A 72,089-nucleotide genomic window follows, 5' to 3' on the forward strand; every position below is an offset into this window, starting at 1 on the left:
TTTTAAGTGTCCTAATTTATTTGAATCTAATGGATGTACTGTTTTTAAAGGATATTTGAGTTGAAAAATGGAACTGTTTGATTGTGGGTGTGGTTATAGGTATGATTTATGGAGTATTGGTGTAGTTATACTGGAACTTGTATTGGAAACACCTCATGTTTTCCAAATTGTTGCTCGTACAAGGGATTTACTTGACAAGCACCTGGAGGGGTGGAGTAGTTCAGCTTTGAATACTGCTTACATGTAAGTTCTCTAATTAGTATACTGGATGCAAGCTTGTTTTCTTCAAATTCAATTATCAGATGGCAAGTGTGGGGAGAAGAGTTCTGAATAGTGTGGAAGAGTTTTAGATAGTGCATATTGTTACCAAAGCAGATAAACTTGTTGTGAGATACAAATGTGCTATTGTGATGAAGATAATGCTTAATTTTTTGAGTATTTAGATCCATTGATGGCCTGTTTGTAAACGTGTGGTAAGCATATATTTATTATAGGAACCCTTCTTGAGGAGCAGTTTCCTGCTAATATTATGGTTTTTATGTTTTTGATCGAGCGTATGTACCTCTTTCTGTGGAGGACTCTCTGTCATTTACCATGCTTTTCCTTCATCTTTATAAAATATCTTTACTATAATAGTAAGTGTCAGGATTGGAGATAGGACCCACTGAAGGTGTAAGTGCCATTACATAAGACTAAGCCTTTTTGTGAGGTTTCTTACAGATCTTGGCAGAGAATTTGGGTTAGGTTTCTCTTTGATTGATTATGCTAATATGCTTTATATATATGGAGGTAGGCCTTGGTGGGGGACTGATCAGATCCAACTAAATGGTCTTGACTACCTGTTTAATCTTAGCGCATGTGCTTCTTGCTGCAGCCCATGCTCTTCTATTTGCCTATATGCTCTACTTGCGCTCACCTGCTCTCAAGCCTGCAGCTCTTGCCCTTGCTCAACCTCGGGAGGTTGGCACCCTGTGTTCTGACTGACTATGCGATTGTGAAGGGCTAATCATGCCATTCTGTAGGGTTTTTAAATCATCCTCCTTGTGGTTGCGTCCATTCCCGGTTTGAATGCCAAAGATGTTTTAATTTTTGTTGAGTTTCCTTGGCGTTGGGGATATTGCTGCTCTCTGTTCTAGCTGGTTATGCAATTTGATAGGGCTCATTATGCCATTCCAAAGCGATTTTTAGTCATTCCCTTTGTGGTTGGGAGAAAAAGTTTGCTTTGATCTTGGCCAAAAGTGGTTGAATGCATTTATCATGTCATTTTTGTGTATTCATGAAATCCCTCAGGTTTATTCAGTGGCATTGAACAACAGGTTCTGAACCGAAATTAAAAATTTCTCCATCTCTCTCTCTCTCTCTCTCTCTCTCTCTAGGGCTTACACTCAGGATTTCTTGGATCTTGCGGCCCGAGGTTCAAGCATCAATCCTGCACTGACAACAATAGGACATTAGGGAAATCAACTTCTTGGGTTGTGTCATGGCCGCTATATCATAGATCGTTGACTGCTTGCTGGATGTGCTACAATTTCTAAGGTAGTAGAGCGGAATCTTTGAAGGATGAGATGCGCTCTTACCCATTTGAGTTGTCCATTACCTTGTTATGAGATGACAGAAGGTCGAAGCTAGATGGAAAGCTAGCAGGACTAGGAGTGGATTGAGAGGTGCTGCTATAGGCTGAACTATTGGGGGTCCTGCTCTCCATCATGTCAACCATCTAATCTTCAGTTGCAGTGTCTACCGCAGTTTATGTAATGGGTAGATTTTGTATCATCTTTGTCTTTTGGGTCGCCAGAACCGAAGTGTTGTTGTTGCCTGCAGCGTAGTTCTCCTCATCCTTGCTGCTCATTGGACCATTCTTGAGAATTATGCGTACTGGTTGTGACTTTGTAAGCGCTTGATTCAGTGGAGAGCCCTGCTCAATAAAAGCTTGAATCCAATTTTGTTTTTGCAAGTGCCATGTGCTAAATGGTTTGATGATTTTCTTGGCTAGTGAATGCATGTTTGGTAGGGGATCCCTAGCGCTCAAAAACAACAAAGTCGCTCATTATGAGTGTCTTTGTTAGTGTTGATTATCACTATGGAGAATACAAACGTTGAGGGAGGAGAACATACCGATGTGATGATCCATAGCATAACCAGAGCTACTCAAGTGGTGGATTTCAATGGTAAAATTAAGTTGCATTGCTCATTTATTTCAAGGAATGTGGAATATATCTAAAAGCTTTTAAGCACAAAATTTACTTTCCTTGTTCATCCATGTATGCAAGGAAAGTTTATATTTCATTGATTAGCTTCATTTCTACTATTTTGGAAAGTACTGGGACTAAGAGAAACCATTTAGGAATAGAAATTGTTGCATATAGCATTACATATTTTTTCCCAACTTAAATAATTGTTTGCTTCAAGATCTTGGGATAGAGACAAAATAAGAGTTTATTTAGCCAATTTAAAGACAATCAACATGATGACTCTTAAGGTAGATTGTTTCAATGTGAGGTTACTCACTTCTTTCCTTGCTCCTCGTCAAAAGAAATCATTTGGTGGAAGACTTATGCAATCCTCCTCCTTCGACCAGCTCCCATCACTCATGATGTGTGCCTATATCTCCTTGTGGTCCCCCCCCCCGGCAGACCAACATCACTAAGCAGAACACTTTTCTAAAACATCCCTTGCATTTTGAATTCATGGTCTGTTCTCTTAACACTAGAATGGTAACAGGACACTTTTATGTCCTTGGACACTTTTGTGTCCTGTTAAGTGACCATTTTGCTTGAATTATTTGAAGAGTATGAGAATGGATTTCTAGGTGCTTTATATCCACAAAGTTGCCTTATGAGCTAAAAAAAACTTAGCATTTTTTTTGGAGTATTGATCTCACCATTCACCTTACTCTTGCACAACATTTTTAAACCTAAACTGTGTGAAAAAACGGGTCGTGTTTTTGGCCTTTTTTTTCAATTTTTGGCAACTATACCACTCTAAACTTCATGTTTGTGAGGTTTAGATGGCTAGAGGTTAGGCCTTCATAGTTCTCAACATGTTTTGATGCTTGTAGGAAGAGCTAAGTGTTAAAATTGAAAGTTATGGCCAATTTACAAGAATTGCATAATCCAATTATTTGGCCAAAATTAGCACTTTTATGATTTTTTGGGGGGCTTTCTTGATATCCAAATTCAATTTTGATTTTGTAAGTGTAATATATAACATAAAGCTAATCTTCCTTGAGTTTTGGGGGACCTAATATGCTATATAGCATAGTATATGATGATGGTTCAGTTTTTTGATTACTGAAGAATACGATACATTTTAGAGTAGCAAGTATAACTTTCTCAATATTGCTAGTTTCTTAGGCCAATTGTGTGTATTTTGTAGGTAGTAACCATATCTAATCATAGACTACAAACTTGGCTAGATATTGAGTAGTTTCTATGGGTTTCTAGAGGTCATAATGCTAAACCCAGTTTTTTCATGTTTGCTGTATTTATTAGCACTTTATCATTGCCCCCAAGGTTCCAATTGTAAGAGATCCATTATCCTTTTGACATGCTCCATGGCTCCTTTTGAATCCAAAGGTCCAAAGGGAACTAAGAAAACATGTATATAGTATCTGTATTGAGCGTGACTATAGAAACTTTGATGATAGGTCCGCAGAATGACAAAAATGCAACTTTTTTGTACCTACTTTTTTTGCCCAAAACAAAATTAGTGAGGTAAAAGCAATCATATGTTTTGGTCACCAACCCATTGAAGTAAACGGGGCATTTTATCTCATGTCTTACAAAAATCCCCACTCTTATTTATATGCAATCAACCGTAAGAAATTGCTGTTTTGGGCAAAATGCATTGGTCCATCAACTTTGGAGGCTTGTAGTGAACAAGGGATGAGAAAAATTACAAGTTTCTCATTTTTTCCATATGTAGTAGTTATTGAACTATAAGCTCATGAATGGATTTTTCAAAATGAGTGGATCTAATATGGTTTTGGAATTTTTTCCCAAAACCTTGAAAGGACACTTTTATGTCCTATTAGGTTACCATTCTAGTGTTAACATCTACTGAAAATGAAAACACACTACAATCTACACTTCTCTGTTCATTTGGACTTCAACAAGTATTTTTGTAAAAGCACGTGCTTCTAAAATTGTTATGTTACTAGCATACATAAAATAGCGGGTCATTACATTCCGTACGAAACCCGTATGAGGAGGGATGGCTCATTGCAAGAACGTTCGTATCTTGTCCGTATGTAGGGGGTATGTTATCATGTAAGATACCGTACATAGGGGGGTTTCTCTAATTTTTATGCACGCAGGTGACATCCCCCATTACTAATAGTGAATCCCCCGGGTTGCCGTATTGCCAAACGGATTGCCATTGTGTTGTTTTTAGGGACACGAGGCAATATTAGTGCTTAAAAATTTCTCACAAACATATAGAAAACACAATGGCTAGCCGTTGGCAATCCAGCAAGCCATAGAGCTTGCCCGCAATGCATATAGCTCTATGGCTTTCCGTTTTGCCAAACGGATCTCCATTGTTGTTTTTAGGGCAACGAGATAATTTTAAAGCTTGTAAATTGCTCGCGGACATATATACAACACAATGGATAGCCTTTTGGCAATAGGGCAAACCATAGAGATTTCACACAATGCATATGCATTGTGGGAAAACTCTATGGCTTGTCATATTGCCAAACAACTTGCCATTGTGTTGTTTTTAGGGCTGCTTAGCTATTTTAGGGCCTGAAAACCGCTTGCAGACATAAAAAAAACACAATGGCAAGTTGTTGGCAATACGGAAAGCCATAGAGCTTGCCCTCAATGCATATGCCTTGTGGGTAAGCTTTATGGCTTGCCGTATTGCCAAATGGATTGCCATTGTGTTGTTTTTAGGGACACGAGACAAACATATAGACAACACCATGGCAAGTCGTTTGGCAATACGGCAAGCCATAACGCTTGCCCACATTGCATATGCATTGTAATCAAGATCGATGGATTTCCGTATTGCCAAAAGTCTTGCCATTGTGTTGTTTTTAGGACCACTTAGCTATTTTAGGATTTGAAAACCTCTTGAAGACATATAGAAAACACAATGCGGAGCCGTTTGGCAATATGTCAAGCCATAGAGCTTTCCCACAATGCATATGCATTGTGGGCAAGCTCTATGGCTTGCCGTATTGCCAAATGTCTTGCCATCGTGTTATTTTTAGGGACGCTTAGCTATTTTAGGACTTGAAAACCGCTCGCGGATATATAAACAACACAATGGCGAGCCGTTGGCAATATGGAAAGCCATAGAGATTTCCCACAATGCATATGCGTTGTGGGCAAGCTTTATGACTTGCCGTATTGCCGAACGGATTGCCATTGTGTTGTTTTTAATATGCGTTGTGGGTTAGCTCTATGGCTTGCCGTATTGTCGAACATAGCTTAACCTAATCTAACCTAATGTAGCTTAACCTAAACTAACATAACCTAACCTAACGTAGCTTAACCTAACCTAAAGTATAAGATAACCTATTCTAACCCGACCTAACCTAACTTAATGTAGCTTAACCTAACCTAACCTAATATAACTTAACCTAACGTAGCTTAACTTAAGCTAACCTAACCTAACCTAATGTATAACCTAACCTAACAATGTAGCTTAACTTAACGTAACATAAAGTATAAGATAACCTAACCTAACCTAATTTAACTTACTTATAACCTAAACTTAACTTAAAACATAAACCCCATCAATTGCATAATTTCAAAAATGACATAATTCTTTAAACAAAATTTCTTCAAAACAAGATTTTTTCATAAACCAAAACAAAAAAATTTCATGATTTAAAATGAAATTCACATCACAAACCTTAATTTATTTTGAAGCATTCAAAGTTTAACGCATGAATTTTGTTATTAATATACAAAGTAGTTTAAATAAATTAAATATGCATCCAAAGGTTCGAGCACTCACATTTGTCCTATTTGAGCAATGAAAGTTGCTGTAAAAGTTTTACAACTTGCAAAAATGCACACACAAGCACAAAGTTAAACCCTAAATCTACAAGTAAACATGAAAACAATCTCACCTTAGTGTTATGTGGTAACCCACAAGCAAGATTAGCACTTCTGACGTCTTGTTTCGCACTAGATCTATGAGAGATGGAGAAGAAGAGAGCTTGAGAAAACGTGCAAGAACAAGAGAAATATACAAAGAAAGCCCGCGGTTTTGTTTTTTGCAGGTGCCGTCGGTATAGAAGTTAGTTTAGGCATCGGAAAAGCTATCGGCTTAAGCGTCGGAAAGTGCATGCCGCTGACATCGGAACAAGTGCTGAAACATGAGTCAAAAATTTGAAAATCAAAATTTTAAAAAGTTTATCTCTTTCCATACACATATACCGATGCCCGCAGTGACACTAGTAATGTGGCATCAGAGTTTAAGTGACCTCTTGTACTGTAATTTAGGTTATAGGTTATACGATAGGTTAGCTAGATTATAGGTCAGGTTTAGGCAACAAGTTAGGTTATAGGTTAGGTTAGGTTAGGTTAGAGGTTGTATGTAAAAAGTTAGGTTAGGTTATATGTTAAGTTAACTTATGTTTATATTATAGATGGACGTTGTGTTCGGACAGTTAGAACTTGTGTACTTTTATGTTAATCTAAACACTTATCGGCGGTGAAACGTCCAAACATGACCATCTACTAGGGTCTAAACCATAACCCTTTAACCCTATTAGCAAACATAAATGGCCAAGTACTACAATACTAATTGAATTTGGAGCGACTAGATCAAAAGTTGCCAAACCTAAGCGGATTTACATAGCTTGCCCTAACGCTCTCAATATAGTAATGTATTAGAGGCAAAAAGAAAAGTCACTAATCTAAAGCCGATAACCCTTATCAAACTAAATGGCTTAATGATACCCTAATATGCTTTAGAGCGCTTTACATAGTGTGCCCTAATGCACCGTCCAAACATGGTGTGCCATCTATTAGCGGGCAAACCAGAATCCGTAGAACCCTAAGCGGATAGCCCTAAGCATATTGAAATGGAAAGACGTTACACTAATCCAATTTGGAGCGGAAAAACCTAGGCAACTTTAGATAGCGCACCCTAACACTCCAAAATAGACCATCTATTAGCAATGACGAAGGAAATTTGGAATGGCGGCCTCTACACCAAAACAAACTCCATTGCGCCACAAGGGAAATGAGATGAGGGCACCACCTAGTCTTGGAAGCGTGGACTAGGACCGCTACACAAAGAGAGAGAGAGAGAGAGAGAGAGAGAGAGAGAGAGAGAGAGAGAGAGAGAGAGATCACTATGAATGAAGCATTAACCTTAGTGTGTGTACAAGGAATGGATGACTTCAAACACTCCCAACACAAATAGCATATAGATTACCAAACAATCACTCAAGGATTAGCCAAGATCACATCAAGCACTCTCACACACATATAAAAGATTTCTCTTAATTAACATAAGTAAGAGGAGGAGAGGTTACTAGCATGAAACAATTTTCACTCTAGGATGTGCAAGAATAGAGTGAATGAATGAGCTTATGGGCTCATGGTGAGTGATACAAAGGCTCAATGGGGCTGAGGGAGGCTTGAAATTACAAAGGGGAAGGCCTCTTTATATAGGAAAGAGAGTGATTAGGAGTGAGGTTAAGATCCAAGTGCAATTTGTACAAATGAAGCTTGATTAGGGACATTCAACCAATGAAGAAGCTCCTTCCAAGTGATTTGTTGACCAATTAGCTCCATCATCACTTGTGTTGTCTTCACTCCTTCCTCCATAGCTTGAGTCCAAGAGATTCCTTATTTTAAAATGTAAAGAATCTACATAAAATCAATACATATCTAGTAATAATAGAAAGGGGTTGAATGAGAACTTATGCATTACAACAAGATTAAGCATGACTTGAGAGGTGATTAGAAGAGGAATTTTGATGGGTTTTTGAGCTTGAGAGAGAGGAGGAAGGAGAGGAGGGTGAGAAGACTAATGGCTGATTTTTAGAGAAGGTCTCAATGTGGAAAAGGAAGGGTGTGTGTGTGTGTGTAAAGGTAGAGGGGGTGGTCTCCACCATAGTTGAAAAAACTGGCGTCCGCCATTTTGGCCATTTCTCCTAGACCGTAGATGCAAAAATTATAAAAAAAATATGGCCAGAATCTCCAGCTCATCAGCTACAACTTTGATGAAGACAACTTTTCTTGGATCGGAGTGGAAGTATTTTTTAAAAATTCAGCAAAATCATGTGTCTGGTTCCTTCCTTTACCAAGTCTTCCACTTGGGTCCCATTTGTTTGAATCATCACATGGCTCCAAAGCCATGATGATATGAGCCACTCATGACCCTTGAATCATGGGTGCATGGATCCACAACCACATCATATCTTTTCTTTTCGCATTTACATATTTTCCCTTCCCTTTACCACTAGGTTCTCCCTCTACCTTTCACCTCAGGTGAACTAGTCAAGAAAAAATTCCTATCAAATCATTTTTTTTAATTTTTCCAAGAGGTTGTTCTCACTCTTTCTTTTATTGTAAACCTCTAGAAGCAAGGAAAACCAACAAAATATAATAAACAGAAATTTGTGATAGGCTCGGATCATAGCCCCCCCAAACCTGGCTAGGGGTATTTATGCCTCTAGCCTACTTTCTTTGATCTTGAGCTGACCTTATCCTGATGTGATAAGGCTTTAGACGCCATCCATTTGTCCTGGTCTTGTGCACTTTACCATCAATGTCTTGAAGTCTGTAAGAGCCATTTTTGAACTTTTTGGTGACCAAGAATGGGCCTTCCCATCGGAAAAGAAACTTTCCATCCTTACGAGTGTCGAAGCGATTGTCATATCGAAGCACCAGAGATCCCTTTTTGATGTCTTTGGATGCTAGCTTTTTGTTGAACTTTTCTCTGTGCTTCTCTGCTTCTTGAGAATAGTGGTTGATGGCTTCTTCACGATCCAATTGCAGCCTCTCTAGATCCATGATCCTTTGATGTACTTTCTCCTTTTGAGAGCCTACCTGGCTACCCAATATTCGAAGACTTGTTAACTTCACTTCAATGGGCAAAAGCGCCTCCTTTCCATAAACCAAATGAAAGGGTTTGTACCCTAATGTGGTTTTGAAGGAGGTTCTATAGGCCCATAGAGCTCCATTCAGGTGTTTGTCCCAATCTTGGCGCCTGGCATGTACCTGTTTGGTGAGAATTTTGCAGATGATTCCATTTACCTTTTCCACCAAACCATTGCACTGAGGGTAGTAAGGAGTAGAGTGTTGATGCTGAATATTTAGCTTCTTCATGAGTTCTCCTACCAAGTCTACTCTAAACCCTGGTCCTCTATCAGATAGTATTTCAAGAGGGGTGCCAAACCGGCAACAGATGTGGTCAAAGATGAACTGACTCACATCCTTAGTAGTAATTCTATTTGTCGGCATAGCCTCAGCCCATCTAGTCATGTAGTCTACTCCCATGATGATGTACTTTTTACCTGACTAAGTGCGTGGTAGAGGTCCTATGGCATCAATTCCCCACTTCTCAAAGGGCCCGTATACCTTTATTGGGTTTTGAGGTTCAGCTATGAGCCGTCGTGGTCCTGCTTTCTGACATTCATCACATGTTTGACACCAGTATTTGACATCACGATGAAGACTTGGCCAAGTAAACCCAGCTTGTAGAACCTTTCTACTAGTGACGTCGTGTGCAAAGTGTCCTCCGCACATATCATCGTGACAAGCTTTTAAAATCTCTTCAATTTCACTCTTCAAAGGCACTCTCCTAAGCACACCATCCTTACCAAGACAATACAAGTCATCATTTACTATGCGATACCTGGTAGCCTTCCTAGCTAACCATCGCCTTTCCCCTGCATTCAAGTGTTTAGGAGCCTCTCCTTGCTCCAGAATGTGCATAATATCTTCCAAGTCCTCCTTGCCTTGCTGAAGTGGAAGTTTGATGGCCACTGCTCCCACTATTGACTCATTTAACTTTGATTATGCTAGGTGGTCTGCATCCTTGTTCTGGTCTCTTGGCACATGATGTACTTGTGCCTCCCTAAATCTCCTCATAAGAGCTTTGGCTTCTCTCATTTTAGTAGAGAGACGGGCATTTTTGCAAGCCCATGTACCTTGCATTTGCCTTACCAAAAGCATGGAGTCACCAAAAGCGTTTAATCTCTTAATTGAATTATCGAGGCACCAACAAAGGCCATGAATTAGAGCATGATATTCTGCTTCATTGTTGGAGTGGACATCTTCTAGAGTGATCCCTTCACCATGGATCCTCTCTCCCAATGGAGATAGACCACGATGCCTGCAACTGCCTTATCCTTGGTTCTCTTGAAAACTTTTTCATAGCACTTGTTTGTTAAAATGTCGGCTAAGCATGCTCGAGTTGTTCTTTCAACCTGTATTGTATAATCAAACTCTTGAAGTGGCACCACCCACTTTGCTATTTTGTCAGAGATTTCCATATGTTGTAGTGCATAGGGAAACATATCCTCCACAGTGATAATTACAAACCTCTTCGGCAGCAAGTATGGCCGAAATTTGGTTACCGCAAACATGAGAGCTAACACTAGCTGTTCCATCAGGGTGTAGGTCTTCTCTGTGTTTTCCATGAGGCGGCTAGCAAAATACACAGGCCTCATAAAGGATGTTTTTGGATCTTTTTGTAGGAGGGCAGCACCAATGGCCTCTTCTCCCACACTAGGGTTTACAAAGAATGTTTCTTCCCAACAAGGTTGGAGGATTACAGGGAGTGACCCTAACATTTTTTTAATCTCTCTAAAATGCCCATCACTTTCTTCACTCCAAACAAGCGTCTCTTGACGAGTCAGCTGTTGTAGAGGAAATATCACTTGGGAGAGTAAGTGTATGAATCTACTCAAATATCTTAGCTTTTGCAAGAAAGAGATTAATTGTTTGATGGAAGTTGGGGAAGGTAGATTTAGCAATGTTTCTATCTTTTCAGGATCTACCTCGATTCCTTCAATGGACACTACATGCCCTAATAGTGTAACCTTGATTTCCCCAATGTGACATTTGTCCTTGTTTAGTTGTCCACCCAGCTTAGCTAAACGAGTAAATCATTCATCAATCTTGCCGAGATGCATACTTTTGGAGCTGTAAATACAAAAGTCATCTATGAAAACCCTTATGGACTTACCAAAGTAAGGTTGGAAGACCATGTTCATGAATCGTTGAAAGGTGGCTGGAGCGTTGGTGAGACCAAAAGGCATGACTCGAAATGCAAAACATCCCCATGGTGTGATGAAAGTAGTATTTTTCTGGTCCTCCTCTGCAATGCGTATTTGAAAGTAGCCAGAGTAGCCATCACACACTGTGTATCTCTCATGGCCTGCTACTTCATTTAGAATCTCATCTTGAAATGGGAGAGGGAAGTGGTCCCTCTTTGTTGCAGCATTTAGTGGCTTGTAATCCATGCACACTCGACATTTACCATTCTTCTTTGGCCTCACCACTACTGGGGAAACCCATTCTGAATCTTCTACTGGGTATATGAATCCTGCTTCTAAGAGTCTCTTCACCTCAGACAACAGTGCATTTTGTTGCACAACTCCTAATCTTCTTAGTTTTTGTACTACTGGCTTGCTCCCTTCTTTTAGATGGATATGATGCTTCACTGCAGTGACACCTGTAATGTGAGTGTAATCAGAAATAAACAATGATGCATGCTTCTTGAGAACATTTACATAACCCTCCTTTTCTTCTTCCTTAATATCCTTGGATAACATCTCCTCTAGGCTGGCATCCCACACATTCTCCATTTGGATCCTTGGGTTGTCTTTTGATGAGGTAGTTTCCTTTATGGTGACGCCCATGACTTCGAGAGTGCTATCACTCTCTTCACTTGAACTCTCTTCCTCGTCCATGGATGAGGAGCATCCACTTGAGCTCCACTCATCAGCTGAAGTCTCTAGTTCAAGGTTCTCTTGTTGCCCATTCTTTAGGTTATAAACCACCTTCCAACTATGGCCACCCATACGAGGCCTCAACTCCAAGTCTCCTGTTGCCCAATCTTGCCTAGCTCTTATATCCATGAGCCAAGGTCGTCCTAAAATAAGGGGGTATCCTTCTCCCTTTACTGGCATCACATAAGCATCAACCTCTGTAGTGATTCCAAAAACAAAAACTCTCAAAGCTTTCACTACACCCACACAAGTGACAGAGACATTATTGGCCATTTTTGCCCTAAAGTTTGATGATTCCATTACCTCTAAACCCAATTGATGCATTAGCTTTTCTGTCATGACACAAACCTCTGCTCCACTGTCAATGTAAGTTTTTGGAATCCATTGTCCCTTGATTTGAGCCTCCACCAAAGGCACTATATCCTTGAGACCATATGCTTTGATTACACTTACTAGCTTACTTCGCTTTGCCCTCGTGCTCACCATTTTTGACCATTGTCGTCGAAGCTTTGGGGAGATATGAAGTAGTTGTGGCCAAGTAATCTTTGGTCCTTGAGAACTCACATCAGCTGTCAAGTCATAAGGTTGTGTCCGAGATCCCATAGGGAAATCAGAAATGTCAATTTGAGACCTAGTACGGGTCTTTCTCGTCTTGGCTTCATCTTTAGTTGCCTGAGATGTACTTGCTTCATTGCTTGCATCCTTGCTTGTTTCTTTACCTACTTCATCTTGGACACACACACGTTTGATAGGCATTGTAGCCACTGCATCTATCTTCATCTTCCCTTTAGCTATTTCTTCATGGTTGCTTCTGCCCTTGAGGACCTCCTCCATCCTTATGATGCTCACATTTGGTTGAGTAGCAGGGGCTTGAGCTTGAGCACGAGGTGGCTGCAAAATTTGAGGTTGCGATTGCTCTTGTGCTTGAGCTCTAGCACGGGGAGGACTTACTTGTTGTCGAGGACCTCTGACAGGGTAGTCATATCTTCTGGGATGAGGGCAATTATACATACCGTGGCCATTTTCCCCACAATTGTAACACAACATTTCCCTTGCTTGACGTCGCATTGGTGGCCGATTCCCACCATTTCCCTCAATAGGCCTTCTTGCACCCTGCACAAGATTTACTCTCAACCCCTCTAGCTGGTTTGTGAGATTGTTTATTTGTTGGAGCATATCTTCTTGTTGACCTCTATTGAGGTCTGGTGCATTAGGCACATTTGGAGGTATGTGAGAAGCTTCCATAGTTGTGATATTGCCTCCCAAAGCTAGCTGGCCAGCTTGGGCTTGATAGAGAATCTTCCTATTCTTTTCTCTAGCAATTCTTAAGGCATCTTCAAAAGCATTTGGAAATTTGGTCTTTACCTTCTCCCTTAGCAAGGGGTACAAACCTGAGATAAATCGATCCTTTTGGAGGCAATTGGGAGCTCGCTCACCAGGGTTTAGTGAGTCTGACCATTGCCCCCAAAGTTTCAGAAAACCTTCCTCATAGGTTGCGTAACCATGAGGGTCAACTTGATGAAGGGCCAGAAGCCGTTGCCATAGTTCTTCTGCCGAATTGGCTCGTTGAAATCTTCGTAGGAAAGCCGCCTTCAATCCCTCCTTGGGTTGGATCTAGAGCCTGGAACCATACCCTAGCTTCTTCTTTGAGCACCAAAGGAAAAGCTCTCAATTTCAATGCTTCATCATCCCTCCCAGAGACAAGGAAAGCCATCTCCAAGTTATCCAAAAAATCCCCAGCATTTTCTCCACTATGCCCAAAAAAATTTGGGAAAGCCATCATAAAAATGGGTTGCCTTCCTCTCAATACAGCACAAAGATGAAAATGTCTAGGCCCAAATCATATCTTATTAAGGGTAGAATAAATGGATTGATAGATGCATTAATCTCAGCTAGACGACGAGGGCCTAGTAAGTTCCTTATGATGTTTTGGAACCTAAGCTTTGTGCTAGCTATTATATGCACAGTTTGTCTAGCAAGAGGTTGGAAAGGTCCATATAAATCTCTATGATTCATGGAGTATGCTTAAAGTAAGATGAAGATGTGAACATCAAAAGATACATTATACTCCAAAATAGGAAATATTATAGGGTCAGGGGACAACAATATCTCTCTCAACCTCTCAGCTCCAAAATAGAATACCAATCTTTGTTGGAAAAAAATCTTTCTATCAATGCGCACATTCACCCTAATATTCTGAACTGATTGAAAGTTGTAGAAAATGGGATTATTCATTGGTGCATTAAATACAAACTTCCATGAAGCACTTCATTGAAGTTGAGCTCTCTTGGATCCCACCATTTGAGAGATGCGAAGATTTTGCTCACCAGTGATTAGCCTAGCTTTGGTGTGACCATCTTCAGCTTTGTAGAGTTCATAGGGTTCAATGGCTACCCTCTCAACCACCTTGAGCCTTCTTGCTAGTAGTAGTTGGAGTGCATCACCATATGTAGCCTCTTGCCAATACCGCACCCCATTGATGTGTAGCTCCCCCTCCAAAAACTTGTTAATACCCGAGTTTGAGAATGCTTTCACCACCTGAAGTCGAGGCCTCAAAGGAAGTGTCTTCACACTAGCCACAAAGCACTCAACACAATGTTTTGACCTAGGGACTTGATGACTACAAGATTTTCCTTGAAGCAAAGAAGGGTGTGTGTAGTTAACTCTCTTTACCTGCATACGTGCCGTTTGTCGATAAAGACGCTTCTTTTCTCGAGCTTCTTAGGGAGACCATAGTGGAAGTCTCGGAGAATTTGATGGATCTTCCTTCATAGGATTGACAGAGCGCTGCTTGAGAACTCCTTCGTGGGGGCACCAATTTATGACGAAGGAAATTTGGAATGGCGGCCTCTACACCAAAACAAACTCCATTGCGCCACAAGGGAAATGAGATGAGGGCACCACCTAGTCTTGGAAGCGTGGACTAGGACCGCTACACAAAGAGAGAGAGAGAGAGAGAGAGAGAGAGAGAGAGAGAGAGAGAGAGAGAGAGAGAGAGAGAGAGATCACTATGAATGAAGCATTAACCTTAGTGTGTGTACAAGGAATGGATGACTTCAAACACTCCCAACACAAATAGCATATAGATTACCAAACAATCACTCAAGGATTAGCCAAGATCACATCAAGCACTCTCACACACATATAAAAGATTTCTCTTAATTAACATAAGTAAGAGGAGGAGAGGTTACTAGCATGAAACAATTTTCACTCTAGGATGTGCAAGAATAGAGTAAATGAATGAGCTTATGGGCTCATGGTGAGTGATACAAAGGCTCAATGGGGCTGAGGGAGGCTTGAAATTACAAAGGGGAAGGCCTCTTTATATAGGAAAGAGAGTGATTAGGAGTGAGGTTAAGATCCAAGTGCAATTTGTACAAATGAAGCTTGATTAGGGACATTCAACCAATGAAGAAGCTCCTTCCAAGTGATTTGTTGACCAATTAGCTCCATCATCACTTGTGTTGTCTTCACTCCTTCCTCCATAGCTTGAGTCCAAGAGCTTCCTTATTTTAAAATGTAAAGAATCTACATAAAATCAATACATATCTAGTAATAATAGAAAGGGGTTGAATGAGAACTTATGAATTACAACAAGATTAAGCATGACTTGAGAGGTGATTAGAAGAGGAATTTTGATGGGTTTTTGAGCTTGAGAGAGAGGAGGAAGGAGAGGAGGGTGAGAAGACTAATGGCTGATTTTTAGAGAAGGTCTCAATGTGGAAAAGGAAGGGTGTGTGTGTGTGTGTAAAGGTAGAGGGGGTGGTCTCCACCATAGTTGAAAAAACTGGCGTCCGCCGTTTTGGCCATATCTCCTAGACCGTAGATGCAAAAATTATAAAAAAAATATGGCCAGAATCTCCAGCTCATCAGCTACAACTTTGATGAAGATAACTTTTCTTGGATCGGAGTGGAAGTATTTTTTAAAAATTTAGCAAAATCATGTGTCTGGTTCCTTCCTTTACCAAGTCTTCCACTTGGGTCCCATTTGTTTGAATCATCACATGGCTCCAAAGCCATGATGATATGAGCCACTCATGACCCTTGAATCATGGGTGCATGGCTCCACAACCACATCATATCTTTTCTTTTCACATTTACATATTTTCCCTTCCCTTTACCACTAGGTTCTCCCTCTACCTTTCACCTCCGGTGAACTAGTCAAGAAAAAATTCCTATCAAATCATTTTTTTTAATTTTTCCAAGAGGTTGTTCTCACTCTTTCTTTTATTGTAAACCTCTAGAAGCAAGGAAAACCAAAAAAATATAATAAACAGAAATTTGTGATAGGCTCGGATCAGCAGCTAAACCAACACTAGTCCTTAGGCGTTAACCCTAGATGGCTATTCCTAAGCGGATTGAAATGGCTAATTGCTATCCTAATCCAATTTCGAGCAGCCTAACCTAAGTGGCTTTACACACTATACCATAAGTTCTAACTGTCCGAACACAACGTCCATCTATTAGCAGCCAAATGACGACCACTTGTGTATTTCTAAAGACGCAAACGGACTTTGATTAGGTTAGGTTATAGGTTAGGTTAAGCTAGTTTAGGTTTAGTTTATATGCTAGGTTAAATTATAGGTTATGTTAGAGCTAGCGACAAATAGTAGAAAAATGCAAACGAACTTCGAAGATGACTCGTATACTTCAAAAAACGCAAACGGACTTTGGTTAGGTTAGCCTATAGGTTAGGTTTAGGCTATAGGTTATGTTAGGTTAGGTTAGGTTTAGGTTAGATTCTAGGTTAGGTTTAAATTATAGGTTAGGTTAGATTATAGGTTAGGTTAGAGCTAGCAACAAAAAGTAGAAAAAACACAAACGGACTTCGAAGATAACTTGTGTACTTCAAAAACGCAAACAGACTTTGGTTAGGTTAGCCTATAGGTTAGGTTTAGGTTATAGATTATGATAGATTAAGTTAGGTTTAGGTTATAGGTTAGGTGAGATTATAGGTTAGGCTAGAGGTGGCAGCAAATGAATAGTAGAAAAAATGCAAACGGACTTCGAACCTTCAATTAGCTTAGGTTATAGGTTAGTTTACATTAGGTTACTTTAGATTTAGGTTATAGGTTAGTTTATGTTAGATTATAAGTTAGATTAGAGCTAGCGGCAAATAGTAGAAAAAACACAAACGGACTTCAAGAATGACTCATATACTTCAAAAAGCGCAAACGGAAGTACTTTCCAATATTCTTACTATCCAAATGCATGTACTTGTGCATGTGGTCAATGAAGTTGCAGTTACAGGTGGATTTTCTTCTTGGAGAGATTTATGAAGACTTTAAAGGGGTTTGTTCGTCAAAGGGCTCGCCCCGAGGGTAGCATGGCCGAAGGATGGCTTGTACAAGAGTCTCTTATCCTCATCAGTGAGTTTTTTGTCTCAATTAATCCAGAGATGCCCCAAATGTGGACTACTAAGGTCAACGTGAAGGTGATCGGGGACAAGCCGCAGGGACAAGGCATCGTTAGGAATATGGACATCACAATGTGAGAAAAGGTTATGAGATTTTTTCTTCTCAACTCAGACATCATGCAAAAGTGGCTAGAGAAGTACGAAGAAAAAAAGAAACAACGCTTGTTAGATCGCCTTCAATTCAAGCGCAACCGTGCCACTAGAAACATTCCTTTTCTAGATCATCTTAAAAAATTGCCTGACTTTCCAACTGGGCAGTGGTTAGATGCGACAATCTCAAAGGCAAAGTGGAATGGAGTGTTGATTATTAAAGAGGCGGAGGATATGTCAAGGGGTTGCGATTGGCATGTACCTTTCACTACTTCCTTTTCAAGCCCCACATGATCACATTGCTTTAATAACTTTTAGTCTGCTTAAATTTTGTGGCTACAGTATCACAAATATAGAGCTTTTTGGTCGCATGGGAAACACTTCAGAGTGCAACGGACTGACGAACAAAGGGTCACTTTCGACAGTGGTGTTAGGGTAATCTTCGTCCAAGAAAGTAGGAGTAATGAGAACACAGAGACTAGACAACTTGAATACTTTGGCTACATCCAAGACATCTTGAAGATTAGCTTTAGAAAGTCTGGTATGTTTATCTTTGATGTCAAGTGGTTCAAAGTTGTTACCAGCGGCCCTAATGCAACTGTGCATAAAGACAAGAGTGGATTGGTTCAAGTGAACTCTAGGCAGCGGGTGTGGACAAATGTGCAGGATACATTCGTACTTTCACAGTATTGTGAACAAGATGTGTTCATACACGATCCACTATGGAAAAAAAATGATGAGAATGATCTGTCGAAACCCTGCTAGCTCTATGTCGTTCAAGTTGCTCCATGTAGCAAGCAAGTGTGTGAAGGATTGGATGTTTATGTCAAAGATGTGATTCATGAACAAAGCGCAGGACAAACAGAAACTTTAGTTTTAGATTCTGAGGTGGATGTCAGCACTGAGCAATTGTCTGAACCTAGATATGATGTGTCAAATACTGAAGCTGATGTGGAGAGCAACGAAGAAGTAGAATTCAATGATGACAAAGATGCAAAAGTAGAGATTGAGATAGACACCTTTGGTGCATCAGATCTCATAGAGGATGACAGATAACTAATGATTTTTTCTAGGAACTCTTTTGTAAAACTCTTTGTATTAGTCTACAATACACTTTAGATTCATTCATTTGTGTAGCAGCTTTGTTGATTTGTTATTTGTATTGATTAAGCATTCCTTCTGTAAACTAACGTATTTTTTGGGTGTTATTTGTGTATGATTAGCCATGGCCGATGATGATGAGCCATCCTCTTATAGTTTTAGTTTTTCTGTCACTCCGGTCGGCATGTCACTCAAGCAAATGGGCTCATTTTTGTCTCAACTCACACCAGAGCAGATTGCTGTGGCACAACACCTTTGGGCAGTAGGTCCCTCTAGACCTACTATGGCTACACCGTGACTAAAACTTTAAGAGCGTTCATGACAGTAAAGTCACAAACCCTCTTTCCTATCGTGCTTGGAAATTGCTTGTTTTTGAAGTTGAGATTATGATAAGAGGATCACCAAATCACATTCAATTTCACTTAAAATACCATTTTAAAAAACACAAAAGTTTTTTCCAGAAAACTTCAATGCTCATACAAGAAAAAATCTCAATCAAAACCCAAACCTCTTTCATGGTATCATGTAGCCTCGCCCCCAATTACATAGTTGTAACATCAAACAGTTGAAAGGAATACTCAAGCTTCCACCTTCATGGAAACCATTTTTTGAATTTGCAGAGATTTAAGAGGTTCTAAAGTGAAGCCCACACACCATTTTGATAAGGGTAAACCCTAATTCACTCCCTCACAAGCTCATATACAAGATTACAAAAAGGCGGGATTGCAACACTCATAGATTGGGCAACCATGGAAGCTATTGCATAGTGGAGAAAAAATTGCAGGTTTTTTATGTAAAAAGCATCCCTCTCTCTCTTACCCACGGTGTTTTCAGTTGATGTGTCAAATTTTAGGCCATTTTTCCAGTTTGGACCAAAAACTAGGCCATTTAAAGGTCGTTTTTGACCCAAATACTGCCATTTTTCATGCGAAAAATCCCAAACAAAGTCAGAAAAATCCTTAAATTTGTGAGATCACTCGCATAAGCATAAAAAGCATACAAAATCATGATTTTTTAATCAATATACCATCTTGGATCACTTTCCATGCAATTCTATAACGGTGTCTGTTAGTTGCAGCTATTTTTGGCAATTTTTGTGCGCATCAGTCTTTATAGGCGAGATGAGTGTGTCACCATGAAACACTTGGAACATGTACATTGTCAAACCAAATAAGAAATAATATAAAGTGGGAATCACGCAAAGGTGCCACATCCAGGGCCATGATTCCCCGGATAGGTATGCACATGATAGTGACCGCAGCCGCTTTAGCATATATGTACATTATTGTTTTTGTTTCCATGCATTGAGAAGTATCAAAAGTGAGGTGAATTTTTTTATTTCACATGTACGTGCCACAACACAACATCCACCCCCTCTAAACTTGCACATCCTCCGGCATGTGCCAACATTTTCGGTATGTAGGTTTAATCTTCTTTGAAATCCACAAATATTTGGATGTCATTTTCATCTTCTTCAAAGTCTGGAAGATCATCCTCTACTTCTTCATCTTGATCTATAGCAATGTCATTAGGTTCTTCATCATCATCTTGTTGTGAATCAAAAGGATTATTATCATGTCTCCTCTTGAACATCTTGATTATTTTGCATGATATGGGAACTTTAAGCTCTGTTCCATCGAACTCCCTCAAAGTATATGTAGCATATGCTGGTTGTCAAGGTTACTGTCATACATTAGGGCCCAATCACTCTCTTCAAGAGGCTTTGATCAAAGCCTATGTCTTTTATCAAACCTATCTTTATTCTTCAGTCTTGCATCCTTCCATCGAGCTTTTGCAATGTCTACATCTTCTTGTCTTCTTTCCAATTTCTTTATGCGCAAAGAAAGAACATTTTTTCTTTTTGTACCATCTTCCCAATGTAACAAGTTCCAAGAAGGAGCTACATCCTCAATTGGCATGAGTGGCTTCTTACCATACATCAATTTATTAGGCATGTAACCAGTCAGTGAGCTATGAGTTGTATGGTCATCCCATAAAGCATATGGTAGCAACCTTGTCCATTCACGCATTCTTCCTTTGCATGCCTTAGCCAAAGCTTTGAAAATAGGAGGATGTCCTCTTTTTGTTTTCCCATTTCCCTCTGGATTATAAGCACAAGTCAGGGCTAGCTTGATACCAATTCTTGTAAAGAGATCCCTTGCTTCATCTACATCTAACTCACCTCTATCAGCAACTATATTTCCCACACAACCATAGCGGCAAATTACATCTTCAAGCAAAAATCTACAAACAGCTTCTGTAGTTTTTTTCAACAATGCACGCCCTTCCACTTGGTTTTTCAAGTCTTCTCATGTAAGAACCAAGTATCTCATTTGCCAAAGTTCTAAAGGCATTGCACTAGATCAAAAACCCATTTATAGTGATGACTAATGGGTATGTAGGATGCAATCCATTATGATTGTGTATATTGGAATACATTTGGCATGTGACACAAGATTCCACAAAATCTGCTACATCCTTATACATGCCTTTCCATCAATATATTTATTTCACTTTGAAAAAAGTAGCCCATACACCTCGATGTCTAGCATATAGGCTTTCTTGAAGCTCTTTGATAATTTTGAGCTGAGTAGCCTTATCACATACTACTCGTAATGGATTCACATTTGTTCTTTTAGGATGTTTCCTTTTGAATTTTGATTCAATCCAATCATCTTGCTCTTGTAAAGTACTCAAGTAGCAACCTGTGAGCAACCATTCATCCTCATAGAACTCCTCTAAAGAGGAATCAAGTGAAGATACAATGCGTATATCATCACACTTTGCATGAGAAATTGTGTAGAATTTTGTGCCCACATCTTCTTCCTCATCAATCATATCATCCTCATCTTCATACCTTGCTCTTGAAAGCATATCTTCCATTGCATTATCTTTTCCTGCACTATGATTCAATTCTAGGTTCAAGGACTTTATATCATAGAAACATCAGGAGTAGAGCATCTTGCAATCACCCCTAGAAGTGGTAAGCAATCAGTCTCCACAACTAGAAATGCTAAATGAAGTACTCTTTGTCACACTTTAATGTTGTAACAACCCCCATAAGTCCATTTTTACCTATGGATATTCTCTTTGGCGAGAGCTTATAACCTTTTACCCAAACCTCACCACATACCTATGTTTTTCTTCATCCTCTTGTCCTATTGACCATCCAATTCCCGTTAGACTAGTGTACACTGCCACAATGACCGTTCTTCCACAGTCATAGTCAATCTTCCTCAAAGTTGGTGAAGACAGCAACAATTGCTTCAACTTTCTCATAGCTTTAACATGTACATCATTCCATTGAAACCTTTGGTTCTTACTTATCAATTGATAAAGAGGATCTACGACATGTGCATAATGTGGAATCCATATGAGATAGAAGACATATGCACCTAGAAACCTTCTCAGCTCCATAATATTTCCACATGATTCCTTCATTCTCTGTATTCATCCACTTTAGTAATTGGACAAGGTTGGCGGCCATGAGGATTACAAAGATGTCCCACTATCAATATTTCTTCAACCCCAAACACTAACTTTTTCCCATATAATGTAAGGTTCACTTCTTCCAGCCTTGTTAAATTTTGTCACAATCATTGATGTGGTTTGCCACATATTTACGGCACCCCTCGAATCCAGAGCCTCATCTTTTCTAGCTAAGTCGCATCCTTTGATTGGAATGTCACTAAGAAAAGGCGTTGTTATCTGAGGTATGAAGTCACAAAGGACTTTGTTCATACCGTTCATCATGTGCGCAACCGAGTTGGTTGCTCCTTGCGGTAAGGTGCACATCCTTACCAAACCCAAGGGTGTTCTCATGGTAGTCAAGTTTGGGATTTCCATTGCTAGGTTGAACTGATCATACCCTGAGTACAAATCCTCCAGAGAATATATTGCCCTTCCTGCAAATGCTTCTAATGCAAACTCAACTACAATTGGACATTTACCCATATTCCTGATTCTGACTTTGTTGATAGGCTACATGTCTTGAATGAAGCGTAGAGATCCATTTTTCTTTGGTATTGTGAACCATCTGCTTGAGTAGGGGGCACATGAAGGTTCCAAAATCCCCATCTTTATCTTTTCATTGAGTAAATCTATAAGCTTTGGCAAGAGTGCTTTTGGCACTGGAATTGGTCGTAGATTCCAAGGCACATGAGGTACAGTGAATATTACCATTGGTTCTCGACTATAGATGGATCCACACACCCTATCTCATGCAGCTCAAATGCAAAAGCTTTTACATGTTTGGAGAGTGTCTGTTCAAAGAATTTTCTTTCAATCTCTGTCAAGGAGTCATTGCCTCCAACTGTTAACATCTTCAATGACTCTTGCATAAACTTGTGTCTAATTCTTTTTGGATCTCGGAGGTTAGGTTGCCAATAAGATTGATCCATCGTTTCCTTGCAATCTGTAGGCAAAGGAAATCCCATTGGTTTCACCTTCTTTGCTATAGTCTTGTTACTTCGTCTCCACTCTCACTTCTAGATCTTTTTGCACATTAAAGAACTCCTCATCTTTGAAATTCTCAATGATCCTATACATATCCATAGAAGCTACTTTTACCATGTCATTTCCTTGTTGAATACTAGAACCTGTTATAGCATTGAGATCACCCATAGTATCTACATAAGGAACCTCCTCAAAAACACCTGAAATGTACTCCTCTTCATCTAGGAAATTATGGTTTTTGTATTTTCTCTATACACTATCTACATATTGTTTTTTTCCTTTCTTTAAATCTCCAAGCGTTGTGAAAGATACTGATCCATACTTACTAGGGCAATTGTAGAAAAAGCTTCATCTCCCTTCAAATCGAGCGAGAACCTTTTTCTTCTTGTACCACCACACTCCCGCTTTACAATGGTACTTGGCCAAAACCCCTCATCTCCCTTTGATCTCAAAACTCCTTGCTTGGTTTTGGTAGAGAATGGTCCCTTAAGCTGTCATGATTTTTCTCATGGTCAACGCAAACTGTTAAGAATTGAACTACTCATTTTCCATCTTTTCTTTTGATCCTTGCATAGGCAAATCCATCATCCAATACTTGTGTCTCCATTCGCACTGCGATGATGTATGGTTGTCCAAGGATTAGAGGATAGCTTGACATCTCTTGAACAAAGAAATTTTGCTCACCTTTCACATCCCCTATGGTTACATTAACACTTGGACAAGCACCATAGAGATCCTTGGATGAGTTGTTTGCAGCCCTTATCATCCACCCATGGTCAGTATCAATTGGCCACTTTCCCTTCATATAGAGACTCTTGGACATGAGGTTAATCTCTGAGCCATGGTCTATCAAGGACACATAAGGATCCTCAAAATCTCCCACCTTAACCAAGGTTTCTGTTGTAGCCCTTGCCCAATGGTTTCTAGAATAGTTGCTCTTATGAGAGGCTTCGTCTTCATCCTCATCTTAAAATTTAACATGCCTACTTCTGCCACCCGAAGACTGGTAGCATCTTACAAAATTATGATCTTCATCTATTTGTTGTACTTGTATCACATGTGTCTTTGAAGCACTATTTTCAGCCTCTGATTGGATAGACTCTGTGAAAGCTTGTTGCTTCCTTCTTATGATATCAACAATTTTCTCGTGGAACACTCTCTTTGCAATGCCAAGGACTTCTGCCAATGTAAACTCCACCTTGCTATTTAAGGTCCTTTCCTCTAAATCTTTCTTTAAATCTGTGGCAGCTTCAATGTCTGATTGTAGCTTGTATGATGGGTTTTTTCCCTTCCTCTTTCCTTTATCTTGCTTCTCCTTTGGTGCAGTATCTCTCATTGGTACTTCTTGTGATGGAGGTTCCCTTGCCATGGGCTTGAGAGGGACCCGGATCCTTTCTTCCTCCACCTCTAGTAGACTTCTTTGAGGGGCCTTCATCCCCATTTTCTCTCTTGCGTTTTTCTTCAACAAGTGCCTTGTTTCCTTGACACTTTGCAATGTCAGCATGCACTAACAAGGCATCTACAAAATCATTCCACCCAGTCTCAAGAGGTATACAATCTCCAGCTTCATGTAAGATCTCATTAGTCAATTTTTCCTTCATAGCTAACTCCACCCATATGGCTAGACATATCCACCATCCTCACTCACGTCTTCAATAGATTTTGCCCCTTTGAGCATGACTTGACCATCCTTTAAGCCAAATGCTACTGCTTTAACCATTGAGATAGCATGACTAGTTTCCATGTCCTCAACTAGCTTTTTCATCCCTCCTTTGCCAAAGTTTGTCGCCAAGGGCTTCCCTATTTCACTAAGATGTATCTTTCCTTCTTTAAAGAAGACAAGATCTTTACCCAAGGCATCTTTGAAGCTTTTGCAATCCCTTCTAGGATGGTATGGGCTGTCACACCATATGCACCTATTTACAAACCCCTCTCTGTTTTGACGTCTTCGACTTGATGAGACTGACCAAATGATGAGACTTGCTAGCTTTAATTTCAGCTCGCGTATGCCCTTCACAAGTTCTTCAAGCATATATTTATCAGCCTTAGAAGCTACAATAGTAGGTTTTGGCTACTTCTCAGTAATAGCAGAAAATGGAGCACCATTGTTCACCACCATCTTGTCTCTTCTGCGTTGTCTTTTTGCCAAAAGGGAGACTACATCTTGTACATCATTCCACCTTGTCTTCAAACCTTGCTCTGTATCTTTGTCTTCCAAGAGAAGCTCTAACTTTTCTTTGATTTCTTTGCCCGTTGTTTGTAGGAAAAGTTCTATCTTCTTTCTATCCAAGGAAGCCTGTTCCGTTTGTGATAGTTGATCATAACGTTGCTCAAACTCTCTGAGAAGCTCTGTAGAAGAAATCCCTTCTTTAGGCTTGGCAACCTAGTCTAAGAAAGTTCTTTTGGTCACCCTCTAAGAGTTGTCCATAAAGTAGTCTTCCTTTAGAGCAAGCTTGAATTCCTCCCAATTCCTTCTATGAGAAATTGAATTGCCCTAGTACGATCTCTGATCTCTAGGACACAAACTAGCTCAAAACTTCGGACCATGTCTTCCTCACACACTCAGTTCAACTCCATTTCCTCGTATAATCTTGTAGATACTTTGTGATGTCTTTTCCATCAAACTCGTCAATTCTCTTCACAATGGAATGCAGTACTCTTGTGGTTGAAATTTGTCTTCTTTTCGCTGCTTGTTGTTGCTGCATATACATGGCAAATGCTTGAAACATTTGCATGACTAGAGGATCAAAGTGCATCCCATGTGTTTCTTGATTTTCATCCATGGCTAGCAAATTATGTAGATCAATTCACAAACTCCCACCCCAGTAACTTCGTGTCGGGTTCACCAAAAATGTTGGAACGTGTGCAGTCTAGCTAGGAAGGTGCAAAACCTCTAGCTGTGAGAGTTCGTGATGAGAGTCACAAACACTTTGCAAAAAAGTGTTTGTGGAGAATCATCAACCCTCTTTCTAAGGATGACCAAAAATCTAAGAGCATTCGTGATAGCAAAGTCACAAACCCTCTTTCCTATCGTGCTTGGAAATTGCTCGTTCTCGTAGTTGAGATTATGATAAGAGGATCATCGAATCACATTCAATTTCGCTTAAAAGACCATTGAAAAAAACAATAAAGTTTCAGCCATGAAAATTCAATGCTCATGCAAGCACAAATATCAATCAAAACCTAAACCTCTTTCATGGTATCATGTAGCCTCGCCCCCAATTACATAGTCGTAACATCAAACAATTGAAAGGAATACTCGAGCTTCCAGCTTCATGGTAACCATTTTCTGAATTTACAAAGAATTAGGAGCTTCTAAAGTGAAGCCCACACACCACTTTGATAAAAGGAAACCCTAATTCACTCCCTCACAAGCTCATATACAAGATTACAAAGAGGCGGCAATGCAACACACATGGCAACCATGGAAGCTATTGCACAGTGGAAAAAAATTACAGGTTTTTCCTGAAAAAAGCAACCCTATCTCTCTCTCTTGCCCACAGAATTTTCAGATGATGTGTTAATTTTTAGGCCATTTTTCCACTTTGGCCAAAACTAGGCCATTTTCAGCTCATTTTTTACCCAAAAAATGCCATTTTTTATGTGAAAAATCCCAAACAGAGTCAAACAATTCCTAAATTTATGAGATCACTCACATAAGCATTAAAATCATTTAAAAAAATCATTTTTCATCAATATATCATTTTGGGTCACTTTCCATGCAATTTTGCAACAGTCTCTTAGTTGCTATTTTTGGCAATTTTTGCCTGCATCAGTCTTTATAGGCGAGATGAGTGTGCCACCCTGAAACACTTGGAATATGTACATTGTCAAACCAAGTTATCAATATTATAGAGTGATAAAGCATGCAAAGGTGCCACATTCAGGGCCACGATTCCCTGGATAGGTATGCACATGATAGCGACCGCAGGAGCCGCTTTAGCATATATCACAATATGTACATTATTGTTTTCATTTCCATGCATCGAGAAGTGTCAAAAGTGAGGTGAATGTTTTTATTCCACACTATGTATGTGCCATAGCACGACACGTGCCTCAAATCAAGAAGAATTTGTTGTCCATTGCTGCAATCATTGATCGTGATCTTGAAGTACGTTTCAAGAAAAATGGAGCATGAATCTTGGATTCTAAAGACAACACATTGGTAAAAGGCGTAAGTCACAACAACCTCTATGAACTTTTGGCACTTACGGTCACTACAAAAAGGTACAATTCAATTATGGCATGAGAGATTTGGTCACTTAAGCATTGTTGTGCTAAAAGAGATGCAAAAATCTCGGATGATTGCACACATGCCTCAAATCTCAAATATTAATGAAGTTTGTGAAGCTTGCATGATGGGCAAGCAACAAAGAAAGGCATTTCCACAAGAGAGTAGTAATCGAGCTCAGTCTCCTCTAGAGTTGGTACACGTAGAGAGTAGTAATCGAGAGAGTAGTAATCGAGCTCAGTCTCCTCTAGAGTTGGTACACATAGATCTCTCTGGAAAAATGTCTACATCCGCTTTGGGTGGATCTTTATATTTTTTTCTCTTAGTCGATGACTTTAGTAGAAAGATGTGGTTGTATTTCATTTGTGAGAAGTCTGAATCTTTTGGAAAGCTTAAAATGTGGCAAAAGCTTGTAGAAAATGAAACAAGAAAGAAGGTGAAGAAGCTTCACACATATCGAGGAGGAGAATTCATCTCAAATGAATTCAACAACTACTGCAATGAGCATGGCATAAAATGGCACCTTACACACCACAACAGAATGGAGTTGTGGAGCGTTGGAATCGGATGGTGGTAGAAATGGCAAGGTGTATGCTCAAAGCCAAGGGTATGCCAGATTCCTTTTGGCTGAAGCAGTAAGTACAACAATGTACATTCTCTATCAAAGCTACATAAAGGTTTTGAAAGGAAAAATGCCTCAAGAAGCCTATTCTGGTAAGAAACCTTTGGTCTTTCATTTCAAAACATTTGGGTGTTTCTGTTATGCACATATTCCTGATTCACAAAGAACAAAGTTAGAAGCCAAAAACTAGAAGTGTCTATTTCTCGGATACAATGAAGAGTCTAAGGGTGGAATATTCCTTTTCCCCAAAATATCTTGGCCGTACGACGATCGAAAGACAATCGGAAAATGGCCCCGTCCGGTGGCTGATTGTCCGTGGTCTTTGGCCGGTGGCCGGAGTTCCTTGGCCGGTGGCGGAGTTCTGGGAGGACTCGTCTACCCAAAAGAGGCCATACATGGGCGCATGGGAGAGTCCTACTTGGACTTGGCTATCTAAGGGCAGCTTCACATGGGCGTTTAGAGGCTCCCTTAAATCTATATAAGGAGGCCTTCTCATGAGTAATTCGGTAGAATGGTGTGCACACTTGACGAACACAACACATCCTTGTTGAAGGATTGTTAGTCCCTTGTATTCCTACTTGCTCTAGTTGTCTAGATTTCGCCATCTAAGCTCTACCTTGAGAGCGCAGGGGTGGATGACACTGCGAGCGGGATGGAAACACACACAACACCTCTATAGTCACCCAAAACACACTCTTGGGATAATACACACACACACACGCACTATGGGGAACCACTCGGCTTATACAACCCACCTGACCAAGACAGAGAACACAAAGATGGAGTGTGAGGAGAGAGACTATCCATTTCCCTACTCAACACACACATACACACACAAATCAGCTCAAAGGAGAAATATTTTTGATGCTTAGATTCAATTGAGCTTGGGCCGACATCAATGGGGCAAATAGCTCACACCATATGGATAAAATATGCCAGATATAATCACAAGTTTGAGCAGAGGCTTCACTCACAGTAGAAACTTATACAGCCAAAATAACAGGAAAACAATGAGTAATTTGGCAAAATGTACAGTTCCATTGCATCCGGAATGGCCAAAAACCCCAGTCTTCAATATCAAAGTGCTCAAATCCAAGCCCGGATGAGAAGTTTATAGCCAAAACAGGCTCCAAAAATAGCAAAACTTGAGTTGCGGCTGTTCCTTCTCTTCTCTCCGCGTTTCTTTTTCCCTTAGTTTTTTTAGTGTCCACACTTCACTTTATCCGTTTGGTGCCTTTGTCCTTTTGATTGACCTCAAACGGACCACGGACATGCAAAAAAATGGCCATGCACTGCGCTTTTTTACCTTTCTACATCCATCCGCACACTTGGCACTCAACTTTTCCCAATAATGCATCCCGCAATCATGTAAAGTGGTCCCCAGATATAGTTTTCATGATGACCTTTTTGCATAATTCATCACAAGAAACACCCCCGTTGTGTCCTCACTTACCCACGTGCAAGTCCCTTTTCCATTCGACCGCTTGCGCCACTTGATGCACCTACTTACCTCATGAATGGTGACCGCCCGCTGATAGCTTCCTTGAGAAGTTTTATGCTCTACCAACTCCTCATTGTTATAGGAAAACACACTGATACTGGTGATGATGAAAATTGATGTACTATGTACACACTATCCCACCTGTACACATGTGGGCCCCACTAACCTCCTGGCTCTAGACAATGGGCAATTCTTTATTTGATGCACCATGCATGTATATGTACATATGCACAATCACTTCTTCCAAAAAGCTCCTAATATAATTTCCCACCCCCCTAACCTGCTAGATCATTCATGATCAATAGCAGCAAAAAGAGATATGAGACTCACCGCGTCACAGGTCTCCTCATCCCTTACAGACATTACTTGTTCTACAGACAGCTCATCTTGCTCCACCATCATTAATCTAGCATGATTTAATTTAAAATGAAATAAATTTACCCTTGACTTATGTGGAATCCCATCCAGGTTAGCCAGGTGATATGTACCATTCAAAAAACACTCAACTACCTTGAAAGGACCTTCCGACTTAACTTGAAATTTTTTTTGGAATGTCTTGTCCAGCTTACGGTTGTAGCACAAAACCAAGTCATGTTTCTTGATACCTTTACTTTTGACATTTTCATGTATCTTTGCTAAAGCCTTATCTTGCATCTATCCATAATGTTCCAATGCGCTCATCCTATCAAGTTGAACCTCTTGTAATTGTAAGAGCCTCTCTTTGAATGCATCATTAGACTGCCCAAGACACTTTTCTAGCATCTTGACCGTAGGCAACTCTTCTTCCACAAGCAATAGTGCTTCCTTTCCATATACCAAATGAAATGGTGTAAACATTGTACCTGTCTTCACCGAAGTACGATAAGCCCATAATGCACTAGGCAATTCCAAATCAAAATTGTTTCCTTGGTGGTCTCACTTTCAAAAGAATTTGTACCAACTCACCACTGAATCTTTCATTTGAACAACTACATTGTGGATAATAAGGAGTGTTATAATGTGCCTAAGCTTCATCTTCACGCATAAAAAGTATAATAGTTTAGCTCTAAATCCTGGCCCCTTATCTGAAAGTAGCTCCAGTAGCACCCCAAACTTGCAACATATTTCATCATTCACAAATTTTGCCTCATCCTTCGCAGTGATTTGTTTTATTGTTGTAGGCTCTACCCATCTAGAGAGATAATCCACTGCAGTCACAATATAGCTTTTTTTCCCCTGCTTGTGATAGGTAATGGGCCTATTGCATCAATCCCCCACTTTTCAAACACATCAAATGCCATAATAGTTTTTCGTAGCTCTGGCTTCAACACTCTCTTCCCAAATGCGTGACATCTATTGCAAGATCTACACCAATGGTGAAAATCCTTGTGCAGACTAGGCCATACATACCCCTCTTGCAAGATCTTTTGCAAGATGATCTTTAGAGAAAAATGTCCGCCACATGCGCCTTCATGATTCTCTTCCAACACTCTATAAAGCTCCTCCCACCAAGGTACACGTCTCAACACAAGGTCATCCCCTTTCATGTACAAGACATGATCAATCAATTTGTATTTGGATGCTCTATGCACAAAACCATACTTTTTAGACTCCTGAATGTCCTTCGCAATGATTCCTGTTAGCAAAAACTCCTGTTCTTGAGCCAAAATTTCTTGGCGATGATAAAGAGGTAAATTAGTCCTTAACAAAAATAGCTTTCCAATCATGCTTTGTGATGATTCATGTGCCTCTCCATTTAGAGCACGTTCAATATGTTTGATGCTCCATGCTTTGAACTTTTTTAAGAGTCCTTTAATTTTGAAACACATTTCCTTCAATGAGGTGTTCTTGTGCTTCCACACACCCAACACTTGCTTTACAACTAACAAGGCATCACCTTTTATGCTCAACCTTCTAATCCCATGCTTCAAACAAATGTGTAATTCGGCTTCCAAAATAGCATAATCAGCCTCATTGTTACTATGAGCATCCAATTTAAACCCTCTCTTGCATACTGGCTTCCCCTCTCGATCATAAAGTGTTATACACCTGAAGCCACATCATGGCTCTTTCTGTATGAGCCATCAAAGAACCACACATGTGCATTGCTGATTTGTGGCACTTCTTCAACCACGCGTCTCACCACCTCTTCCTTAACAAGAAAGGGATTCTCCTTGCAAGTCAACAAATCAGCTAGGGTAGCTCTTGTACTGTCTTCCACTGAAAAAGAGAACTCAAACTCTTGCAGCTCAATTACCCATTTCTTAACCACATTTGACATGTTAGTGCCATTAATTAACTGTGTCAAAAAGGTGTAACTTGTTAATAAAACAAAATGTCGTGATAGCAAGCAGTGATAAAATCGTCGACATGCAAATATTACACTGGCCATCACTAGCTCTACTTCCAACAATTTTCTTTCTACTACCAACTTCACTCGGCTTGCATAATACACTGGCCTCATATAATGCTTGCCCTTCCCCTTTTGCAATAGCATGGATCCAATGGCATCATCCCCTACTGATGGATTTCTCTTACAGACGGAACAAAGACAAATTTTATTACGCCATGGGGTTGTTATTGCTACACGATATTGCCATTTGTGGTGTCAAATGGACCATCCTTCTATCAAGAGAGAGTAAATTGGGTATTTTCACCATTCATTGGTAGTTGTGTTAAAGATTTTATGGACGACTTTTGTGTCTACATCAGTAGGACTCAACACCATGAGAAGATGCAGATGGTGTTGTCTTGATATGATGAATGTGGAGGACAACTAAATCCAAAGAAATGTCATCCAGCACAGCCAAGGGTGAAGCTATTGGGCCATATGGGGTTAGAAAATGGCACTGAGGCTGATCCAGACAAGGTTAAGTCCACTATTCTTCTTCCACTAGGGGGGTTATCAGCCAAAGATTTGAGTCAGTGCTCTGGAATGTAGAGTTGAGTTAGTGCTCTGAAAGCCGGTCTAGACGACTCGTCAAACAGAGCCCAGGTGCTCAATATATTCCAGTTCAAAGTTAGAAGGTGTTGCAATATCCTTGACCGCCAGGGAAGCTGGGAACAGGTGGCCCATGTTGATGTTAGTGGATGCATGTGTAGAGCTCAAATTATGGAGGATGCATGTCTTCTCGGATGGTGGATCGGAGCTTTGAATAGCAAGTTATGGCCAATGGAAGTTTTGTCGAGGGCTAGGTTGGTGCCCACCTGACAACATAGGGAGTCGTATCATCTGGAATTTTTTCGACCACAACAGAGTTTGAGAAGGTGATGTGCAATGTATGGAGCTAATAGGAATTGACTACACGTCAAATGCAGCCCCGGAGCAGGAAGTTACAACAATCGGGAGGATGGCTACAATTGCTCGGAGTTGATTGCAGATAAAAGTTCAGATTTTGACGACCTCAGTTCGGGGTCTTGGGGAGTCTTGAAGTGCGGTAAGGCTGGAGAAGTTTGGAGCCAATCATATGAAGTTGTGGCAGGGTTTTACGGTTTGACAAATGGATCACCAAGAGCCAATTTGCAGGCAAGGTAAGCAGTGGAAAAAAATGAGCTTCGGGATTTTTTTTGAGGAAAACATATTTGAGTTTCAAGCTCTTGGAGGTAGCTCACGACGGCATGCCACGTGGCCGTCAGATGATCCCAGATGCGGTGACATGCAGCAATGCCGAGGGATATAAGGGGTGTGAAGTGGCGCCCATTTGAGGTATGTGAAGCGTGAGAGGAAGCTCCCTCTTGAGCTTAGCAATGGTAGCCTGTATGGGGTGCTGTTTGAGGTGGCACGCGGCCGTGTGTGGGTGGTGGAGCGTCATTTTGATCGGTGGTTGGTGGCGCGCATTGGTGTGGCCACAGCCGATGGTTGAGGTTGCAGTATGGTGACATGGCATGCCCTTAGGGTTCTATCCCTTGCCCACAAGGGTCAAGTTTTTTTGAGGGCAAGGTGCCCCTCCCAATAGCAATGTCGCTATTGCCTAGGGTAGGGGTCCCGCAGTTGGAGAGAGAGAACCTTCCAAAGAGGCCACTACCACGGCCACATGCAGTGTAGTGAGAGAGAAACCATGCAAGCATGGCACCAAGTGTCGTCAAATGACAAAAACTGACAAAAATGGATGCTCCTCCCTATAATTTTTTGAACATTTTAGGGGCTTTTGCTCCTGGAAAGAGGGTATGTACCTTGAGGAAAAGAGCCAACAAGGAGTTGTTGTCTGCAGAGGTCCAAGAGGGCACCTCCCCCTATGTATTTTGTGAAGCCGAATGCGGTTATGGTTTCTTTGCGCAGAGAATGATGTCCCCCCATTGAAAATGGTCATTTTTTTCGTGATACTCCATCTTCCCCTCTCCTTCTCTACTCTGTTGCATGTGGTACCGGGTGTGTGATGGCGGGTGCACCCCCCTCCCCCCCAATGAATGTGTGTGCAAAGAGAGAGAGAGAGAGCATGTGGTGTTTGTGCGTAAGGGTAGATGGTAAATTGCGGCCGTTTTATGTGTGTGGATCGATTGATGGTCTATTTGAGCGCGGGTGTATCGAGTTGTGGTTGGTCATGTGTGCAGTATCAAGAATTGTGTGAGTCGAAGGTGCTCACTGAGTGGATTGGGGTGTTGTCTATGCCCTGAGCGATAGGAGGCATCTCCCTTTGTGTGTTGGGCATGTTCCCCTTTCCCCCTCTCCATCTTTTGGTGCCCCCACGGAGGAGTTGTCTGATGCTCTGATTTGTGGTTTGAAGCGGTGTTTTTTAGCCGACACAGTAGTTGGCTAATGGTCAAGGTATTCGGTAGTTGAGCTTGAAGCTGACAGAGATGGTGGAGCCCGGTTTGGCCCCATATGTACAGGCGTTGAAGTTCCTGAGGATTGGTTGGCATATTTTGAGTTATGGTTTTTGTCGATGCGTATGTCGACGGATGCAAAAAGATTGCAGATGGTGCCGTTGTTGATGCAAGGACGAGCCAAGGTGTGGTTTGATGATTTAAAAAGAGCAGTGATCGAGAATCATAGCAGAGATTGCAAAGTCAGTTTCTCGAGCGGTTTCAAGAGGTGATTACTGCAGAGGAAGCCGGTGCAAAGCTAAGCGCGTTACGCCAAGATGTAAGTCAAGATTTTTCTAATTTTATTGTGCAATTTGAAGCCAGTTGGAGACAGCTAGAGGTAGCTACGGGGTGCCGTGGCCATGAACTCTTCAAAGTGTTAAAGTTTTTGGATTGCTGCATCCAAGAACCAGAGAAAAGATGGAGTTCGATGTCAAAAACTATGAAGGGATGGTGTATTTGGCCAAGATAAAGAGAAGAAAGGTAAAAAGAAAGCTGGAGTTGGGCTTCTTGAAGCCTGAGGATTATGTGTTTGTTACAGCGGCATTGTGTTTGATGGTTCCACGAGTTCAAAATGCAGAGACGGTTGAGGTAAGGCCGATGGTCGATTATGTGCCTTTGGAGTTTCCTGTGAAGGGCTAGTGCCAATGGTAGCCGAGCTTATTAGCGAAGATAAGCCTTGTGTTAAGGAGAACCTATGTGTGAAGAAAGTGGCTGATGCCAGGAGCCAAGTACAGCCTAAAGACTAAATCTGGTTCTTTTTAAATCCTCGTATGAGAGCGTAGCAGATGATAGCAAGTTTGTAGATGCAGAAGACTTGAGGGAAGAGGAAGAGAGTGTGCAAACCAAGACGGTGGACTAGATTTTTAGGAGCAGTAAGAGGATGAGGATGTTGATATGGAGTGAGCCTATGATGATGATGATGATGATGATGATGATGATGGTGCAAGCTCCATCTTTTGGAAGACACGTAAAGAGGATAGCTTGGAAGATGAGTCCACATCATATGGAGAGCAAACGAATCCCTATGAAGCTAAGATGGTAAGGGTTAAGATTTCTAATGTTGTGCATGAAGATTTGTTGGTAGGCAATGTGAATGAAGATCAAGTGAAAGTGTCCAAGCATGGAGAGGAGGACATGCAAATGAAGGTACTAGGCGGTACTGTGCTGATGGTGATGCTTATAAAGGTAGATGTGGATTATGCCATGGTGATACAACAGATACGAAGCTTGGCCAAGAGGGGAAAACCTGCTACAGTCATGGAAGAGGAGCAAAGAGATGGAGTAGTGGCTACTAGGTCACCCTATGAGGATGGTAAAGCGGACCCATGTTTGAGCTTGGTAGAGGTAGATGATGGTAGGGGTAAACAGAATGAGAAGGAGGGGTCGGTCAAGGCTATGCTACATGATGATGCGGTAGAGGATGATCTTGTTTCTTCCCTATTTGGAGAGGCAGTGTCAGGGCATGTGCTTGAAGAACATGAAGATGAAGTGGGTCTACAAGACGTGATGGTTGAGCCATATGGTTCAACCTATGTGGATGATCTTGAAGATGTGGTGGTCGAAGATGTTACAAGCTTGGAGTGGAGTGCAACACTTATAGAAGAACCACTGGATGAAGAATAGGTGCTGCCAATTGTGTATGAAGGAGTAGAACGGGATATGGAAATGGAGAAACTGATAACGAAGGCCTGTGGCTCATTATTGATGGACATGTTGATGGAGGCGACAGTGCAGTGGGTCATTTGGCAGCTAAAGGAGTCTTTGGAGGTGATATCTTCTCTATATGGTTGGGAGAGGATTATAGGTATGGCTGTTGAGCAAGATAGTGAGCATGATTCTATATATGAAACAGATTGGAGACCAGTAGAGGCTTGGAGTGGTGAAGGTGTACTAACTGCATTCTATGTGCACCATTGGATATTTGCATGGATAGAGTACTACATGGAGCTTCTAGAGAAGGATGCCGATGACCATAGGTATGTGTTTGACCTAGGGGGGTGGTGACAGGAAATGTAGGGGGTTGGGCAACCCGCATGAGCAAAGGTGTTGATGAAAGATGCCAAGTTTTGTACATATGTTAGGTGCTTTGTGATGTGCAGAGAGTTTCTTTTGGGTGTGCGGTTTCTAGTGCAATAAGCCTATATGTGGTTGAACATAAATGTTCAACAAGGGGGTGGGCACTGATGGTGCATCCAAAGTTGGTTGCAGCTAGAAAGAGGTCCATGCCAAGAAAAGGCTATAGGCAGGTGTAGTGCAGAAGGCTAGGGAAGGTATCAAGGTCCTGGCTAGCCAAAGGGAAGCGGAGATGTATGCTCAATGCAGCTTTTTAGGCTAAAAACATCTCCAAGTTGGCTCAATTGTGATAGCAGATGAAGGTGCCGAAAGTGTTGAGTTAATGATCTAGAATGTAGACTTGTTTAGTGTGCTCTGGAAGCCAGTCCAGACGGCTCGTCAAACGGAGCCCCGATGCTCAAGATAATGCAGTTCAAAGTTAGAATGTGTTGCAGATCTCCGACGGGCAAGGAAGCTGGGAAAGGTGGCCCAGGATGATTTTAGTGGATGCATGTGTAGAGCTCCAATTATGGAGCATGCTTGTCTTCTCAGATTGCGGATCGGAGCTCTGGATAGCAAGTTATGGCCAGTTGAAGTTTTGCCGGGGGCTAGGTTGGTGCCCAACTCACCACATGGGGAATCGTATCATCTAGAATTTTTTGGACCGTGACAGAGTTTGAGAAGGTGTGTGCAATGTATGGAGCTAACAGGAATTGATTGCACGTGAAAGGGAGCCCGAAGCAAAAAGTTACAGCAGTCGGAAGGATGGGTGCATTTGCTCGGAGTTGATTGCAGATAAAGGTTCACATTTTGACGGCCTCCTTTCGAGGTCTCAGGGAGTCTTGAAGTGCGGTAAGGATGGAGAAATTTGGAGCCAATCATATGAAGCTGTGGCCGGGTTTTACGACTTGACAAATGGATCATCAGGTTCCAATTGGCAAGTAGGGCAAGCAATCGAAAACAATGAGCTTGGGTATTTTTTGAGGAAAAAAGATTTGAGTTTCAAGCTCTTGGAGGTAGCTCACGAGGGCGTGCCACGTGGCTATCAAATGATCCCATATGCACTGACATGTAGCAATGCTGCGGGGTATAAGGAGTGTGAAGTGGACCCCAGTTGAGGTATGTGAAGCGTGAGAGGGAGCTCCCTCGTGAGCTTAGCGATGGTGGACCATATGGGGTGCTGTTGAGGTGGCGTGCGGCCTTGCGGGGGCGATAGAGCATCGTTTTGACGGGTGGTTGGTGGCCGCGGTGGTGTGGCCGCAACCAATAGTTGGGGTTGTAGTATGTTGACATGGCATGCCCTTAGGGGTTCAGTCCCGCACCCACTAGGGCCAAATTTTCTAAGGGCAAGGTGACCCTCCCAATAGCGATGTCGCTATTGCCTAGGGGAGGGACCCCGCACTGAGAGAGAGAGTTTCTTCCAAAGAGGCCAATCCCGCAGCCACATGCAGTGTAGTGAGAGAGAAACCATGCAAGCATGGTGCAAAGTGTCGTCAAATGACAAAAAATGCCAAAAATGGATGCTCCCTCCTTATAAAGGGGTTTTTTTGAATATTTTAGGGGCTTTTCTCCCAATAAGAGGGTGTGTACCTTCAGGGAAAGAGCCAACAAGGAGTGATTGTTTGCAGAGGACCGAGAGGGCGCCTCCCCCTATGTAGTAATTTCCATCCAAAGAGAAAGACATTTGTTTGAGTGGTGGTGTTGGAGCTTTATATGGATCACTCTTCCTAACTTGGTCTTGCCCAGATATATATAACTTCTACTCTTGATATGAATAAGTCTTTGGGAGCGTACCAGGTGTGTCTTCTCTCTCTCTCTCTCTCTCTCTCTCTCTCTCTCTCTTTCTCTCTCTCTCTCTCTCTCTCTCTCTCTCTCTCTCTCTCTCTCTCTCTCTCTCTCTCTCTCTCTCTCTCTCTCTCTCTCTCTCTCTCTCTCTCTCTCTCTCTCTCTCTCTCTCTCTCTCTCTCCACCACTTCCGTAAAGATCGAAGTAATTGTTAGCAATCGGCCATGCAGAAAAGAAGTCCCCTTCCCCCTTTTCTTTTAGATTCTAAGCTCCTCCAAGACACCCTCGCTTCTAAAGCCCCTTTTTTGGTCTAGAGAACCCTTAGGTCCCAACCTAAGAGAGACAACATGAGAAGGCCTTAAAAGTATCAATGAATTTATTGGTCCCCTCACTCCTTAAATGGAACGATTTCTTTATGGAGGATTATCAAACATTATCCTATGTTGAGTGCAATGTCTCCTCCCTTGAGGCCTAGGTCAATAAACAGGGTTGTGGCACTGAAGCTTTGGCCACATGCAACATGCATCATGCCTTGGGCAATGCAGTGGATTTATGAGAGAATATGAACACCTAGAAAGAGAACAAAAGAAATCACCCCACTACACTAGGCAAGAAGTCAACAATGAAGGGGTCCTCCCAACCCAAGAAGTTAAACTGGAAGAGGAAGAGCTAGCATGTCTCTAAACAAGATATCCCTCTCTCTCAATAGGATCTTCAAGTCTCATTCTTGTATCTTCTCCTCTCCCCATAAAGGTTTAGGAGCGGCACATTTGGAGGTTGCTCGGCATTGGAGTCCTCCTACCAGACCCCCCTTGCTTGGAAAAATACCAGCATCCCTTCTCAACCTCAACTCCCTTGAATTGCTATATTTTATCTCTTTGTGCAATAGTCTTAGTAGCCAATAGATCCACACTTTAGTTGGGGCTTTTTTTGTTCTTTGACCCTATCATCATGATAGGTGACTTCAACATGCTTGAGATCTCAAAAGACATATATAGAGAAAGGCCAAATCATCTCATGAATAGAAAATAGAAAATGAAACATTTTGGAACGAGTCCACGATTTGTGGGATGTTGGCTCCATTTGTGAATTTACTTGAAAAACTTACTCCCATGAGAGCTAACCAAAAAAATGAAACTAGATAGAATGTATGTATCACATGGGCTTATAGAGGTCTTCAGTAGAGTGAAGGCCTCTCCTCTACACATTTCTACTCATCATACCATTTGGAAAAGTGTACAAACTTGGAAACCATTGGTTTCAAAGCTACACCTTCTTTTTTGCTCTCCCTCCAATTGAGGGTACCGTCCACCACACCTTGAGAGAGAGCAAAAATAATTCCTCTACCCTAGCTAAATTTTATCAACTTCTATCCAAGATACATAGAAACATATGACCTATTGAAGTAGAGTGTCACAAAAAATTCCGGAAGGAAAAAACTAAAATAAAGTACTCTCTTCTCTCTACACTTGAAGCTTCCCCTTTCCCTCAGAAGTTCTCTAGTCTAGAATCACCTCTATTAGCAAAATAGTCTAGAGATAATTAAGAACCACTTTGAGAATCTCTGGAACAAGGATAGCTCTCATGACCCTAGAAAGGAGGCATGTTCAAATCAGTTCGAGCAGACTCCAATGAGAGTAATGCCTCGAGCTAAACTCACTCTAGGAGACTTTCCACTCTCAGCCATTGATCTTGAAGTAGTTATAGACTTGCTCAAAACAAAAAAACCTCCTCCCTCTCTGCTCTCCTTCTTCATATGAATCTTAATAAGAAATGGCAAGCCAATTACACTAAAAAACATTGGATGTTGAAGTTTGAAAAAAATTGCAGAAGCCTATGATTCCCACCAAAAAATCACTACTACTCTCTTTTGTATTCTTCATAAAGTAATATGGAGAGATGAAAGACTGTCTATGGCCCACCCCTCCTCAAGACTTAGCAACAAATGTAATAGAGAGAAATAGAGATTGTTTTAGCTCATCATCAATTCACTTCATGATAGAGCCATTTTGACCAACCTTTTGTAAGTCTTAGATAGATCTTCAACTACTTCTAAGAGACCAGAAAGGAGTCCTGAGTGAGGCTTGGAACAAGGCTAGGTCTAAGTTCCCCTAAGCCATATAGAGATAAAGGATCCATTGGAAATTCGAGGAAGCTTTCCGCATACCAAGCCTAAGAGTATTGAGTTTTTTTTTTCATTCTAAGGTCAAGAATACTAGCTGTAATAATGTGCTAGATGTCCAAACCAATCTAGATGGATTTTCTATGACCTATGGTTAACCATGCCGGCTCATTCCTATTGGAGGTCTTAGTTACAACCGATTGAAAGAAATGGGTGGTTGTGCCCAAGAAGTGTTCGATGAGAAATGTAAATGTATCTTTAAAATATCTTTAAATATAAATGAAATGTATCTTTAAACTATCTTGATTGTGTCCCTTATGTTATATGTTGAGCTTCCTAGCTTGAGCTATGCACGGAGACAAATGCAAATTTGATCAGTCTATGCACTCACCTCTTTTCTACCATGCATTAATTTTTTGGTTCTAGTTCTTCTCTTTTTTTTTTTCATAAAGGGCACGAGAATTTTACACTAAGTAGAGGAACAAAATTACATTGAACAACTTTACATACTAATGTATCCTCCGATTTACTTTACACAGATTTACATAGTACCGATTTACATACTGAGACTATTAGAGAATTGGATTTTGAGGGTTTAATATACCTCCACATTCTGGTAACAACATATTGACTACAACCATTTCTTCAAGGACTACCACCCAAGCTGCTTCCCCCATTATTGAGCTATCTCTTTAGCTTCTCTCCCTCTGCTTTGCATTCATCAATCATCTTTTGCATATGTGAATACAATCCATCCAACAACACCTCTTGTTGTTTGTTGATATTTATGATGCAGTAATATCCCATACAATGCATGAGGACCTTGTAGTTTTCTTGGTAAATTTTGCATTGATCCAGTTTCAACTGGTTGACCTGCACAAAGAAATGGAGAAACAATACTCTCATACTTTTAGTCTGGTAAGCCTCGTCAAAAATTAACAACTATTCCATTCTTTCGAAATGATCCAAAAATACTCTCCTCTGATCCTATTCCATACTACAAAGAAGAGAGAAATACAATCTCCTATTAGGAGTTTTTTCCTGCTAGGGGTTAACCCTAAGTCACTTATCATTGGGGCCATAATATCTCTGTTTGCAGGACAACTAGTCTCCTTCACTGTGGTTGCATCTCTTGCAGCTCCCTGCTCCAATGCCTACAGCCCTCATTCTGTAGCCCGTCCAAACTGCTTTTGCATAATCAGCCATAGCAGTACAGAATGCTTGGCAGGGGTATCAGGATGCAACACGGTTTTGAACTTGAAGTTCCACTGCCGTTTGTCCATAGACAAGCGCCACTTTCTGTTGAGAGAGACATGGAGCTGTTATTTCAGAGCTGGGGGCGGTTGGGAGGGTTAGAGAGAGCACACCCTCTTGCCTAGTACAGTGCCTTAGGTGATGGGTTGGGTTGTTTAAATAGTGTCCACTCCATCTCTTCTGGAAACATGGCTATTCTTGATTTGATAAGAGTAACCTCCTAAGGTTGTAGCTACTATTTTCCAAGAAGGTTAATCTCGTTCTTCCACTTATGCTCTGTTGTATGCCACACATCTCTCCAGGTGATAATGCCCTTCTTATGAATTATTTTTGCTGTCCTTATTTGACTCTGGTTGAGCTGGGGAACAAGGGGGAAAGACCACCACATTGACTCAACTACTCTGAGTTGCCAGCTATATTTCAACTCCCAATTGATTCTTAGAAAGTTTGTGTGTCTATTCCAGGCATTCTACAGTGTTTTGAGTAGGTTTGACCCCTTTGCCAATACTTCAAGAGGTCCAAAGAATAACGTGAACAAGGGTAGTTTTATGGTTCCCTACATCCCTCCGATATGAAACCTATGTAATTCTCAAAATAACAGCAAAGCCCACTCTTCATCTGGTTGTTCCAAGGCTTTGAGAATGAGTTTTACAGCAAGCTTGTCTGCCCATAGGTTTATGTTGGTAAGGCCAAGTCCCCCTTTCTCTTTAGGAAGACAGTAGATTTCCCAGTTGACTTTTGCTAGGCTTTTTTTAAGAGGGTCACCCGACTAGAGAAAGTTCCTACATATTATGGTTATATCTTTTAGCTGAACATTCGGAGGTCTCCCGCATGAGAGGAAGAAAAGAAAATAACAAGAAATGTAGTGCTTGATTACTACAACCCGACCATCCAAGTTAGCTTGAAAACCCAGCCATCTATTCAATTTGGTGTGGAATTTGTCCATGACCCATTGCCACCTTTGTGCCATTGATATTCTGAAGCCTAAAGGGATCCCCTAATAATCTGAATATGATTCCGTCTTGCATCCCTGTTCATCCACCCACCTTGGAAGAGGGGACCGAGAGGCTCTGATTCTTGTTTTGGAGTGGTTGATCGTGGAGCCCGAGGATATACAAAAATTCTTTAGGAATTCCCAAAAGGCTTTTAGGGAGCTGTCATCATTTTGTAGCAACCCATAAGTGTCATCAACGAATTAGAGACATTGTTGCCTCCCATCTGGCAGTCTGATACCTCGTAGGATCCCTCGCTAATTTTTTTATTTCACCAACCAATTCAAGGAATTAGCTGAGGTGGCAAAAAGGAGAGGAGCTAGTGGGCATCCTTGGCTAACCGATCTGTTAAGTGGGAATGTGTCCGACAGCCCATTGTTTAGAGCCACTCTAGCTTGGGCATTTCCCAACAACGTTTGAACATACCTTACAATCCCAAGACCAAACCCCATCATTAATAGACAATCGAGTATGAAGGACCATTCTAGACTGTCATAGGATTTGTCAAAGTCGACCTTGACGAAGACGTAGTCTTGGTTAGATTCTTCAGCATATTCTATCCCTTCCCATTTTGCTATTATTGCTTCCATTATCCTTCGCCCTTTGATGAATCCTTTTTGTTCGGAGAACAAGCACTCGGAAAGGGCCGGGGCAATTCTGAGAGCTATGGCCTTGGCAAAAATTTAGTAGGCAGAGTTTAGCATTGTCACTGGTCTCGATTGGATAGCATTTTCTTCAGGTCTTTTTTGTGTAGTAATTTGATGATGCCTGTGTTACGTTGAATCGGGAGGGCTCCATGTTTAACAGCTTCGTCCAATACAATGAGCAAGATTGGTGCAATATCATCTCTAAAAATTTGATAGAACTTAGCCGGGAGACCTTCTTAGGCTTAAGAGCATCAATGGATCTTTTGATTTCCCCTATCGAAAGCTCCAAGTCAAATTGGACACTTAGATGGGGAGGGACTACTCTTTTCCTGTAGTTCCAAATGATTCCTCTAGCAAGAGTAACAGCCTCGTCTTCAACTTTGGGTGGGCTGAACAATTGAGGAAAGTGCTTCCTGGCTGTTTCTATATTCTCCTCTTCCAATGTGGCTTTTCCTTTAGTACCTACCATCATTGTGACAAGCTCTCTCTGATGTTTCTTTCTAAGGCTTCTAAATATATCCTTGGAAGGTTTGTGTACCTTTACTGCCCACCATTCCTGAAAGAAAACTTTGGTGTGGTGAAGAATAACATCTTCCTCTGTCTTCAGCCCCTCTTCAGCTGATACCTAAGGGTGGCTATTCTATTTTGGACGACATCTTCCTCCTTGCTGTGGGACTCTAGTTCTATAAGTTCGTTGTAGATGAGGTCCTTCCTTTCCTTCGTATCTCTATTACCCTTTTCCTAAATGTGACCAGAGAGTGCTGAGTGTTGGCAATAGCGAGATTCCAAGCCTTTGATGATGTGAAGCCCTTCAAGAAGGCTTGAGTCCATATTTCTTTGATGCTATCATGAACCTCCCCTAACCGAAAGAGATGAGTCGGTGTGAAACCAGTGATTCCTAGTCTTGTTGCATTTGTTATCAAAAGTGGTGATTAAGGGGTAGTGAGCAGAAGCACATGAGGTGAGTCTGGGTGCTGCTTTAACTCTATTGAAATGTCTAGTGAGAGGCGTGCTTAAGTAGCATCTATCCAGTCTAGCCTTTTGAGAAAGTGTTCCTTTAGAGTAGTTTTGCCATTTGAATTCTCCAGGTGTGCGTACATCACATAGGTCTAGTTGCTCCTTGAGGTTCTCGCATTTTTGTTGCTCTATCCCGGCCACTGTTTGCCCTTTCATTAGGTATCAATCCTCCATGGACTCAACCATGGTAAAGTCCCCGAACAGAATGATCTGGACCTTGAGCTGAGCGAGTTAACTCCACATCTTGGTTCTGTCTTTGACATAGCCACCTGCATAGATAGACACCATCAGGCAGCTAAAAGGGGCCTCTATTGGCGAGTGCTACCTTGAACACGATAGTAGTTGGTTAATCTTCCAGCTCAGAGGAATTCCCATGGCCATTTCTCTTGATCCTATGTTGTGTGATGAGTGGAGCCACTGATGCTCCTTGGATATCAATTGCAGCCTCTGATCAATCTCCGATCCTGCTATTTTTATTTCTTGAAGTCATATGACCATTGACTTCAACTGGGTAATTCTGTATCCATGCTTTAATCTTCTTAGCTTTATTAGGGTCTGACAACCCCTTTATGTTTCAAGAGAGTAGCTTCATTTGTTACTTCTTTTTTCTTTGTGGTTTTTGCTTTGAGCCCTAGGTGAGGGCTGAGTTACTAAGTTGTGACTCCTTTTGTTGCCTTTGTGTACTTCCATTAGTGAGGGGCCCACCTCAGGGTTGCCTACATGGCTAGGGGCAACGTTCTCTTTGTTGTGCTCATTATTGCTGGAGGTTTTGTTAAGATCTATGGCGGTGGCTCTGTCTGCCTTGTTCACTTGCTCTTCCAAATGTGATATTGTGTCTTCGTCCTCCTCGGAATCTTGTCCAATCAAACCTGCCACCTCAGAATCTTCCCATTCAGGAAGTGAGGCTAGTAGTGCATACATGTTGGACTGCCTAGGTTTAGCTATATCGTTTACCCATTTTTCTACAACGGGACATGAAACTCTGGTGGTTTAAGGGTAGACAGTCGCCGCTAGTGTTTGATTATTGCACTCATTTTTCTCAGAGCTGGTTGGGGTCTGTTCTGGTTTCGGGTTCTTGATAGGGCAGTCCTAAACAAAGTATCCCTTTGTTCCACAGTGGAAGCAGGCATTTGAAAGGTATTTGTAACTCAAGGGTTATTCGAATCATTCCCCATCATCAAGAGCGATGACCTGCGTTGCATTTATACACCCGTATAACAAAAATTATACATATAAAACGTCAAAATACGTTGTATTTCCGAATAATTACCGAATAACCGTATAAAACGGTTTTCGATCGAGATATTTTTTGATCAAAAAATATCTCGATCGAAAAACTGTATATATATATACAATCGTCGTTGTATTCGATCGAAAAGCATTGTGGACTTTTTTGGAGTTTGGAGAGCTTGGAGCTTCTGAGAGTTTGGCAGATAGCGACATCGTCTTCGGTTTACAACGGTTTTCAGGTATATTTTTAAAATTTTCAGTAAATACTAACTTTTTCTTTGTGTTGTGCCAGACTTGTGTGGTGCAGTAGTTTCGGCTCTCACCACAAAGTTGGCTTACAGGTCGTATGCCACTTTGTGGTGTGTAGCCATATGGCTCACTCCAGAGGTGTGTAGAATATAGTTTCCTTTCCCGTGGTGTGTAGTTATATAACTCACTCCAGGGAAATCTTAGGGTAAATTTAGATTCTCACTCGTATGGTGTAGTAGTATATCTCTCACCATAGAGATGAGTTAGGATTAGCGGTCGACTCGTGGAGTGTAGTAGGCATGATGCTACACCTCTCACTTCAGAGTGGCCTATAAAATTTACAATCTTAAAGTAAATCATTATTGATTATTCTACATAGAATCACAAAGATTAACGTTCGTCATTTTAAGAGTGTAGAGATGCATACTTTATGCCCTCTTCATCTTAATGCGACTTTCGTTATTTTTGTGCTTCTATTTCTGTAGTAACATCATTGTTCATCAGCAGATGACTTGGTGTTACTCTGAACGTAGATATATACAACAATTGATTTACATTTGAGATATTTAAGCTGTTTGCTGATGGTTGTGTTGTGCGTTCCACACACTCCATTAGAAATAGCTTATAAAATTTACAATTTTAGATTAAGTTTTCTATCATGTATGTGTTACATAGAAACACAATCGTTACCACTCGTTATATTAAGAGTGAAGAGATGCATATTTTCATGCCCTCTTCATCTTAATGTGACATACTAGTTACTGGTGTGTTTCATATTCCAAAAGAACATCATTTTTCATCATTAAATGACTTGGTGTTGTTTTGGACATAAACACATACGATAGGTAACTTACATCTGCAATTTTTAATTTATCTGTTGATAGTTGTGTTGTGAGTTCCACAAACTTTATCAGGGATTAGATTGATAAAAACTATCAATCTATTTTACAACAGCATCCAGGACTTGTGCTGAGAATATCTCACACTAGATGAGTTGTTCACATGTACGATTTTCCAACCCGTTAGATGTAATTTCTTTCATCATCTCACACTTCTGCACATAACAGGGTCGAGTTCTTGTGATGAGAGCATCTCACACTCCTCCTGGCCCGTTTCTCTCTCTCTCTCTCTCTCTCTCTCTCTAATTTAATTTTCATGGTCGATTCCCACAATGTTTTTTGTAATCATAAGATTTTCTCTTTAATTTGCAATAATTTAATATTTTTTAATAAATGGGTATCATCATTTAATATATATAGGATTAACATTCATCATATAATAACTATGTTACTATGGTATACAATCTTTTCATAAGATTCTTAATTTATAATTTTGTCATATAGATATGGCAGACACAAAGCTAGCGAAACATTAACGAAAGTTCGTCTCCGAAGTGATTGTGAGACACTTCCATTACACGTCAGAGGCAAAGATTAGGCGTTGTTTAAACCCTGTCGCTTTGGAGCATTTTTATTAACTTACAGAGACTCTAACCAAGTTTGTGTTTGAGTAGCTCTAGGCAGAGTTTGCACCAGCTATTTTTGACATAGCCCTCCTGACATCAGGTGCTTTAGTAAACATGGTCAAACAAACCATTGGACAGATCATGAAAACCTTTCAAGAACTGAAAAATCTTGCAATTACTTTCTTGCCAAACATAGCTGAGCGCATACATCTTGTGTAACAGCTTTACACGGAGTTCAAGAGCAAGGAAAAGTTAGAAAGAGCAGCAAATCGTGCAAGAGTGGAAGCCACCTCTTCTGAAGCTGCTGTTGAACCAGAAATCATTCTTAGAATAGAGCCTGCAACGTCATCCGTTGCTACATTAGACCTCTTTCAGCTACCACTTATTTTACACTTTTTACCCGACACAGCCGTCTTCAATATCCAAGCTCCACAGCTGGGAGAGGGAAGATGGGCACATGTGAAGCGTGTGGGCGTCACACATCCCGCTTTCAAAGATCAAGTGTATGCTGCAAAAGTGTTCAAAGTACACTTACATGGGCCCACCATGGAGCAACAGGTCAAAGACGAAGCAACAATTTTGGATATTTCACATCGAGGTATTATCTACCCTCTTTCCATGGTGCGCCACGTGGAGTGACCAATGCTCATTTCACGATTTTGGAATGGAAGCCATGTGGAGCAATGGATCAAAGAATGCACTGCCGACGGCAGCCACCCTGTCATTCGCGATTACGTACTCACTGCAGGAACAGTAGAGCTTTTCCAGGATAATATTTTGCAGATCATCAATGCTCTCCTTCAAACTCTGAAGTATATACATATGCATAACTACCTCCACAATGATCTACACTCTCGGAATATGATGCTGCATTTTGGAGAAAAAGGTGTTTACGCCGGCATTGTGGATTGGGGTTCATGCACCAAAACAAATACGACAGCTGGTTTTCCTCCTCTACACGATATGCAGATAGAAACTAGAAAACAATATGAGAGAGATTATCCATGGGCATCCCCCGAATGTATATCTAGTAATCCTCCCTCTTGGACCAAAGCTATGGACATGTGTCATACATGTAAACGAATTTTGAAGAGCTTACCAGAGCCCCAAGAACAAAGCAAGAGATATTTCTGAGTCATGTACTTGCTCATCTTGAAGCCGGCAAGCGCCAAAACCCGAAAACCCGGCCTAATGCTTTTGATCTCTCCTTATGTTTAAATGGTGCCCATAGAGTGGGTTACAACATTGTAATGACATCTGGCTTATGACCAGAGCTGATGATTAATGAAAACAGAGTCTCATGATTTCATCATTATTTTACTTTTGGTGTCAGATTTAATTGTATGTTTAATTGAACAAAATATCTATGTTTGTCATTCGATATACTATCCAATGTCAAATTAATTGAATGGGTATTTAAAAGTAATGACATGTTCACCTGATATGCACATATGGAAGAAGAACTCAACCACGCTAAAGCTCAGGCAATTTTTAAAGAAGAACAAGTTAGATGTGGACAAGGAGATCTTTCTACTATTGCCAACATTGAAGAAGATGAATCTGAGCTGCAAGGCGAACCATTAACCCTTAGAGAGTGTAAAAATCTTTGCCCTAATCACTTTGTACGCCATCAACTATTTCCAATAAGTGGCTATGCAAAAGATACAGCTCCGTTCAAGCTCTCTGATTTGCAACATAAAGAACTGGCACGTGTATTGCTGCAAAGGTTTATACGACAAGAGAGATGCCTACCAAACAACAACCAAGTAGCAATTTACTTTATCCAGCAATGCTATGTTCGATATGTTTTGCTGAAGAGAGTGGATTGGTCAAATCGTCCAGGCACCGCTGGCGTTGGACATGGACGCATTGCAGAAAAGGTGGAAGCATGCAATGCAAATAATCCAATGCCTCCTCGCAAGCGTCCTATTGTTTTACTTCCTGAAGAGTCAGAAACACGGACTGAATTAGCCGTCCAAGGACAAGACCTTGCCAGCCAAGGAGAAACACCGGACATACTTAGTGGTCGTATTCTTGAGCTTGAAATAGAGTTAAGTGATGCACAAGCAAAGCTTCAACGATATGAATCATTGTATGGACCTTTGCCAGATGATACTACCACTTCACATAAATATGTTGCTCAACCATCCCCTGAGCTAGGATTTATAGATGTTACCATAGACGAACTTATAGCAAATCTATCAAACTCATAAGTCACTCAGAAGCTTTTTGTAATCTCAAAATTATATCAAACTCTTTTCGATTGAGTAATTTCCCAGAACCTTGTTGTAATTTCAAACCTACATCGACTTTATGTAATTTTTATTTGACAAGATGTTATCGGTAGTTTATATTTGAGTGTGAGTGAATATGTGCGTCTGAGAGAGAGAGAGAGAGAGAGAGAGAGAGAGAGAAAGAGAGAGGTTTTGATGTGAACGACAATGAGATAACACTCTCTTTCATCATATACAAAAACTTGTTGAGTAAGTATTACAATGGTACTCTCACAAATCATCTCCATCTTCAAAAACTGCAACCATATCATCTACTTCGTCCATATCTGAGCATTTTGAAACTATCTCCCATTCCATATCATCATCATCATCAACTTCTGCAGAAATAGCTTCATGCGTTTGGAAGACTCCACATTGCTTTTGAGCGGCTCTAGTTGCAATGTTTTGAGACTTAGAAATAAGTCTCATATTGCAAAAAACATACACCAAATCAGCAGCCCATTTAGTATGAAGTCTGTTTCGCTTTTTAGTGTGCACAAAGTCGAATGCTGACCAGTTTCGCTCACAACTTCCACTTGATGCAGCTACTGATAAAAATCTAACTGCAATGTATTGCAACTCCACTTTCTCTCCACCATACTCCTTCCACCATAAAGGTGCACTTGTTTTTCCAATGGCATCTATATTCCATGGATCCTGAAACATACCAGTTCTGTTGGCATAATCTACTCGCTGCTGATGAAAAGCTGTTTTTTCATCTTCGTGCCCTAAGAGTTGGGAGCACACTGTTTTGAAGTCGGACATAACTTCTTTGTTAGCAGATTGCTGATGCATTTGAAACTTAGGATCCAATACAAAAGCCGCACCATGCATGGCATATGCAACTGCACCCAACGCTTGTTAACAATTATAATCATGGTAGCTTTATCCTTTGCACCAAAACTGACATTTTCTCTTAGCTTGCGTATAGCCTCTGACATATACCAGTAGACCCGACCAAAAATAAAAGAATCTGTGTCAACTGCTCTCAAAAGATCTACAAATGGCTTTGACACAATTACTATTCTTTCTACATTATGCCAAAAGACTGGCGAGTTTACTATTTGTGCACATCGACCAGCTGCTTCCTGATAACTTGGATACTTGCTGAGCCATCCATCCCATCTTCTGTTTGCTAAGGTTTCCATCAATGCAAGCTTCAACTCTTGCAAAGCAGCAAGAACATAGTATGCCGTAGCAAACCTTGTCGCGCAAAATATTTGCAAAGCTTTATTTGGTGACTTGGTTCGAAAAAGAGCATACGAAAATTGATGCTCTCTAATGAATTTCACCACATGATTTGCATCCACTAAAGTTTGCTTCACACATGCCATTTTACCAATATCTTTTAAAAGAAAATTTAAAGTGCGAGCTGCACATGGTACCCAAGAAATCTCCGGATACTTGACTTGAATAGCTCTTCCTGCTCCTTTGTAGTTAGCCGCATTATCTATGACAATAGCAGTCACATTCTTTGATCCACCTGCCTTTGCAATTGCACACTCATACACCCCTGCTAGGTAGGTGATAGTCTTCTCTTTCAATGAGCTGTCAATTGCTTCCACGAACATAGCCCCTCTAGGGTTAATAAGCATTACATTGATTAAAGGTTTTTTCTGATAGCTAGTCCATCCATCCAATGCTATGGTGCATCCATATACTGGAACAAACTCTAGAACTGTGCGTTTGAGAATGGCTTCAGTACTGTCTTTGACTTTATCAAGATATTCAGTTCGCATCTTGTTATAGTGAGGAAGCACAAATCCTTTTTTGGTTGTACTCATCAAAGCATCTTGAAATATTGGATTGCGCATAGCATTGAACGATATGCCACGCGCAACAAATGCTTGTGTCCATTTTAAATGCAACTCAAGAAACCATTGTTTACCTAATGCTTCAGGCATTGTCTGTCCATTGAATGACGCTCTGCCGGATTTGCTTGTGCTAGAAACTCCTCCTGATGTAGATTAAGCATGTCCATGGAGAGGGTTCAATTGAGAACTTTGATCGTTTACTTGAGTGGTACACACCTCTTCTGTTGCCTCATTGCATACAGATGGTTCAATATTCACATGAATATCTATAGAAACATCACCTTTATGTTTAGCTGCAACAATCAACTTTACTTTGCGAGAATACATGGCAAATTTTTCATGAATATCTTTTTGTGGTGCCCCGCACTTTTCAACATTGCCAGGGACTTTAAATAAATGCTCTTTAATTCTGGTTGCATTACCACTGAACTCGTGGCCACAGGATTTACATTTAAGTTGAGATGTATTTGTCCCATCTTTCAACTCATGCACATAACTCCACTCTTGTCCTTTCACCATGATGCACAAAAGTAATTTTCTAGTAAAAACAAAGTCAAGGATCATTTTCATAATCAAAACCAATTAAAACATTAAATTAATTTAACTAACAATGATTGAACGAAATTAAAATAATTAAAAACAATGATTGAACAAAAATACAATAATAAAAACAATACCATTGGATTACATTTAAATTGCATCGATTTATCTAAAGTGCAAGCTTGTAGCTTTAACACATTACGATAATCAATAATTACGATTAAATCAAGTATTAAAATGATTATCATTATAAATTGCTATACATACAAGAGCTATAAGTGACATTTTTAAATGTCAAAACGATAATCACTTACAATACTTGATAATTATCGTATCTATGTAAAGTGTGAACAAAAAGTTCTTACACTTTACCATAGATTTTTAAACGATTATCTATCTACAATGTGACCATGTGTATGCTCTCACATAGTACGGTAGATTATGCAGTCCAAATAAAAATAAGAGAATATCAATATTTTTGGACATGTTTTTCCTAAACTTTTACTCTAGTGAGAGCATAGCAGTGTGAATAGCTCTACACAAAACGTAAAAATATAATTTTGTTTCATTATATTCATTTTGAAGTGAGAGAAAATCTCTACACATCAAAATCGAACTTTAAATTACATAAAATTAATTTTTATATAATTATATTTTTAAACTAATTATCTCATGTGAGAGTTCACTCTACACACAACAATAATATCTTACTTTTTTTTTATTAGTCACTTTCAAGTGTCAATTAATTGAACACGTTGACAAGTGATTCTTATAATTACAGTTTGTATCATGTGAGAGATTAAACTCTTCACAAAATACAAACTTTCAACTATTTACTAAGTTTTTCAAAACAAATTCATATATTTGAATCACAAAACTTAAAATTCTATTGAATTTTAATTTTTATTAAATTCATATGTTTTCTTTTTTTACAAATTGCTTTTTTTGATCGTTTGGTGAGAGTACTCACATGGAAAACACTGACTGTGAAAGCTGGTGTAAGGGTTGTCGTGTGCTGCTATATATACTAACATATTCGATCGTTATAAATTTCGATCGAAAAAAATCTCGATCGAAAATTTAAGAAGTTATACGGTTAGCCGTTTATGCTGATGTGGCACCGTATAATACGGCCGTATAATTTAGATAAACGAATAATACGCCCATTATTTGCGTATAATACGTCTCCCGAATAACGAATAATGCAACTCAGGACGATGACCATAGCTTTGGGGAGGTCCTTTGAGATGTCTATGTCGATTAGGGCTTGAGGGTGCCAGGAAAGGATGCAGTCTCCTCGTGGGCGACCTCCTAGGACCTTGCCGAGCTGAGATCCAATCACTTGGGTGGTTATGAAAGTGTAATGGTAAGTTCGAAAACTTACGCACACAGGGAAGTGTGAGAGCGCGTCTCTTTCTGCATTGTACTCCTTGTGCCATTTGAATAGGCACAGAGGGGAAGTACACAAAAGCGACTGTCCTGAGCTGACTAAAGGCCGTGTCTGCATTTTTTAACACAAAAACGTATTGGTTCTTGGACAGGGCCTGAATGGTCTTTACTTCCGTCCCAATAGCACCCCATTGGTTCCTAATCCAACCTCTGAGCACTTTGGCAGGGGGACGTGGGCCAGCTAACAACCTTATAAGGGCTCTATTTTCTAGATCATTTTGGGTTTTGCAAACATGAACATCAGGTAAAACCAAAGGCTTACCGTCTGGAGTCTTGCCAGAGCCTCCCGCATGAGGGCCTCCACTTGCTCCTGGTTGAGACTCAGCGGCTGTAGTATAGGCGGATGCAGTGGCAGCGCCTTCAGTAGCCCCATGATGTAGCCCTGTTGGTGGGTTGGCAGAGGGTGGCTGTGTGAAAAACCCATCATCCTGACACACCTGTCTCGCAACTTGTAGTTTACTTATGTTGTCATGAAAAAGTTGGTCGTCATCGCATGGGAATGGTCCAGTAGGGTTAAAGTGGGAGTAACTCTGCTAGTGAAATCCGTTTACTCCCATGCGTGGGCGGCTGGGGAGTTATGATGCACTAGAGTATGATGGGGTAGCCCACCTCGATGCCCAAATGTTGGGGGATCTCGTGTCAGCAGTGAGCGCGGGTGAGATGACCTGAGAGGTCATCTCCTAGGGTAGGGGCGAAAAGAGAGCTCAAGGATGCTAGGCAGCTATGCCATCGTTAAGGGTTAGTTTCTAAGCTACGCCATCGCTAGGGTTTCACTAGTTCTTCAAACGCTTAAACGGTTCTTTTTTCTTTATAAACACGATAAATTGTGGGCTGTGTCGAGTGAAAATTTGAAACATCGCTACCCCCAGTTTCGGCTTATCGTGAAACGTGGACGCTGTGCTGTGGTTAGACATTGTCAAACAGTCAAGGCACGCGAGAACGATGATTGTCGAATGTAAGGCGTGGCAGGCTGCAGCTCATTGGTAAAAAAATAATGAGGCAGAGGCCTGGCAATGCTGACATGGATCAAGTGCGAAAACATTCCAATTTCCAATCATATCTTTTAATAGGTCTCTGCTCGTACGCCATCGCTCCAAGTACGAGAGAGAGAGAGAGAGAGATGCCATCATGGCTGCCACACTGGCAGAGTGGGAAACTCTGAGAGTCCGGCCTTTCGACTCGGCGCCTGACTCGGCCTGAGGCGCTGGCCCTTGTCACTCCAGGCTTGTCAATCGAGGTCGCTTGTATGAAAGCTTACTATGAATGCCGACGGGCCTGGAGTACGTGAGCGTCGCCACTACGTGATATCGACTATTTCCAACTGCCCTTTTAATGCAGGCTACCCATCTTACTTTAGTACAGCAAATAGCCAAATCTATGACCCATCTTTTTTCCAATCACTTGGAAAACCAACATATGAGAAATATTGGAGGTAGATTTTGTAGGTTCTCTCACACAAGAAGATTTAGAAATTTTCTCATGTAGGAAAACGGAGTCTTTCTCAATGTTTTTCATACAATGCATAACATCATGAGCTTCTGCTCGAGAGGGGTCGCATACCTAGCTAGGTATGCGGCGCCTCCCTCACAGAAGCTCATGATGTTGAGGTAAGCCACAATGTGGGAAATATTGTGAGAATTTGTCCAAAACTTCTTGTGACATTTAAATTTGTAGGTAGGACTACACTAACATTTTTTTCAGCCCTGTGTAATCTATGAAAACTAAGGCATTAGCAACTACTCAATTGAACCCTTTTCAAGTGTTCTAATTTCACATACTCTTTGACCACTCTCATGTTTCCCTTGATCAAACGTTGGCGATGAAATTATGGACTAGCCACAAGATTATAATTTTCGCTTGACATGCCCAACTATAGAAAATCCTAGCTATGGCAGTATTTATGGAAACAAATGTACACATTCTCCACATTGTGGATGTTTAGTCTAGGTCCTTCACACATATAGCTTAGAATTATGTATTCCATGGTTCACCAAAGGATATAAGGGAATTTAACAAACGACTACATAGAAAAGGCAACAATAATTATTAGAGAGATAATTATTGCTTTAGAAAAAGGATCTTGTTTGATAGATCCTCCCTCCTCCTCATGCTCAAACGTACTCACAATTGTGAGTACATATATAATATGTAGAAATGTTATTTTAACTCAGCAAAGAATGTACAAAGAGCCTTCAACACTACATGTGCCTTGAGAGAAAAACTTTTTTAGAAAGGCCATAGATTGTTGGTTTATTCTCCCCTTCGGTTTGTCCGAGTGATCCTACAACATATCCTATCAATAAGCTCAGTGCTTTTACACAGTATATCTTTGAGTTGAGCTACCACAAGGTGTCCCTCAAAGACCCAAAAGTTTTGGGCTTTCTAAGCCTTATTTAAGAAAGCAGTACCTGATTATTCATGTGCACACCAAAATGGCTTGGTTCTAAAATTTTCTCTCTCACACAACTAATTCATTCCTAAAGTGAAACAACCTCCATGGGTTTTGCATAGAATTGCAGACCTTGGCGGCAAGACCCCTGAGGAGGGACAATCTTTAAAGAGATGGAATGGATCCCATGAAACTGGCTTTGTATCCATAGGAAGTGTTTGTACCAAGCCCTCTCTCAAGAATCTAATTCCTAGTTGGGATCACCTTTCCAACAATACCTTCCAAAAGATCTTCATAGCCGTTGGCCATTTTGCCTCCCAAATGTTGTTTGTGCACTTTGGCCACTTATTCTCTAACCAATTCACCCTCCAAAATTTGATGAGAAAAGTTAACCAATCCACTCTATACATCAACTTGTTATAAGCTCCCTAAATTTTAGGAACAAAGTGTCGCTTGAGCCATGCGGCATTGTTCTACTTCTATGTTGAATTTTCTCAAAGTTGTTATCCACAAATTCACTGAGTATGCTCTTGTAAAACTAGTATGTTGAGGCCCTCTTCTCAATATACATGTGTTTCCATGCACATATTGACGCACACGATTCTCAATTTTCTTCTTCTAGAAGTATGATGTCTTTGGCATTCCATGTGACTCCCACCACGCCCTACAATAAAAAATAGTTCCATTTATCTTAAATTGGTACCATACCTTTTCATCTTCCTAATAGCAGATAGACAGAATATCATAAAAATAACTTGTTTGTGTCTTCTAAGATTCTCCCCATCATTATTTTTGTAACCTCAATATCATATCACAATATGCATACGAACATTTTGGTGCACAACAAGCAATACATGAAACCCTATCACTTGATTGAGCTAATAGATAGAACCTAGAGGCTTGTGTGGCGCCCTTTTCTTTCCCATTCTATTCATGAAAGTGTATCATCTCTTCCTTGAGTATTGAAATGCATTACTCTCATGACTTTTTTAAGATTTTTCTTCATTGGATGCATCTTCATATCTAGTATGCATTCCATCAATGGGAACAACACCTTGTAATGGGCTCTAAAATTGGAGCTGATCTCTTCAGATAACTGATTCTAGTGTTAGAACTTACAACTACTGGTAAGTCGTCAATTTAGTCAATGAAACTAGAATAGATGGTGGAAACTGGACTGAAATAGTTAACTGAACTAAAATAGTATACTGGAATGAGAAACCGACTGGATGACAGGAACAACTTATACAGTTTCAGATTCAGATTCATAGTTTATAAATAACCTTTACAAAGTATAATAGACTGAAGCTCAATTGACTACAGTAGTAATGATTACAAAGTAGAGTTACAGGCGAAGAGATTGTAGCTCTGGAACTGCTTAGGAGGCTAAAACCAAGAGAACTAAGAAGTAAGAAGTCAAAAGACAAGCAGCCAATTACAAAGTAATGGGTCTATTTATAGCCTCTAGAGGTTACTGTAGTAACTGCCGTGGTAATTGCTGCTGTGTGACCAATCCACTATCTGTAATCTAGGAGATAGTTTCCGCCTGCTTGAGCCGTCTTCGCCTTCCATGTCCTTCCCTCCTTTCTTGAATTTTGGTGTAACTCCAAAATTTCTGAAAAAAATCCACCATCTTATGTGGTGTTGAAGAACCCCTTTGCCCGTTTGTCGAGTCGCTCATGTTCCTCATGATAGTACTCCCTTGGAGTAGCTAGCTCTTCTAGTATTGCTAGCTTTATACCATATTTCATGCTTGTTGAGTGCTTGACACCCTATAATTGTAATTCCAAGGGTGCCTAGCCAAAGAAATTCCATCACCTTAATGGAAAAATCCATCGTCTGATTCTGAGATTGGCTCGAAAAATCCACCATTTGATTCTCAGAGATGGAACTACCGAGTATCCTTCCACTGAACCCGCTTCCGCTTGCCCTCCATCCGTGTTGGTGTCTCAGAAGTCTCAGTGCCAGCATTGTCCTTCTGGATAATTCTGTAAATGGCCTCCTGCTCAAGTTGATCCCTCCTTTCTGTGGTCATCTCAATTTCATAGGGCATGAGAGGATGATAGGTTTTGGTGTCGGGATCATAGAGCGTGCGTTATCCCTTTGTCAAATGAGCTCTGGTCAATTTATGACAATGCGAAGCTTTGTGGATCCATCCTTTTGAAAGAGGTTGATTTGTTTTAATCCTAGATTCAAAGAGAATCTCAACCATTTCTCTGTACTGTGGTCCCAGACTTGGTTTAGCCGTAATATCCTTTTCAGGAATCTTAGAGGACTTCACATTAAGTTGCAGCAGCTGATTTGTGATCTTGGTGACCCCTTTGAGATGGATTTTCCATGGCCACATACAAACATTGATCCTCTACATTTCTTCTTTCAGTTCCAAAACATCATTTAACTGGAGAGCATCATTCATCCATGACTGCTAGGTTTTCCATTCGACTGTGGATCGCTCATACCAATCCTGAAGATCAATAGTGATGTTATAGTATGTAAGCCAATCCACTGGTTCGGGATGTTGAGGATACAAAGCTGGAAAGAACCTAGATAGCTCAGTTTCTCTAGTAGGCAAGGCATAAAAGAGAACTAGGGAATCATGTACAGATTCTAAATTTTTTAGGATAGTCTGGTTCTCCTGCTGCATCATCTTCCTAGTGATTCTAACTAGCTAAAACAATCTTCGGAGAGTCGTGGCATGTTTCCCTACTATCAATTGAGTTTGTGGTCCCTTAATGTTGGAAGTCTGATCTTCAAGAATAGCTTGTACCCTCTGATCCAAGACTCCTCTGGAAATTTTCATTTGCAGTAGAACTCTTTTCAACTAATTTCTGACTTCTTTCATACATCTATATGTAGGCCTATTCCCAAGCAGGAGCTCTAATTCAATAGCTAGGGAATGACAGTCTGTAGTAGACTGTCGCTGCTAGTGTGTATTGACCAGCTTATTGTCAAAGGTTAGTGCCCATTCATGTACTCTCTCTAGCAACTGAATGGTGTTAAGATGCTCAAATAGTTGGCACACCTCCTGATCATGGAAAATGGCTGATTTCTAATACTGGACTATTTCTTAGGCGCCGACATATAACCTCTGAAACTGTTCCAAATTAGAAAGAAGAACATCATCCTCCAAATACATCCTAGTCATAGGAGCTTGCTGATTTCTTGGCCTTTTGTTCAGTGTAATGAGCTGTAATCAATGTTGCTCATCATCTTTCAGAGTTTCAGTCACAACTTTAGCTTTCCCTTTCTCATCTGTACACTACTGGTGTGCTGGGGAGTCTTCGCTGATGTCTGTTTTCTGATTTTCAGCCCCTTGATCTCCCGACTGTTGATCCTTATACTAGTCTGGGTGGTCCCTGCTGGGCTGACTCCCCCTATGGCAACTGATCCACCAACACCAGATCATGAAGGCGGAGATGGAGGAGAATCATCATCATCATCATGTTTATTTTTTGGTTCCTCCTCCCTTTCTTCATCCTTCTCTGCTTCTTTCTTAGAATCCTCCTCGAGGTCATTCTGCTTATCCATATAGTCCATAATAGCTTGATTTTCCAAAGCATTGTTATACTTAGAAATCTTATCCTGCAAATCACTTTGCATGGTTTCTATAAGCACCTTCAGATTATTTATGTTCAAAACAGCATTGCCTACGGGATCCAAAATATTAACCAAGTTATTGTATATGTATCTCTCTGTTAAAGAGGCTTTTAATGTAGCATGGCTAGTTAGCAAGGCGTTAAAATCTACTCTCTTCATTCTCAACATAGTTTCAAATCTGTCAACAGCTCTCTGAGCCTCTGCCTTTTCTTCTCTCAACTACCTCATCTCAAACTCAATCTTGATCGGCTTACTTTCTAGTGTCTGAATTGTGCTGGCTGAATGATTTTCAAGAACATTATGCCTCAAGATGGACTGTGCCCCGATATCTTCTTTTAACTTCTCAACTTGTTGCTCATCACTGTTTCTCAGTTCAAGTTGTAGTCTTCGTTGGAGGTTGGTCTGTTTGGCCGACTGAAGTCTGGTTTGCTGGCGATTTTTCAGTAGACACAGTTTTGACTTGACTTTCTAGCTGCTTTCATAGAGCACTGCTCTTGGCCAATGTAGTTTTTGGTCTCTTAGAGCTGCCAGCTTCTTCCTGCGTGCCCTTTCTCTTCTGACCAGTAAGAGCCAATTGTGTGCCTGGAGTTTCTTTAGTAGAGGATAAGTCAACATTATTAGTCGTTGGGATGGGTTTCTGACTCCATGCCATCCGTACTTAACGATGAGCATCTGGGGAAGTTTCCCATTAGAGAAACTGCCTGACATACTAGGCTTTAAGAACAGTCTGAGACTTTAGCTTGGCAGTCTGCTGAAGCACATTATGAGGCAAAATCTGACATAGGTTGATTGAGGCCTTGTCATCCAATCTCTTTGCCAGTAACATAGCAAACAATTTTTTTGACACATATGTGGGGTTATTCTTCAGAGTCACGGCTTCAACCACAAATCGGTAAGCAATGGGAACGTCCAGACCTGCTACTAGAACCCCTTACGCACTGGACTTACGTTTTTTCTCGGCCGCGTCATCTTCCTTCAGAGCTGCACTTATCTGCTGTGTAGTTGCCACAGCCGGCTTTGGCTCATTTGGCATCTTGAAAGCATAAGCAATATAGTCCGGAGTTACTGACACTTTCATTGCATACACCATAGCACTGTCGTCATCAGCATTGAAGGAATTGAGAACTTGCCTAATGATGGTTGTGTCGAACTCTATTCTTGTGGCTTGCACAACCACATGCAAATCCCACAGTCGTAGCAACGCTTCTGCTTGCTTAGTAAACACATACCATTGTATCTTGCTATGGGGAATGAGTGGTAGAGAGGCTTTGATAGAGGTGATAATTGCTTGAGTTTCTTCTATAGTGTCTTGCATCTTTTTTGACATTTTTCTTCGGCCCATACAAGGTGAAGACGATGCCTCTATGGCAGAGTAAGAAGAGGACTTACCCGGATATTCAAATCCGTATTCAGGTGTGTTGGGTAGAGACAAAAAGCAATCGATTGTTGCTTCTGATGAAGAAGTCTGTGGTTGCAGTGAACAAGGCTTTGGAGCTTGGCAATGGCCAATGTGTGGCAACAGGCAAATGTCGCGCAGGAGATTTATGAGGAAAAATGCTTACTCGCCTTACTGTTATACGCATTTGTCCCATAAAAGCTCCACTACTTATCGTTCCTAGAGTCCTATGCACCACAAATGACGTGGCATACATGCATTGGCTAATACTCTCCATGTTCCATGAAATGATTACCACTAATGGTCCAACTGGCCCTTTTCTCCATAAAAACTTATACTAGCTCTGACACTTCACAGATTTTGCTACTGACATAGTTCTGTCGTACTGGACTTTTCTGACCCTTGATATACCTTTTTGACTGGCTCTTGTATTGGCTGAACATGAAACGGGCTTAAAATAATTGATTCTAAATTGTCTTGGTCATCAGCTCCGAGAATACCAGTTTCACTATTTTGAGAAGTCTCTTTGCCATCTGAATAGTGTAGCTTGATTTTGGCCCATTATACACTCCTGGCAATAGTAACCCAGATAGATCTTTCAGCCTTACTAGGCCATTGAAAAACACCCAATCGACTTCAGATGGACCAGCACTGTTTGGTTTCTTAGGAACCAATTTTGATTGATACAGTAGAACCAAATCTCTTTTTTGAAACCCCCTCACTTTGATTCGTGTATCATGCCAGTGTTTCCTTCTTTGCTGAACAATTTCATGTTCCAACATAGCCCTCTGTCTTAACTCATCCAGCTGTGCTAAATCCTCTAGTATCTGTTTCAAATTGTGAATAAAATCCAATCCATACTCTATTGCCATCCTGAGACTAGGAATTATAAACTCCATAGGCACAACAGATTCAGTGCCATACACCATTATAAATGGTGTTAGTCCAGTAGTGACCTTATAGGATGTCCGATATGCCCAGAGAGCAGTTTGAAGTTTCAAATCCCACTGATGTGGCTATTTTTGCACAATCTTAGTGAGAATAGTCTTGACAGTCTTGTTGCTGCTTTTGGCTTGCCCATTGCATCTAGGATAATATGGTGTTGAATTCTGATGCTTGATTGAAAGAATTTCCATAGTATCATTTATAAAATGTGTTTCTTGGTCAGACACGATTTCCACAGGATATCCATATCGGCAAACAATATTTTCAAATAAGAACACAGCTGTAGACTTCGCAGTGTCGTCGGGAAGAGCTTTAGCTTCCACCCATTTGGTGACATAGCAAGTAGCCATCAATATATACCTATTCTTCCTGGGAGTAATTTTCTTGAAGGGACCCATAAAATCCAGAACCCATTTCATAAATATACCCAACGGCTGAACTGGAGTTATAGGAGTCATATCTGCTGCTGTGGGTCAGTCCATCCTCTGGCATATATTACACGTTTTACAAAAGCTTCTGACATCAGATATTAAAGTTTGCCACCATAATCTAGCCTAGAGAATCTTTTTAGAAGTAATTTCAGTAGAGAAATGTCCTCCAAAAACCCCCTTATGTGCCTCTGAAATAACTTGCATTCTTCCCTTCATAGGCACACATCTGCGAAGAACCTTATCTATTCCCACTGTGTAAAGTGATCTGCCAATGATGGTCAGCTTTAGACTCTTGATAATCAGAGCCTTCTTCTGATTCTAAGTCCAATTGTTTGGGAATCCTCCTTTAGAAAGAAACTGATATACATCATACAACTCTGGATCAGTTGTTTTTGCAACAACTGTTATCTGAAATAGTTCCGCATCCACTAGCTCATCTCTCAAAGATATCTCAGAGTAGACATCCGTACTTCTGGACAAGAAATCAGTACCACAATGGTTTTTACCGGGCTTATGGAAAATATGGAATTCAAATTCCATCAGGAACATCGTCCATCTTATCAATCGGCCTTGAATAATGACTTTGTTGATCAAAAAGAATAATGCCTAATGATCCACATAGAAATGAAATAGCTTGCCCAACAAATAGTGTCAAAATTTGGTAGCACTGAAAACCATTCCTAACGCTTCTCTTTCAGTAGTGGTATACCCTTGTTCAGCTTGACTGAATGTGCGACTTGCAAAATACACTAGATAATCAGTTCTGCCTTCTGACTGAGCCAATATTGCTTCCATCGCCAGTCCTAAAGCATCTACATGTACATGAAAAATGACATCCCAATTCGGTTTTCAAAGTACTGGCTACTGATAATAACATTATTTAGAATCTAAAAACTTTCCTCACATTTAACAGTCCAATTGAGCTTGTTGGTCTTCTTTGTGAGTTCATACAAAGGTAATGCCTAGGAGGAAAACTTGTGCACAAATCTTCTATAAAAATTGATATATCCCAAGAAAGAACTTACCTCTGATGCATTGTGAGGCTCCTTGGTGAAGGAGTACGAGCGGAAGTGCGACGCGAGAGAGAGTGCGAGAAGAAGATCACGATGATATGGTGAACTCGCTCTACTGTAATGTGTAGAGCATAGTGAGTTCTTATTAGGTTTTTACAAAAGAATATGCGTACATACCTGGCGGCCCACCCACTTACCTGGGCGACCACATTGGGATTTATACCCCAACAACCTCCCACTTAAAGTCCAATGTGGTACTTTAAGTGTGAGAGAAGCTACTATACAAGAGATGTAGAGAAGTGATGTACTACCCTACACCTAACTGGTTGCGAAAATGCGCAAAGCTCTCTGAGGGAAGTCCTTTTGTAAGTAGATCAGCAGGATTTTTTGTGGTGTGAACTTTGACAAGCTGAAGTTGCTTATCCTCGAGCATTTCCCTGATGAAATGATACTTCACATCCACATGCTTTGTCTTTGAGTGATAAACTGGATTGCGAGCCAATTGTATAGCACTTTGACTATCACAATATAACACAGGCATCTCTTCTTTGATTCCCAAATCTGTTACTAGTCGATTAAGCCAAATTGATTCTTTGCATGCCTCTGATGCTGTAACATATTCAGCCTCTGTAGTAGACTGAGTAACACAATCTTGTAATCTAGAACGCCATGATACTGCTCCACCAGCCAATGTAAAGACATACCCTGACGTAGACCTTCGGTTGTCTAAGTCACCTACATAATCTGAGTCTGTAAAACCCTTTACACTTAGCTCCTGACTCCCATAGCATATACGCATACTCTTTGTAGCTTTCAGGTATCTCAATATTCCTTTCACTGCCTCCCAATGTTTCTTGCCTGGGTTTGACATGTATCGACTTACTACTCCCACTGCAAATGCAATGTCTGGGCGAGTAGAAATCATTGCATACATCAAACTACCCACTGCAGACGCATATGGAATCTTATCCATTTCAGCCTGTTCTTCCTCAGACACAGGACAATCTTGTTTGCTAAGTTTCACATATGGTGGCAATGTAACACTCAGTGCCTTTCCCTTCTCCATATTGAAATGTTGCAAAACCTTGTCAATATACTCTGTTTGAGATAACCAAATCAACTTCTTTGATCTGTCTCTCTCAATGCGCATACCAAGTATATCATCCTTAGCCTTCTTTGTATATAGACAGTGATAGAACTCACTACGTTTGTAGCCTTGAGAAAGCATAAACTTGTGGAATTTATGGTACCATGCCCTCGGTGATTGTTTTAAGCCGTAAAGACTCTTTAACAACTGGCATACCCAATCTTCCTTGCCTTTCTCAACAAACCCTTCTGGCTGCTGCATGTAAATTTCCACATCTAAATCACCATGCAAGAACGCTATCTTGACATCCATTTGGTGCAACACCAAATCTAATATGGCAACCAATGCAAGAAAGCATCTCAATGTAGTCATCTTGACCACTGGAGAGAAGACTTCATCAAAGTCGATGCCTTGTTCTTGCTTAAAGCCCTTGGCAACAAGCCTTGCTTTGTACTTTGGCTGACTATCATGAGCGGTGATCTTATACCTGTAAACCCATTTACAAGGTAGAGCCTTTTTGCCCTGTGGTAATTTAACTAGCTTCCATGTCTTGTTTTTATGCAGAGCTTTCATCTCTGACTGCATGGCCAATTGCCAATTCCCGGAGTCCTTCATTTGCACTGCTTCCTTGTAACATGAAGGCTCATTGCAATCAGTCAACATGACATAGTTCATTGATGGAACAAACCTATCAGGAGGTCGCGTGACACGTCCAGATCTACGCACAATAGGTGGCTCAGGCTCATCCACAACCTGTGGTTCCACTCTATCCTGTCCTTGCTCCTCTTGAGCCCTGACATTTTGTCTTGCACGTGCAGGTCCATCTTCTTGGAAGACAGCTCTTCTAATCTCCTCAACCCTCTCTGGTTTAGAATGATATTTGGATTCATTAAAGTGAACATCATTGCTGCGGAAAACCTTTCTGGATTCGGGATCTCAAAGTGTGTACCCCATCTCACCAGAATTACCATAGTCTAGAAAGATGCACTTTCTACTCTTTGGCTCAAGTTTGTTCCTAAATTCCTTTGGAACGTGAGTATATGCCTCACAGCCAAAGACTTTGAGATGCTTGTATGAGGGCATTTTGCCTGACCATACCATCTCTGGCATTGAATCCTTCTGCAAAACCTTGCTAGGAGATCTATTTACAAGATGAACAGCTATTGATACAGCTTCAGCCCAAAACCCATTTGGCAGCTGTGTATTAGACAACATACTTCTGACCTTCTCTTGTATGGTGCTATTCATCCTCTCAGCAACACCATTTTGAGCAGGATTGTAAGGAGCAGTAAGTTCACGTTTTATACCTTTTGACTCACAAAAGTCCTGAAAGGCCTTTGAAACATACTCTTCACCATTGTCAGTGCGTAAGCATTTAAGCTTCTTGCCACTCTGATTCTCCACAAGTGTCACAAACGTTTTGAAAACACTAAACGCTTCATCCTTGTGCTTGAGAAAGTAAACCCATACTTTCCTCGAGTAATCATCTATAAATGTCATAAAGTAAGAAGCTCTCCCTAGAGATAGGTTAGGCATAGGTCCACACAAATCACTATGAACAAGTGCCAACTGTGTATCTCTTCTACTACTTCTATGCTTATGTGGCTGCTGTGTTTGCTTACCATACAGACAATGTTCACAGAATTCAAAATCATTAAATGAAAAGCCAGGCAAATAACCAGAACAAGACAATATTTCCATTCCCTTCTTGGACATATGTCCTAACCGGCTATGCCACAAAGAAACGTTCGGCTGCTCGGTTACATTGATTACATTTTTAGAGACATTTGATACATAAATCATGTAAAGTCCTCCAGACTTTACTCCATGTGCTACTGTCATAGAACCCTTGGATATCTTCCACATGTTCTGTCCAAAAGTGGTGACGTAGCCAGCATCATCAAGTAAACCTGTGCTGATCAAGCTCTTTGTAATTGCGGGAACATGTCTCACATTCTTCAGAGTGAAAGAAGAGCCATTCTGAAACTTCAATTGAACATCTCCAACACCTAAGATCTCACATGTCTGCCCATTGCCTAGCCGAACATGATCTTTAGTGGTCACATAAGAGGTAAACCACTCCTTGTTTGGAGACACATGAAGTGATGCCCCTGAGTCTATAATCCAGTCACTCAGTGCATTTCCATCAGATGATGTAAGAAGAGCTGAGTCCATTGTATTCTTCAAGAAGTAGATGTCTCCTGACACTAGACTGTCATCCTCTGCAACAGTGTTTGTCACATTTATTTCTTGAATCTTCACTGAGGACTTGTTCTTCTCACCATGGTATTCAGCTTTCTCTTTGCCTTTTTCTGCTTTCCATTCTCTGCAGTCTCTTTTCATGTGACCCTTCTTGCCACAATGGTAGCATTCTATGTCACTCTTGCCTTTAGCACTGCAGGACTTGCTACGAGACTGATTCCTCTTTCCACCTTTGTACTTTTCTTTGGTCCTTCCCCTGACAACTAAGGCCGTTCCTTTGCCTTTGTCCATTGTATTTCTATTGGTTTCTTCAGTAAGCAGACTTCCTTCTACACCTGCTATGTTCAAACCATCTGGAGGTGCAGAATTACTCAAAGCTGTGCGAAAAGTGTCCCAGCTTTCCGTCAATGTGATCAACAGGAACATAGCTCTAACAGGTTCATCAAACTTGACACCTTGAGCTGACAACTGACTATAGATTGTGTTGAATTCATTCAGATGATTGGACATAGGTGTCCCTTCTTTCATCTTCAAGTCAACAAGATTCTTAAGCCAGTATACCTGTGAAGCTACACTCTGCTTCTCATAAAGATCACTCAGCTTTAACCATGCTTGATAAGCCGAAATCTCGTCTGCTACATTGAAGTAAACGCTTTCTGCCAAAGTCAGCATAATGGTAGAAAGTGCCAATTCATCCATTTCGCTCCATTCATCTTCGTCCATATCTTCTAGTTTTATCCCCTTGAGCTTTATAGGTTTTATCTGCTTCTTTTGTACCAACACGTGCCAAATCTGCTTCTTCCACAATGGGAAATTGGTTCCATCCAGCTTCTGGATATTGTAAAGAGCAGTGTCCTGTGATCCAGCCATAGCTACGCTTCACAGTGGTTTACTTTCCTGGGAAAAATTCGGCAGAGTTTCCCCTGTAAACTGACCTCTGAACCAATATCAACCTGTCAAATGAACCAAGAAAGCTTCAGATTCTGCATAAATTTCGGCAGAGTCTCCTTTGTAAAATGTCTCTGGTGTACTCAAAAAACAGACCAAAAAACACTATCTCTCTGACACTGTAAGCTGCGGGTAAACCTGTCCTGCACCTGTACTGTCTCTCACTATCCTGTCATTGTCCTGTAAGCATAGATTGCGACAATGCCTCAACGGCAGTAAAGCAAAGATGCAATCCCAACTGTCTAACTCACAGTCAATACATCCTAGCTACCTATCTAAGGGTGCTCGAGGGATCGCTCCAAGACCTGTATCACCGAAAGGATCTCAACATTCGAGAATCCCCCAGCTCAATAAAACCTCACTCGACCCTCAACAAAGGCTGCAGTATATCTGACAGTACATAGACTTCCCACAAAGTCATACATCCACAAATTTTCCACTGTATGCTGTAACCTCTACTGCGGTTGTTTGCTGCGTGACTCACAGCCAGCAAACCCTCAACAGACATACATCATCTCTGACAATACATCCCATGTGGAAGTACCTGCAATGTCAGGATGAAATCTGGAATATCAAGCAGCAAACACAAGCTACCTGATGAACTAGTGGATGTCGCCTATAGTCTGTGTGTAGATGCGCCTGTGTCGTATGTGACACGCCTCCAAGAACTGTGAACCGTCCTTCGATGTGTAGACAACCACAAATCAACACTCTGGGAGTGTCGATATCCTCAAAACTTGCAGTCGTAGGCTGAAAACCCCAAATTTGCAGAGTCGGATCTGCACCCGCTGAGACCACTTAGTCGAAAATGGCCTGCGCAGACCTTTGTCAAAGCCGAACGGTGGCCGAGATGACCCCACGAGATTTGGGGCCGTGTCTTTGCCTGTCGAATTTCACTCCAATCTGAGCTGGTGACTCTAGCTTCCTGCACTGCTGCCCCGAGCCTCGATCTGAGCTCTGATACCAGTTGAAGGAGTACGAGCGGAAGTGCGACGCGAGAGAGAGTGCGAGAAGAAGAGCACGACGATATGGTGAACTCGCTCTACAGTAATGTGTAGAGCATAGTGAGTTCTTATTAGGTTTTTACAAAAGAATATGTGTACATACCTGGCGGCCCGCCCACTTACCTGGGCGACCACATTGGGCTTTATACCCCAACACTTGGCCTGTTGGACACATTGAATCTTGTCATTGGCCATTTATATACCATTCGTGGACACTACATGTCCTAGTAGATGTCCTTTCTAGACCAAGAAAACGGATTTGAATGGGTTCAAACAGATTCTCTTTTCTTGAGAGCGCTGGAAACCATTTCCAAAAAAAGTAAATGCTTCTCCTCTGCTGAATATACAGTGAAGTCATCCATAAATATTGCAAGGAATCGGTGAAGAAACTCACTGAATATTTTCATCATACAGCGTTGGAAAGTCGTTAGAGTGTTGTAAAGACCAAATGGCATCACCAGATACATGAATGCTCCCTACTCAGTAATGAAGATCGTTTTACTCTGGTGAGTCGGTAGCAATCTGTAACTGGTTATAACCACTATAACCATCCATGAAGCTATACATTTCATAACCTGCAATTTTGTCAAGCAGCATGTCCGTAAAGGGTAAGGGAAATGAATCCTTGATGGTTTGAGCATTCAGGTTTCGATAATCCACACAGACTTGAAGCTTTCCATTCTTCTGAGGTACCACCACAATGGGAAATAACCAATCACTATTGGCTATTAATGAATCCAGCCTTCAGAAGGTTATCAATCTCTTCCTTAACCCTCTTAGCATAATTGGCATTCATCATTCTATACCTTTGCAACCGTACTGGTCTGGCATCTCGTTTCAATGGTATTCGATGTTGACATACCTCTGGATGTACTCCCTTGAGATCACCATGTTCCCATGCGAACACATCTTTGTAGAGCTGAAACATTTGTCAGGCCTTTTCTTTCATTTACTGGATTCAGGTGCTTGTTGACTTTGATTATTTTAGGATTTTCCTCCGAACCCAGATTCCATTCCTCTATTTCCTGATCATCTGGAAGCAACCAGTTAGACCCACCACCTTTTTGTTTGGTTGACTCCTCAGCATAATTCCAAGACGGTCCTCTGAGCTTTGAACCACTATTTCGAATTCGAGTGACGTTTATAGAATATTCTTGTTCAGAAACCACTAGTGTACTGGAATCAAATGGTTCTTCTGGTCTTCCGGTCAGTTGAACTTGGTGTTCTCTAGAGTTCATTTCAGTGAACTGGTCTGGAAATTGCTTCTTTTGCTTTCAGCATGATCCTTGTCCAATAACACTGCGTTGAGATCTATTTTGATTAATGGAAAAATATTCATTGCCGCCAGCATCCTCTCAGTTTTCTTCACCTTATACTTCTGGCACAGCTCTTCTGGTCGCAGCGCCTTTCGCCAGCTCCTAGTGTTGTTTGTTTGAATCTAAATTTTTCTACTGGCACCTTGTATTGTTAGAGTCTAATTAGCATAGTCGTCAATAGCCTGTGCCGTTCGCAACCATGGGCGCCCCAGTAGCATTCCATATGCATCTTGCATGTCCAGTACTAGGAAGCTAGTTTTGAACTTTTATTTGCCTACTCTTATCTGCAGACTCTCTATCATACCAGTTGCTTGCACCATGCGATGATCCACCATTTCAACTTTAAAAGGTGCTGGTTTCAGGTTTGTAATACCCATCCTTTTCTAAAGATGTGTCCCCCAGGATAATCACTCCTGCTCCTCCATCCAGTATGACACGAGATAGTGGCTCCAACATTTTCTAACCTTGTAATCGACCTATATCACCGACACTTCATCATCTCTAACAACAGTCAATTCAACTGCTCTGGCTTCTGCCTCGGCCTTCCGTCACTGTCTGATGAATTTCGTTGCTTCAGGCAAAGTTTTTCTAATGTCATCTAGCTCAATTGTGAGTTTCTGAATTCTATCACAAATCTTGACATGAATTCCCTCCCTCTCATGATCAGGGTTGTTATCAGAACTTGAAGAATCGGAAGTTTCCGCACAGTACCATTCCTTTGTTCTGGTGCCTTCAGCCCTTCTATTAGTCCCTAGTTCTTCCATCAATCCCTGAACTGCAGCCAACATGATCTTAGGAATCCCAGATCCTGACTGATCTGGTTGTGCTTTTTTAGAAGACTTGGCATGTATCTTTTGAATGACCCGAGCATCAGAACTCTGTGGTTTCTCTGGTAGCTTCTTGCCTAAATCCTCCGTGATTCTTGCCACTAATTCTCTCTACTCCTGCCATTCATAAACTACCTTTTCTTTACTCTTTGCCTTCCACACCTCTCTCTCCTAAGCCCATTTGCTACCTTCAGGACTGATTGGTTTTACCTGCTCATCTGGAATTTCCTCAATGACCAACCCTTTACTGCGTGTAGCTGCTCATATAGAAACTGGCTCTGGGGTGGGGCCTTTGCCTCAGTAGCCGCAGTAGTAGGTGTTTCTGGACACTAAGACGCAAAATACCCATACTTACCACAAGTATAATAGTTCAGACTTTTTTTCTGAAAAGTACCACGACCTCGGCCTCGGCTAGTACCCCCTGGTACCTGACACGTCCAATACGAGTACCACCGATACTTGATTTCTCTTCTTGGGGTACACTGGTAGTCTCCTCTCTAACTGGTTCAGCATTGGTAAATGCCACCACAGACAGATCTTTTCCCTTCTTGAAATGATGAATACAAATGCCACAGTTGTTCCATAAATGGCCATAGGTTTTGTAGTAAGTACACTTTGGACACTCATTGGAAACATGATCTTTAGATTTACACTTTGAACACCAGGTTTTCATTCTTCATACCGATTGTCTGGTTTGCCTAATTTTAGCAATCTACTGGGCCATCTCATCAACTTTTCTAGACCAAGACCCTTTCTTGGCGTTGTCTTTGCTCTTTTCATTTGAGCTACTTCCAGAGATACTGAAGGTGTTACTAGAATCAAAATTCTCAGTGGAAGAGCTACTACCATTGAACCTCCTCTTGTTGTGATTCTTTTTCTTCTTTGCTTGTTGTTCCAACTTTAGAGCTCGCTGCACCAAATCATTGAATTTGTTTTTTGGTGCAGGCACCTCCTGTTCCCTAAGTTTTTTATGATGGAAACCATTCAAAAACCATGCTTGCAACCTCTTTTCTGATGGTGGTTCCTGCAACTTCCTAGTGAGCTCCTTGATTTTCTCAACATAACTTCTGAGTGATAATTTTCCTTGCTTTATCTTATCCAGTTCACAGAGGATATCCTCATCTCCTCTGTTGTCTAAATATTCCAGTCGGAAAGCTTTAAGCAATTTGTTGTATGATCTGAGTTGGCAAGCCGGGTAATGGTAGTACCGTTTCCGTGTTGCATCCTTTAGTGTCCAAGGAAAGTATTCCCCCGAGTCATCTTCATCAATATTTTTCAACTCAGCATACTGTTCAAAGGCTTGGATATGAACATCCGTACCATCTTTCTTCCCTCCTTTGAACACCGGAAAAGAAATTCTTAATGAAGAGGTATAATCATGTTGATGAGCATCGTTTCTACCTCTTTTGACCTTAGGAACCTAACTCTTTCTTGTAATGATCTGTATCAAAATTCCAATCAATTTCTTCATCAGTCTCAGTTTCTGTCTCCTCCCTGGATTTTCTGTTGGAACTGTGGCAACTACCTTTACTGCCTTTGGCTCCTTCATCCCTCTATGTGGCCCGGGAACTCCTGGCCTTGCGTTCCTCCCTCTCAGTGTTTCTTCGTCGTGACTAAGTGGAGTGCTGAGAACCCTTGGTTTCATCATCATGACTATGCTCCTCCTACGCCTCAGTATCAGTCCTCACCAGTTCATTCTCAGGATCAAAATCTCTTTCTCACTCCTCAAGGATAGGGTCAAGCGGTAGGATGGTTTACGACCACAACTGTTTTTTGGTGCCATCACTTCAGTTGAAAATTCTAATTGGGAGAAGATTATTTTGGTCCAATGAGCAAACAGCTCTAACCAACGTGATTGCCAAAATGGAATTGGGGTTGATCTCTTCAGATAGCTGATTTCAGTGTTAGAACTTAC

The sequence above is a fragment of the Adiantum capillus-veneris genome, chromosome 19, assembly GCF_014529385.1.
Source record: "Adiantum capillus-veneris isolate H3 chromosome 19, ASM1452938v2, whole genome shotgun sequence".
Classification (NCBI taxonomy): domain Eukaryota; kingdom Viridiplantae; phylum Streptophyta; class Polypodiopsida; order Polypodiales; family Pteridaceae; genus Adiantum; species Adiantum capillus-veneris.